We start from the raw sequence: 72,089 nt of genomic DNA on the forward strand, positions 1-72,089 counted from the left end.
GGGCACATGTACCATTTTTTTTTTCTTTATTGATTTTAGAGAGAGAAGGAGAGGGAGAGAGAGAGAGAAACATCGATGAGAGAGAACATCAACTGGCCATCTCCTGCATGTCCCCCACTGGGGATTTGGCCCACAACTTGAGCATGTGCCCTGACCAGGAATCGAACTGGTGACATTTTGCTGCATGGGTTGATGCTCAACCACATTTTTAAGGCTAAGGAGCAGAAAAAAAATTTTTTAAACACAACCAGAAGGAAAGCCTTCTGACATCGAAGCCAATCTAATCCTTTGTCCCTTTTCCTGCCTTCTGTTCTCTTTCCCACAAAAGTTTCCCCCATCCCTTCTATAGCTCTGCTTGGCCTGGGAAACTCTTTTTGCTTTACCTGGGCCTATGAAAGGAGGTATTGCACTGACTTCTGAAGTTCTTTTAGACATTAGACATTAATTCAGGTAAGTTCATAGTTCTCTTGCTCTCCCTCCTACCAAACTCATTTTTAGGCCCTGGCCAGTTTGGCTCAGCGGTTAGAGCGATGGCCTGCGGTCCAGAGAGACCCGGGTTCAGTTGCCGCTAAGGGCACGTACCTTGGTTGCAGTTTGTGCCCAGCCCTGGTTGGTCTTGTGGGTGGCAGCCACTCGATGTGTCCCTTTCATGTCGATGTTTCTCTGTCTCTCTCTTCCTCTCTCTTCCTCCCACTCTATCTGAACAAATAATGGGAAAACATCATCGGGTGAGGATAAAAACAAAACAAACTCATTTTTAGGGAGGATCTGATCATTTCATTCTCATTACGTACAACTGGCTGGTGAGGTTCAGTTTATTTTTTTCTCTCTCGTGATTTTTGCATTTGATCAAAAGATGAAATATTTGGCTTTAAACCAAGAAAGAAACCTACTGTGCAGTTTATATGCACACAAGCTGAAGATGGGGTAGGTCATATGTTTTAGGGGGCAGGGCAACCTTTTCAATATCCTTGAAAAAAACAGTAGTAGCCAAGTTAGAATCATTGGTGTGGAGATGGGTACTAGAGGTTACTAGAAGGTAAAATGGAGGGAAAGTCAAGATTCTGGCCATAGCACCTGACAGAATTAAGACAACTTTGCACCTGCCAGGGAAGAAGTGCTCTCAATTTCACAATGTGACCTTGATTGCCCCATTTAACTTGGTGCTTTGATGTCTCGGTGTGTAGAAACATTATCACAGGCAGAGAGCATATATTAAACATTTATACACAAACAGATAATCTAAGTCACTCTGAAACAGGTTGCCATAATGAAAAGAGCTTACACTGTTAAACCAACATCCAGAATGTAGGTGGATTGTAACCACATTCTTATTTGAGAAACAGAGGGTACAGTGGTTGAGGGTGTATGTGTGGGGCCCTGGATAAATACTCCCTGGGTTCAAATCCTGCCTCTATCATATACTTTCTGGATGACCTTGGTCAAATTCACTTAACTGGCTCTGCTGTTATTCATCTGTTTTCACATTTGTAAAATGAGGATAATAATTTCCACCTCCTAGGATTGTTGTGAAAATTTTCTTAGTTAATACGTGTAAAGTGCTTAGAACAGTACTTGGCACATAGTAAATGCTCAATAAATGTTAGCTGTGAACATCATTACCTTCTAAGATTAGAAGAGAACTAAGTTCTGAACCTGTGGGTTGCGACTCCTTTGGGGGTCGAACGACCCTTTCACAGGGGTCACCTAAGACATAACGGTAGCAAAATTACAGTTATGAAGTAGCAACAAAAATAATTTTATGGTTAGGGGGTCACCACAAGAGGAACTGTATTAAAGGGTCACGGCATTAGGAAGGCTGAGAATCCCTTCGTTGTGTAGGGAGATTTGCTGCTTCACTTCCAACAGATTTCTTTCAGTTATTAGTAAATTCTTTGGTATTTCCCAGCTTCCAGATGGGGAAACTAAGTCTAGAGGTATCGAATAATGCTGTGAACTGAACCCAGCAGGCAGGGCAGCACAGACCCAGAGGTTAAAGTCCTGGCCTGCAGTGCGCTGCTGAGTCTCAGTACGGCCTGGGGCAGGCAGATCCTGGCCTACTGCAGGCCTCAGCTGCTTTATCTGTAGTAAGATAAAACAGGAAATTAAGCCACGTTTCTTAACTTTTCCCTTTCCCTCGCTCCCAGTTTTGGAAGTCGTTTCCTTTAAGGATTTTTGGCTGAAATCCAGTTACACCTGACGGAGGTGAAGATGAGATCCTAACTGCTGATTGGCCGTGGGCAGCATCTTGTAAGAGGTCGCGGCATCCCAAGTGCACTTAAACCCAATCAAGATTCAACCGCAGCTCTCCAGCTCCTACCAGCACCGGGAGGGGGAACTCTCCGCCCGCGGCCCCACCCCCCGGAGCCAGCGTGAAGTCTCCGAGAATTCACAGCTCCTCTCCCTCCCTGCTGGGCTCCCCCCAACTGTATGCAGAGAGGCAGCAGGGAGCAAACTGCCTGGGTGTGTGCACGGTTCCCAGGGGCTTCCCGCATAACTGATTGGCAAGGGGGCTTCCTGCAGCCGGCGGTAACCGACGCCCTGCTCCCTCCGCCTCTACCCAGTAAAAGAGGGCTGTAAAATTCCGGAAGAGAGATTAGAGGCAGGGGATGGGTGGGGCGGTGAATCAGTACATTCTTTCCAACCCCTGCCTCCTCCTCTCGGGCTATCACTTTGGGAGGGTTGGGTCCTCTCATGGCCTTCTCTTGACCACTCCACTGGCAGAGTCCAGGAAAGCGAAGTTGTGTTCGGCTAGATCGTCGTAGGACCTTCCCAAGCTCTGCTGAATTTTGTAGAGCCTGGATCGCTTATTTTGCAGCTCATGACTCCGTTTGGTTTTGGGTTGGGGAATGTTGGTGGTTGCTTCCAACCGGGTCCTTTTCTTGAGAGTGGATCCCGCTTATTGAGCAAACCCCTACTGTGAGGCAAGGTCTGTGCTGGACTAGTCCGTCTTATCTTTCTAAAACGTTGCAATGTAGGCATACTTTATCTCAAGTTAGAGGCAAGGCATCTGAAAGCTGAAAGAGGTTAGGTAACTTGCCCAACATCACACAGTGGCAGAGCCAGGTCTAATCCACGTGCTATTGGTTCCATTAATTCCCCACCACACCTTGTGGTTTACTTTAGGACGATGAAAAAAACAACACTTATTAGGGGTAGGGAAGTAATATGTGTGGACCACTTCCCACCATGCTAGGTACTTTAAATATATTGTCTTTATTAATATTTTTTGAAATCCTCATCCGAGGATATTTTTACATTTATTTCCAGAGTGGGAGGAAGAGAGAGAGAGAGAGAAAGACAGAGAGAGAGAGAGAGAGAGAGAGAGAAACATTGATGTGAGAGACACATCAGTTGGTTGCCACCCGAACAACCCCAACTGGGGCCAGAGATGAACTGCAACCGAGGTATGTGTCCTTGGTTGGAATTGAACCCGGGACTCTTTGGTCCACAGGCCCACGCTCTAAGCTGAGCCAAACCGGCCAGGGCTAAATATATTGTCTTTAATAATGTAATTTTTGCACCCCCCCCCCCCATGGATGTGATCACCATGCCCAAATTACACAGGAGGAAACTTTAGAAGTTTAGAATTTAAGGGGCAGACCTGGGATTCCTGTACAGTCACAGTACAAAGCACAGTGTATGTTTGTATAGTGCTTGACAGTTTATGAAACATTTTGAATATCTTTATTTCAGAGTAATCTTATTTTACAGATGAGTATAGAGGTTCATTCATGAAATTAAGCTATCTGCTCAAGATCACAAAGCTAATAGTAAGTAGTAGAGCCTGCAATTTTGAAATAAACTCTACAGAGCCAGTAGTAACAAAGCTCATTCCATTTATTCATTCCACAGTGCCAAGTACCATTCTAATAATTGCATTAATAGCTAACATTTATTGAACACTTACTCTGTGTCCAGTATGGTGCTACCTGAGTTATATACACTAATTCTTGTAATGCTCAAAACTGCCTTATGAGCTCAGTACTGTTACCTTTTCCAGTTTACAGATGGGGAAATTAAGACTGTTAAAGTAACTTCCCAAAGTTACACAGCAACTAAATGGCAATGCGAGGATGAGGATGCCAGATGAAACAGTCTGGAGTCCCATGATATGAACCAGGCACCTGGGTTGTGACCCCGCTTCTGTCTCAAACCACTTCTGCCAGGATTTTGCTTTCTTTGTCATACTACTATTACTTCTTTCTCCAATCCCTGTGTGTGACAGGCCACACAGCTCCTGCTTTCAAGGAGCTAAGCTTCTGCTCTATAGAATTAGTCAGGAATACTGCCAGCTTTGCCTCACATGGGCACTGGAGGATTAATAAGCTAATGGCACTTGGAATGTTTCAGATAAACTGAGGGCACTTATTATGTGTAAAACTCACTACGAAGGATGGTTCACGCTGTGATTAGGCACCTGCAGCCTGGTTCCTGATCTGTTTGAGGTGTGCAGTCTTCCTTAGAAACCATTTGATGAGGTCATTCATGCCAGGGGTTAGAGCATTTCCCTACTGTCTTAGGGGTTGGGGAGTTGGTGGTGCCAAGGTCTTAGGCCTTTTGCCCTCAGAAGGGGGTATTTTCAACATCTCAGAAGGGATTCCAGGTGGATCTGAGGGACTCCAATTATTGACTGGAGTCAGAGACTAACATCATGCTTATTTGGGCTTTAGAGGCATACACCTGGGCTGAATGAATCCTGCTTTTGTCGCTTCATTTCTCTGTCTCCAATCCCATTTATTTATTTATTTATTTATTTATTTATTTATTTATTTATTTATTAATCCTCACCTGAGGATATTTTTCCTTTTTTTTTTAGAGAGTGGGAGGGAGAGAGAGAGAAACACAGATGTGAGAAAGACACATCGACTGGTTGCCTCCCGCACGCACAACCACGACCAGGGCTGGGGATCGAACCTGCAACCTAGGAACGTACCCTGCACTGGAATTGAAATTGAACCCGCAACCTTTGGTCCGTGGGCTGATGCTCTAATCGCTGAGCCAAACCTGTTGGGGCTCCAATGCCTCCTTTTTAAAAAATCCTCACCTGAGGACACTTTTCCATTGATTTTCAGATAGAGTGGGAGGGAGGGAGAAAGAGAAGGAAAGAGAGTCAGAGAAACACTGACTATTGATGTGAGAGAGACACATCCATTGGTTGCCTCCCACATGACCCCAACCAGGGCTGGGTATGGAACCACAATTGAGGTATGTGCCCTTGACTGGATTTGAACCTGAAACTCTTTGGTCTGCAGGCCGATGCTCTAACTGCTGAGCCAAACTGGCCAGGGCTCCAGTCCCTTTTATCTGTTTATTTATTGATTTATTTTTAAAAAATTGTATTTATTCAGTTTTTGGTACATGCCCCTAGCGGGAACCAAACCCAGGACTCTCTGGTCTGCAGGCCAACGCTCCAACCGCTGAGCCAAATCAGCCAGGGCTGTTTATTTTTAAAATGTTTTCTTTATTGCTTTTAGAGAGAGAGGGAAGGAGAAGGAGAGAGAGAGAGAAATATCAATGAGAGAGAACATTGGGGCCTCCTGCACGCCCCCTCCCCAGGGATCTAGCCCACAATCTGGGCATGTGCCCTGACTGGGAATTGAACCTGTGCCCTCTTGGTGCATGGGTCGACGCTCAACCATTGAGCCACAACAGCCAGCTCCAGTCTTTTTTAAAGTGAGGATAATTGCCCTGGCCGGTTTGGCTCAGCGGTTAGCGCGTCGACCCTCAGATGTGCAGACCAGATTCGCAGGTTCGATTTTGGTCAAGGGCATGAACGTGGGTTGCAGTTACAATCTCACATTGATGTTTTTCTCTCTCTCTCTCCCTCCCTCCCACTCTATCTGAAAATCAATGGAAAAATATCCTCAGCTGAGGATTAAAAAAAAAAAAAAAAGCGAGGATAATACCTTCTTCACAGTGTTATTTTGAAGCATAAACTTGACAATATATTTTAGAACACCACGGTTTAGAACAGAGTAGATGCTTCATAAATGATAGCCATTATTATAGCCATTATTGTTACCCTTATGTTGGTATTATATTATTTACTGACATTTTAGGGCCAGGCTGAGAGCTAGGTGGAGGGAAGATTCAGTCATTTGTTTAACAGTCTACTAGACTGCCCCAAGTAGGTCAGTTTAAGTAGGGGAGAATAATGTAAATAGACATTTATAAAACAATGTGATAAATGCTGTGATAGAGGATTGCATAAGGTGTTTTGAGACTTTAGCAGAAGAATGAATAATAACCAGGATACTCAGCAAAAGTTTTGTAGAGGAGATAGTTGTCTGTTTCAAGTCTGTGCTTGGAGGAAGTGGAAAATGCTGCCTGCTGGAGGCAGGTAGAGTGCAAGTGGCAGCTGAGCCTGTACTCCTCACCCAAGGGCGGTGAATCTAATCATCAGTCCCTCTTGCTTCAAGGCCTCTCAACTCCCACACAGCCCTGCCAGCCAGCCTTGCCCTGGAACACCCCCCTCCTGGGCCACCTGCTGGTGGTGAACATCCTGGGTTCTGTGCTGTGGTTTGATGTGGCTGAGTCATAAGACCTTTCTTTTTACTGCTAAGCTCTAATGGAAGCCTTCTGGTCAGGAGCAATGCCCCTACCTCGTGTGGAAGGCGTCATGATGACTACCGACCCGTGTTTCTCCCCGTAGGGCCAGCTGAATCGATGTGTGGTGGTAAGGGGGGTCATGGGAGAGGCAGTCCAAGGGCAGTAGTTCCTTCTATAAGGTGCTAGTTCTGGGCTGGGGAAACTTCCCAGGATGGATAGGGAAGACAAAGCACCCTCTTCCCCCAAGGTTATGAGTAAGCCTCCCCAGCCTCCAGTGCCTCTTTATGACTGCCACCAGGCAGTAGCTCCGACCAGTCTCCCAACTCACCGGTGACCACCTTTTCCATAGTCTGACAAAGAATTAAAGAATGTCTGGCTGCCTTTCAAATACAGAATGGTTTAATCTCGAGGATAATCCTGTCGTTAAAGGGGGCATTAGGTTGGAAACCTTGAAATTCAGGGTCTCCTTTTCATCAGGCATTTTTCTCATAGTTATATCTTTGATATGTCAAAAGAGCCCATGAGGTAGCTGATGACTATTTCCATTTAATATTTGAGAATACAGAGAGGAAATAACTTGCCTAAAATGCTATAACCCGGAAGTTTCAATTTTGGTCGGTCAGGGAGGGTTCATAGGCCTGGGTGTGTGTGGCGGCAGGGATGTGGGGGGAGGCGCAGACACATCCTCTGCGATCGCAGATGCACACGCCATTTATTTGGGGCCTCGAGGAAGGGCAGCCAAGAACTGAGCTGTTCTGGTTCTCACTTCTGAGCTGGAAATCCCCAAGCAAAGGGCTCGGTCGCTGCCTCGTCTTAACAGGATCTGGCTTCAGGCCTCACCGCCCGGGATGCGGGAAAAAGCTCTTCGACCTTGCAGGTCACAAGGCGGCCTCAAGCCCTCGCCCCAGCCCAGGTGCGGATGGGCGGGCCGGGGCGTGGAGGAACGACTCGCTAGGCCTAGTTCTAACCCCTCCCAGGTCACATGGACGCGCTTCCGCAGTCAGGAGTGCAGAGCGGAACGAAGGCCGAGAAGCGGGCGAGGCGCCGAGGGCAGTGGGTCAGCGCCCGGCGGGGCAGTGGGCGGGCCCAACCGCCCCGCGAGCCGGCCAGCCGTCCAGTCAGCTGGTGCGGTGGGCGGGCCGACGGGCGCGCGCGCCGCGCCCCGCAGCGCCCCCTGAGGGGCGGCGGCGGGAGCTGGTTCCGGCTGCGCGCGCAGCGGTGGTGGCGGAGGCGCGATCGTCGGGCTGTAACCGTCGTCCGTCCGGTAGCGGCTGGAGCGGCAGCGGCAGCCGGGCACGGCGCTTGGCGACGCCACAAGGCAGCGGCGGCAGCGGGGGCAGCGGCGGCAGCAGGAGACATAGCGGCGGCCGCAGCAGCAGCAGCAAGACGGACTCGTGGACACGCGCCGCCGTCGCCGGGCCGGGCCGGGTGTCGCGCGCCGAGGCTGGGGGGGAGTCGTCGTCGCCGCCGCCGCCACCGCTACCGCCGCCGCCGCCGCCGCCGAGGTGACTGAGGAGAGAGGCGCCTCCTCGCTCCCTCCGCCGCCGGACGTCAATGCCCAGTCCCCAGCTCGCCAGCGTGAGTGCGCTGCCCCCGGGCGGCCCCCGCGCCGGCCCCCGGGGCCTCGGGGAAGGGGAGGGCGGGAGGCGCCGCAGCCATTAATGCAGGCCCGAGACACGTCCCCGGAAGGAGGGCCGGGCCGGGGCCCGGGGAGGGGGAGCGCGGCCGGGAAGCGTGGAGAAGGAGGGTGGGTGAGGAAGCGGGGGATCGTGTGTGTAAGAATGTTGAGTGTAGGCGGGGGGAAATGTGCGTGCGTGAAGGGGGTGAAGAGTGAGTTGGGGCGAGGGCTGAGTGCATGCGGCGGTGAGAGAAGGGGGGTATGGGTGAGAGAGAGTGTGGGTGGGGGTAGTGGGGGGCGGTATGGAAGGGAGTGTGGGGTGAGTGGACAGGAGAGTGCGGGGGGAGAGTGGGAGTGTGTGGGAGGACGGTATCTGTGTGGATGGTGTGGTGTGGGGGCAGCGTGTGGGAATGAGTGAGTCTGGGGAGGACACGAGTGCGGCGTGAGAGGTTGGGGAGAGGGAGTGTGGAAGGGTGTGCCTGCGTCTGTCCAGAGTGTGAGCAGGCATCCTGGAGGCTCTCCTCGACCGTGGTGTATGGTGGTGGTGAGTCCTGGTGTCCTGCGTTAGGGAGTTCTTTCCCGGAGCGTCTTGTCCCTGGGTTCCTGGGTTCAAATATGAAGAAAGAGTATAGGAAGGAGTATATTCCCGTGGCACTGTCATCCTCTGGTTCTGGGATTTTTAAAAGAATGTACTTTTTAAAAAAAATTTTTATCCGCACCTCTCCCTTTCATGCCATCTACACAGATTTCTAAATTTGTTAAAGATATTGTTATCCCCTTTTAGTCTGGAGATGTGAGAACTAACTAAAACTTGTCTATTGCCCAGGATCCTAGGCTCTTGCCTTTAGAGTGTTCAGGAAGCATAGACTCTGGTAAAGTCCTGCTGGCTTTGCAGGGGAGGTAAAAGGTATTTTATTTTTTGGTGAATTGAAGTCATATTTTTAGGTTGTGGCTCTTTCCTAATCTCTGGAGAAAAACTCTTAAGAAATAATACTGATGATGATGATGATATGATGCAATGATGATGGAGAAGAACCATAGGCTAGTTTTTTATTTTCTGGAATTTGTCAAGAGACATAAAGTATGTAGTATTCTAGCATCACTGTAGGCATTCAGCAAATGCTGCTTGTCTGGAGTCACCAAACGACATCCACTGCTGGACTGAATATGGTAGTTATTTGCTGCTGTGCTTTATATTATAGAGCAGTTTCAGACAGGAAGTGAGTGAGTTATACTTTGTTCAATGTGCAAAAGGAAATTAAGGCTATAGAAGGATACTTTATTTATTAAGGCTTCGGATTCACTTGCCAGTATACCGTTGTGTTGGTGAAGATGGTGAGACATTGTTTGCAGTATTCTGATCTTAACATTTTAAAAGTTGTTTCATATTGGATTGTGAATGAACTAGGCACTGTTATGGACTTTTCCCAGATTCTTATGTTGTAGAAGTAGATAACGAGTACCTTGATCCAGATTTTACACCTTAATGATGGGACTTTTCTTAGAAGTTGGGAGTTTTTCAATATAGTAAGCAAAGAGTAGGGTGGCCCTTTTGATAGTAGTCACAGTAGAATCAGGCAAAAGCAGTGATGTTTCAGAATTATTTTCTTCTTAGAGCATTATTTTTCTCAATCACTGGCATGTCCTCTGTTTTTGAAAATAGTAAATAATATTGTTACTATTCAGTGGGGAACTGGATTAATTAGTATTAAGTGCCTGCTATGCATCAGGAACTTTTTATACACTCTCATTTAATTCTCACAGTTATTAAAAGATGGTAAGTGTCCTCATTTGTATTTATTTGGCAGATATTGAGTGGTTTCTATTTGCCAGGCACTAGGGTTAAAGTGATGAGCCCTCATTGACTTAAAGTGATGAAGATACTCGAAGAGTTTAAGTAACTTGTCCCAGCCCAGGTCATAAGATAATTGGAATTGGAGTTGGATTAAAAACCCAGGTCTGCCTGACTCCAGAGTTTCTTGATTTTTTTCCACTACATAATTATACTTTTACATAAGGTTGTCTTGCTTTGGAGTATTTTACCACACAGTGACCATCAACTTGTACAGGTGAGAGATGTTGACGTTAAAGCAGAAGACTAAATGGCTGGAGGCAAGGGGATCATTTTAGGAGATGCTGACTCTAGGCTCTTTGGGACCTAAGCAATGGTTTTATGTGGGTGGAGATTCTGCCTTGAAACTCTCCTGGGGCCCCAGGATGTGTGCTTGGAGACAGTTTTTATGAGGCACCTGGGATATGTCTGGGAGAGGAAAGTCTGATTAAAGAAACTACACAGACTTTTATGTTTTTTTATTTTGGAGGAAAAAGGAAGAGTATATTTATTGGAGTTAAGAGTTAGTTAGAAGTCACTTCTTTGTGAAAGTCTTTTTTTAGCTGTGCAGTATTTTCCTCGAGATTGTGAACATCAAATGAGAAAATAATATATGAAAGCATTTAGTTAATTATAAATTAAAATATAGATTCAAAGTATTACCATTAATACTTTTCTACTAAGGCAACAATTTAGTTGTTACATTTAGTAACTGGAAAAGGCTAGCATTTTAGAACACCTATACAAATGAGAAATTGTTTAGAACTGCTGAACCCAGTATATTCTGACTCAGAATAACAAAAGTCAAACCACTCCCTCCATGAGTCAGTCAAGTAATATTTAATTTGACCAAACTAAATTTATAGGCAGAAACCATTTACAATGTCATTGAACTTTAGTAGCATTAGGAAAGAGTAAATATTTGAATGCTTTTGCACATAATTTTCTCAAAAAGTCTGAAAACCCTATATTTATATTTTACTTGAAAAGACATTTGTGTGAACAAGGTAAAAAAGATTTATGTGTCTTCTGGATTAACTTTTTACTCATTCTGTCTTTGAAAGGTAGCATTTCTGTATGCAGTACAGAACACTATGATTTTGGGGCACAAAATTGAAATTTAGTAGAGCTTTATTTTACAGGGTTTGGCTGTGCTTTCTTTTGTTGTCGTTAATCCTCACCTGGGGATATTTTTTTCCATTGATTTTTAGAGAGATAGGGAGGGAGGAAGGGGAGAGAGAAACAGAGAAACATCCATGTGAGAGAGAGACATTGATTAGTTGCAGATTGGTTGCCTCCTGCACACACCCTGATTGATCCGGCCTAGGGATAGGACCTGCAACCCAGGTATGTGCCCTTGAGTGGGAATTGAACCTGAGACCCTTCAGTGTGAGGGCTGATGTTGTATCCCCTGAGCCACAACGGCCAGGGCTGATGGCATTTTCTTTTTGTTGGAAGGTGTGACTGTTAACCAGTGAAGCCTCTAGAAAAAGCATTTACAAATAAGATGTAGAGCAGTACATAAATTTTTAGCTGTTGCTCTTAGAAGAGTGAAATCTAAGTTAGGGTTTCTTTAAGTGCAATACCATTAGCTGTACTACTCATAGAAGTTGGGGAATCTTTAAAAATTTTAGGCAACTTGAAATCAGGATCCATAGTTTAACATGGTAGAATTATTATGTTTATTGAGAAGGGTAGTGATAGAGTTCTTGAGGTCTTGAATACTTGTCTTTGCGCTGAATCACAAATCATCTCATTTACAATTCATAATAATCCTGTAAGTGGCATTCTTTCAGTTTTATAGATAAGGAAATTGATTTATAAATTAATTGTTGAATCCCAGGTTTGGGATCCAATTTAAAAAACAGTAAGTAAATGATAGTGGATAAAAAAAATTTCCCCATGGGGCTTAAAGTACTTAAATCTCTGGCTAACCTTTTTTCCTTTCAGTTAACTCTAGTCAGTTTATAGGGAGTGATGTAGGAATTAAATAGATGTTAAGGAAGTCGGCCTTTTTTTTTTTTTTTTGGATTGCTTTTTTTTAAGGGTACTTGAGGTACTTGGATACTTTTTTTTTTTTTTCCCTCTTTTTGGGGATGTTGCTGCATTGAGATTTTTCTTAAGACACTAGTTGAGTCACATAGAAACTAATGATTCTTTAAGTTTAAAAAGTAAAGAGTCCTTGATGTTACAGTTCAGATAATTTTGTCCCTTGGGTTTGTTAAATGAACAGTGGATACCACCAGTTATAATTACTTTGGGAAGTGGTGATTTGACTCTATAACTGGAATATTAGAAGAGCCTTTTATCCTTTTCAACTTCAGAACTAGTATATGTGTAGAGGTTTCTATTACCTTTTTCTATTTATCTTTTGTCTTATGGACTGAACCACATTCTCTAGCTCCTTTGACTTCCTGGTTACTGTAGGGTCTTGAAGCCTTATTGGATTGCTTGGTGTAGAGTTCAAGTGGCTATTGTATGTAAATCTGTTGCTCCTTAGAGTTGTAGAGGTCTATGGTACAAAACTGTCACTACTGGAGCACCTCCATGAGAGAAGCTTCACAGCACTGCAGGCTTTTTCTACTTTCCACAGTTAACCCTGTGGAGTTACCAGAACCCAGGTGAAAAAAATAATTCTTTTCTTGCATGTCTTAGATGGTCTTCCCTGCACTATCTGTTCAATCAATATAGATTTACAGGCAAAAAAAATAATTATGAGGTGTTGACACATTATACCAAGTTTTTATGAGACTAATACAAATGGTTTTTGTTTGCCTGAATGGATTTCTGTCCTATAGATTCTGTAACATAGCATCCATTTTATTTTAAGTGGCCTAGAAACTAAATTTCATCATTTGAATATAAATTTACATTGTACAACATTGCAGTTTTAAACTGTAGAGAATTTTAAGATTAAGCTTTTCTGTGACCCTGTTTTTGCTAGTTGAGCCTGTTTTGAAAAAATATTTTGACCATTAGAACAGCCTTTACCTTTAGAGAACTGGTGTATTTAATTTCTTTCATAGTATTTTTGGGTTGAAATTTCATTCTTCTCAGAAAATGTTAATTCTTTTGGCATAAAATACACACATGATATATTTGCTTTAGCAGATCAGATAAATTACTTTATATTTTTATTTCTGCAGTGGTCAAAAATGTTGGCTCTATACTAATGTATTATTTGACAGGAATTCAAATTTACAATCAGGTCTGCTTTCTTGTAGTTGTCCTTTAGTTTTAGTTGAGATTTAAGCAAAACTTTATTCCCCCCACTCTTTTATAGGAAATATTTAGTAAGTTGTACCACTACAGTATTTGTAAATTGTATTTATATATGTATGTTGATATTTACTGTTTTTAGTAGCAAAACAAATTGATGTGTTTTCTACTTTCCATTATTGGTAGAAAGAGTATCATGAAGGAACAGTGACTGATTAGTCCAGAAGGATATGAGTCATCAGCAGGATTTGTCAGCAAATTGGGAAGGGTATGATGCAGAAACAATAGATCCTGGTGACATTATTCTTTCCACATGTTTGGTTACGAACAAATTTCCTTTGGTGATTGGTTGAAATTCAGATAATTTAGATCATTCTAGATAAAAGCAGTTCAAATTTTCAGTCATAGACTATACTCTGAATTGTTTTTCTAATGAAATGGGATCTTCATTTGAAGGTCATCAGTAAGTAGAATTGAGTTAATCTCATCTGTTTACAAAGAAAAATAATTTGTCAGGTAGGACTTAGTAAGTTGAAAGACTGTTAATGAAGCTCGTTGGTAATTATGGAGTTGCTCAGTAGATCAGAAATGCCCACCGATACTGCAATACAGTTGACCCTTGAACAACATGGGTTTGAATTGCCCAGGTCCATTTATACGTGGGCTTTTAAAAATAAATACCTCACCCTGGCTGGGTGGCTTAGTTGGTTGGAGCACTGTCCTATATACCAAAAGGTTGTGGATTCGATTCCCTGTCGGCACATACCTAGGTTGCGGGTTTTGATCTCTGGTGTACGAAAGGCAGCCGATCCATGTTTCTCTCTCACTTCAATGTTTCTTTCTCTAAAAATTCAATTAAAAAAGCCCTTGGGTGAGGATTTAAACAAATAATGATAATAATAAATAAATGCCTCTACTGTTTTTGATCCATGATTGGGAGTCCACAGATGCAGAGGGCTGGACCCAATGCATTGATCTACACCGTATTATAAAGGGGACTTGAGCATCAGAGGATTTTGGTATCTGTTAGGATGGGGGCACGGGAACCAATCCTCCTCTGATACCTAGGGGCAACTTAAGTTTTTGGGGAGCTAAAAGTTATCCATGGATTTTCAAGTGTGTGTGTGTGTTGGGGGGTGGTGGTGGTTAGATGCCCCTAACTCCCACACTTAAGGGTCAGCTGTATTTGTTTTCTCTCAGGGAGCAGAGTTGCTTCCTGACTACTGCTCTACTTTTAAATTCCTAAGAGCTTTTATTGCATTTGAATTGATAGCATCATCAAGGCCTCATCAGAGATATCTAACCGGAGACTCAGGTCCTTTCAAGTCATGCTACCATGGCCCTTCATTGTTTCAACCAGTCTTGTTGTAAAAGTTTTACCTTTCCTCAGGAGTCTTAATTAATTCTACATCATTCTACTCACACTCACTTTGTATCTTCAAAGTATGTAGTATTAATATGAAATTTTAATGCCCATCATCAAATATTTTTCACCCACATTGATAGGATCCTGATTCTGGATAATATTTGCATGGTACGCACACAGAACTCCATAAATAGATGTAAAATTGTATGTGCTGCATTTTAGTATCATTCAGAGATGGTATGTTGCTCCTCATCTCAGTATTTGGAGGAAGAGGACAAAAAAAAAAAACTAAATTTTGCATTAAAAAAAAGTTTTCTAATCTTTAAGTGAGAAGAGAAGGAAGGGGAATCCGTGTTGAAAGTGAACTAAGCTAGTGGGCAAAGGATAATAAAACGTCCTTGGGTGAGGATAAAAAAAGAATGATAATAGTAAATAAATGAATAAATAATAAATAAATACTCCTTGAACTTGGTATTATAGAGTATTTCACTTTTTTTTTTTTTTTTTAATCCTCACCCGAGGACATTTTTGCATTTATGTTCAGATAGAGCGGGAGGAAGAGAGAGAGAGAAATATCCATGTGAGAGAGACACATTGGCTGGTTGCCACCCACACGACCCCAACCAGGGTCGGGGTCAAACTGCAACCGAGGCATGTGCCGTAAGCGGATACCGAACCCGGGACTTCCTGGTCTGCAGGCCGACGCTCTAACCGCTGAGCCAAACTGGCCAGGGCAAGTATTTCACTTTTTAAAAAAATATTTTTGCCCTGGCCGGTTTGGCTCAGCGGTTAGAGTGTCGGCCTGCAGTCCAGAGAGACCCAGGTTTGGTTCCCACTAAGGGCATGTGCTTCGGTTGCAGTTTGTCCCTGGCCCTGGTCGGTCGTGCAAGTGGCAGCCACTCGATGTGTTCCTTTCGCGTCGATGTTTCTCTCTCTCTCTCTTCCTCTCTCTCCCTCCCGCTCTACCTGAACAAAAAATGGAAAAGTGTCCTCGGGTGAGGATAAAAAAATATATATATATATATTTTTTTCTTTATTCTAGGAGAGGAAGGGAAAGGGAGAGAGAGATAGAAACATCAATGAGAGAACATCAGTTGGCCGCCTCCTGCATGCCCCCCACTGGGGATTAGGCCCACAATCTAGGCATGTGCCCTGACCAGGAATTGAACCAGTGACCTCTTGGTGCATGGGTCGATGCTCAACCAGTGAGCCACACCGGCTGGGCGAGTATTTCACTATTTTTACATCACAGTCACATGTAATGTGAAACAACTGTATGGTTTTTAAGATTGTGAATGTTGTGTTTTATGAAAATAAACATCAAGCTATTATTGGGCAAATAGTGGGTAGGCAGTATATTTTAAAAGGCTACCAGCAGCTCCAAATAGAATGATTTGGGTTCTTGTCTATTTATCTTGTACTATACTCAAGTACACAGAGAGATGGCTGTGAAGTATAACGTGATTTATAAGAAGTTTAGGAGAGGAAGTGAAGTGTAATTTACCCAGTTTTAGGGGAAACTTGGACCAAAATGCTCTAACAGCAGAAAAATTTCTGGGGTTCAAACAAAAGAATTTGTGCTGACAAGTTGTTACTTGGAATGTTTTTTATTCCATATCCTGGCATAGAGAGCTTCCTTCCCCCTCTTTTGGTGGTAGCTACTTGAACAGGACCAATACATTTGACAAAATAGGGAAATGAAAGAATTAAGCTGACCCATAAACTGCTAAGCTCTGAAACATATTTTAAATAATGCTAACAATAGCCTGGAAGTTTTTGCTTTGCATGCTGCTGCTCCTGTGCTATAGGTTATTTTGAAAGGTGATTCAAATAACCTTTTCCCAAGTATCTATTTTGCAACCTCAGGGAACTAGCAGCTGTTACAGTCACTCAAACTGTCCTGATATAGGTCAGAAAACATTTCAAAAAGTGGTGTTGACAGGGTGAATCCAGGTGTCCTTTTGAATTTTTCCTACTGAATTTGCTTTATTACAGTTGCCTTAAAAAAAAAGTTGACGTTTAGAATCTCAAATACAGTTTATTAAAGAAGTAATTGATTCAGTCGTTCTTTTTTATTTATTTCTATTGTTTTATCCTCACCCGAGGACATTTTTGCATTTATCTTCAGATAGAGCAGGAGGGAGAGAGGGGGGAAGAGAGAGAGAGAAACATTGATGTGAGAGAGGTATCGACTTGTTGTCACCCACATTACCCCGTTCGGGGCCAGGGACAAACTGCAACCGAGGTACGTGCCCTTAGCGGGAACCGAACCCAGGACACTCTGGTCTGCGGGCTGACGCTCTAACCGCTGAGCCAAACCGGCCAGAGTGATTCACTGGTTCTTGGGTTAATGTATGTACAGTGATGTTGGAAACTAAATTAAAATGATTAAAACTTATATTGTTCTCCAGTACAGTTACTTAGCCTTTTGAGATTGAAGACAGAAAGATGGAAGGAAAGATGGAAAACAAACATTAGGATTTAATTTTATGGGAATGCAGCCGAGTTTGAGATAGTTCTTATTGTATAAAGGAGGTTTACCACAGTTACTTAGGAAAGATTGTGCTTAAACTTAATAATAAAGAGGCTTAGGAGTCTTAAAATAACTAAAGTCTATGGAGAGGATAGCCATGATACCTTTGCCTAGAAATGAAAGTATGAATGAATATGACCAATTTAATAGAGCTAACTAACTTAATTTAAAAAAATTCACTGAGCCCTGGCCGGTTTGGCTCAGCGGTTAGAGCTTCAGCCTGTGGTCCAGAGAGACCTGGGTTCGGTTCCTGCCAAGGGCGCATACCTAGGTTGCAGTTTGTCCCCGGCCCTGGCTGGGTCATGCGGGAGGCAGCCACTCGATGTATCCCTTTCACATCGATGTTTCTCTCTCTCTCTCTCTCTCCCTCCCACTCTATCTGAACAAAAAAATGGAAAAATGTCCTCAGGTGAGGATTAAAAAAAAAAATTCACTGAAAACAGTAAGATTAATGCCCAATACTGTATTAGAATTTTGCTATTGAGATTTTTAGTGTTACTGGTATTCAAATAATTTTTTAGAAGTGAAAATTGGCTATAGTGCTTTTACCTCCATTTAAGTTTATTAATGAAAGGAAAAAATAACAATATGGAGATTTAGCTGGAGAATTACTAATCTTTATTTTATTTATTTATTTTATTCCTCACCTGAGGATATTTTTCGGTTTATCATTAGAGTGGGAGGGAGGGAGAGAAAGAAAGACAGAGAGAAATATTGATGTGATAGAGCCAAATCAACTGGTTGCCTCCCGCAGGACGCGACCAGGGCCGGGGACAAGCTGCAACCCAGGTACGTGTCCTTGAACGGAATCGAACCCGTGACTCATTAGTTCGAGGGCTGACACTTTAACCACTGAGCCAAACTGGCCAGGGAGAGAATTACTAATCTTTAAAAGAACATTGTGCCCAGCTGGTGTGACTCAGTGGTTGAGCATCGACCCATGCACCAAGAGGTCGCTGGTTAGATGTCTGGTCAGGGCATATGCCCAGGTTGTGGGCCAGATCCCCAGTGGGGGGCATGCAGGAGGTAGCCAATTGATGTTCTCTCTCATTGATGTTTCTATCTCTTTCCCTCTCCCTTCTTCCTCTCTAAAATCAATAAAGGAAAAAAAAAAAGGAGTGCAAAATTGAAAAGTAAGTATTTTCAGTGTAGCATGAAAATTTTTAATGTAATTTTTGTCAGTTATTTGTAGAGGTAGGAATTACTAGAAAAGGACAACTACTTCTAATCACCAGGGTACATACAAACTTGAAAACCACTCCCTTTTCATTTGAGTGGGAACAGGGCCCACAGGACTTCAGTAAATAACTGTCACTGTTCTCAGAAGCAGATGTGGTTGCTGGTTAATTGCTTTCCTTTTTTTTTTTTTTTTTTTTCTGAGTGTCAGGCCATGTCTCTCCTCCTGGTTCTGAAATGTTAATATTATTTTCCCACCATCGGGGTCATAATTTCTTTTTATAGAACTGATTATTGATTTCTGTACTGGAACTTGATTCTCAAGTTCTCTCCTTAAATGAGGAAGTAGAAAAGTGGGAATAACCAAGGGAGTAAATATGAAACTTTTTTTTTTAGCCTTAAAGAAGCATCTTGCTATTTTTAGTTTATTTACAGATATTTTGGATACTATTTTGTGTAGAATTTAATGGAGACCTCTTTCTTTCTTTTTTTAGTAATTAATTTATTTTTGTTATAGATGTTTCTCCTTTTTCCCCCACTGATTCCCCCCTCCCCACCTCTCCCTCCCTGCCCTGTCCCCAGCTTTGTTGTTCATGTCCATTGTTCATGCATACATGCATATACGTTCTGTGGTTTATCTCCCCCACCACCCCCTCTTCTGGGGATTGTCAGTCTGTACCCCACTTCCACGTGGAGACCTCTTTCTTGAACTCTCCAGGACTATAGTCCGTGGGGCAGGAGAACTAACACTAATTTGAATTGTCTAAGTTCCAAGGATCCAGATGTATTCAATTTTAGTTTGATGAATGCAACAATAGAGGAATGAAGGAAGATAAGTAGCACAGAGAATACAGCTGTTGTTTCTGCAGGGCTCACATGAGTGGGGAGTAGGGTATGAAGGATGAGTAAAATTTCAGCTTGAAAGCCCAGTTAACCAGAAGATGAGTGTTTAATTAGCAAAGATGAGTTCTCTTTAGTTTACAAGTGTTAAGATACTTTTTTCCTCAAATGGTCAAAATGCAGTAGATAAGTAGTACTTCACAGAAGAATTTCCCCACTTTTCTTTCTTGATGGTTGGTGAAGTTTTTTGGTCTGTTGTCTGAATAAGTTCTGAATGTTGTGAGGCTTTTATGGGTTCTTACAGTTACTCAGAGCCTTGACTTTTTTTTTTCCAGGCCCCATATCCAGTCTGTGGACAAATCCTTTTGGGTTCCACCTCAAAGTATATCTTGAAATTGATCCCTTTTTATGATCTGTACTTCTACCTTGGTCCAAGCCATTGTTGTCTCTTTCCTGGATTATAGCAACATCTCCTGTCTGATCTCCCTGCTTCCATTCTTACTACTCATATAATCTGTTTCCACATAGCAGCTCGAGTGAGCCTTTTCAGCATAAATAGTCACTCTTGCTTGAAATCTTCTCATTTTCTCCAAATAAAAGCCAAATACTTGCTTATAGGTTCTCTTTTATTTCTCTGACCTTATTTACTCTATTGCTTTCTTAGCTCTGGTAGCACTGGCCCCCTTTGCTGTTCTTAGAACACTCCAAACATGGCCCCACCTCATAACCTTTGCAACAGCTAATCCTCTGCCTCGAATGCTCCTTCAAATATCTATTTGGCTCACATCCTCCGGTCTTGGATAAAATGTCACTTTTTTTTAGTGAGGCCTTTCCTGATAGCCTTATTTAGAATTGGAGGCACTGCACAGTCCCCTGCTTTGCATTTTCCTCCATAACCGTGGCATATTTTGTCTTCTTCTGCTACAAAAATATAAGATCCATTGTGACAGGAGTTTTTGATTATTTTGTTTACTGTTCTTGCTGTAACTAACAGTATGTGAGAAAATAGTATAGTGTCCAATAAAGATTTGAATTAATAAATTCTTTTTTTTTTAATAATGGATAAACAACAAACTTATTGAGTGCTTTAAAAAAATTATTTTAGAGAGAGAGAGGAAGGTAGAGAAGGAGAGAGAGAAAGAGAAAAATATCAATTTGTTGTTCCACATATTCATTCACCAGTTGATTTTTTTGTATGTGCCCTGATCGGAGATCAAACCCATGACCTTGGTGTATCAGGATGACACTAAACCAACTGAGCTACTGGGCCAGGGCTGAATTAATAAATTCTTAACTAGCCAACTTGTAAGGAAAAAATGTCTTAATTCAGAGAATTAAATTTTTTTTTTTTTTTATTGTGGACAGCTTATTTATACTTTAAGGGACGTGCAGGTGTCTTCCTTGAACTGAAACACATTTGTTTCAGGAAAAAACTTGTTGCAAGGTTTTAGTCTTCTCTACAGTATTTTGCTTTCTTGTTGCTTGTTTGTAGAAACCAAGCTAACTCAGATTTGCATGACTTCCTCTAAAATTTCTGGTTAAGAAAATTAACATAGTAAGTGTACGCTTTTTTGCTTGTCAGACCGTTGCTTTTAGATTTTTTTTATATTTTTATTTTTTGGTATGTGCCACTTGCGGGAACCAAACCCAGGACTCTCTGGTCCACAGGCCAACGCTCCAACCACTGAGCCAAACTGGCCAGGGCTAGATTTTATTTTTTTAGATCTAGAATACTTTATTGTGCATTTATATTATACTGTTTTAATTTAGTGAATACCGGCATAACCCATCAAATTAGAGTGTTCACTGTATCTGCTTCAATTTGAAAATAGAAAGAGGTGATTTCTCAGTGGAAAGCTTGATGTAAGTAGATTGACAGGATTTTCAAAAGGATGCCCAATAAGTTTGAGTTACTTTAAATGAGGCAGATTTTGTAAAGTTCCTTCACATCCTTGAATTCTCTGTATTTATATTTGAACTTAGAATTACAGTTGCCAAAGCAGGACCTGAATTTTAACTCAGTAATTTAGTATCTTTAACAAAGAAGAACACTTCTTTCTAGGATTGTATATAGGTATAGGCCTGCCTGGGACAGAGGGACTAGCTCTCTTGAGGTTCTCGATAATCCCATTGTCATTAGCACTGTTAAGAAAGTAATTAAATTGTACCTCATTGTAGGTTCTTTATCACCCTAGAATAAAAGAATTAAGGTAGCACCCTGGCCGGTTTGGCTCAGTGGAAAGAGCGTTGGCCTGTGCACCTGAGAGTCCCAGGTTTGGTTCCCACTTAAGGGCATGTACCTCTGTTGCAGTTTGTCCCCTGCCCCAGTTGGGATTGTGTGGGTGGCAGCCACTCAATGTGTCTGTCTCTCTCTCCCTCCCTTCCTCCCGCCCACTCTATCTGAAAATATCCTTGGGTGAGGATTAAAAAATAAATCAATTTAAGGTAACATATGTACATGGGAAAAAATTGGAATAGTTCAAAAGGTACATATTATGATAAAAGGAGATCATGCCCTTGGCCTTTAGCTCCCAGGCAGCCACTGTTATCTCTTATCTTTGTAGTTCATGGATATGAAAGTATATATAGTATTCACAAATATTTTATATACATTGTTACTTACCTTGCTCTTTTCACTTATTAGTGTCTCTCAGCCATCTTTTCATAACAGTTCATATAAATCTACTTCATTCATTTTGACCTCTGCATAGTTTTCCATTTTAAGAATGTGCCGTGATTAAATGATGGATATTGTATTGCAGTAAAACTTTGATATAACAGACTAATTTGGGTGAGTGGTTATCTGTTAAATATAATAATATAATATTATTATATAATAGTAGGTTTCCAGTCTGGCCAGTGTGGCTCAGTGGTTAAGCATCGGCCCATGCACCAAGAGGTCACCGGGTCAATTCCCAGGCAGGACACATGTCCAGGTTGTGGGCCCGATCCCCAGTCAGGGGCATGCAGGAGGCGGCCAGTCGATGTTCTCTCTCATTGATATTTTCATCTCTCTCTCCCTCTCCCTTCATCTCTCTCTAAAATCAATAAAGAAAAAATTAAAAAAAAAAAAAAGGTTTCCGAATTGCCCGCTGGTGTGGCTTGGTGGATTGAGCATCATCCCATGGATTGAGAGGTCCTGGTTTGATTCCTGGTCAGGTCACATGCCTTGGTTGTTCAATCCCCAGTAGGGTGCATGCAGGAGGCAGCCAATTGATGATTCTCACATTGATGTTTCTTTCTCTCAAAAAAATCAATAAAAACATATATTTTAAAAATTGGCAAATTAGTTTACCTGTTTTTGTGTAGACACGTTTGTGTAATTAAAATTAAGTATGTATGAAAAGTTTAATGTCCCAGAAAAGTTTTCTATATTACAGTAATTTTCTTTTCTTTTTTTTATCCTCACCTGAAGATCTTTTTCCATTTTTTACTCAGAGCGGGAAGGAGAGAGAGGAAGAGAGAGAAACATCGATGTGAAAGGGACACATCGAGTGGCCGCCACCCACACGACCCAACCAGGGCCGGGGACAAACTGCAGCCAAGGTACATGCCCTTAGCGGGAACCGAAACCGGTCTCTATGGACCGCAGGCTGAGCTCTAACCGCTGAGCCAAACCGGCCAGGGCTATATTACAGTAATTTTAAATTTATATTGCATAGGCCCTAGCTGGTGTGGCTCAGTGGTTGGAGCATTGACCTGTGTCCTGAAGGATCTTGGGTTCGATTCCCGGACAAGGTCACGAACCTAGGTTGCAGGTTCCACCCCCATCGGGCGTGTGTGGAGGCAACCAATCCTCGTGTCTCTCGCACATCATGTTTTCTCTTCTCCCCTTCCTCCCTTTGACTCTATCTAAAAATCAATATCCTCGGGTGAGGATTAACAACAAAAATTTATACTGAATAGGTTAGTAAATGAGTGCATTCACCAGTCACCTCAAGAGTAAACAGATGCACACAGCTGGGATGTATCTGGGGTATGGCTTAGCGTATCGGGCAGCACACTTTAAAACTGCTGCAGAAAGTCATGCCACATGACAGCAGAACCAATTACTGAACCAATTACTGCATGTGATGCAGTGTGAGCACATGCTAATAATTGGTGGAACATTGTTTATGAGCAGTGATTCTTGGATTTAAATATGTAAACTATAGTTGTAGATATGTAATATTTATTTATGTTGCTGAAATTACTACAGTGTTTTTTCCAACATATGGCTGATTTGTTAAAAATAACAGTGAGTTAATAACAAAAAAATAAACTGTTAAACATAAGCAAATCTTGGTTAAAAGTTTTTTGAAATTACACAGGGTGTTAATTTTCACGTATGACGTACGAACCAGAATTTTGTTCATTAAATCCAAAGTTCATTAAATCGAGGTGTGCAAAATCAAAGGTTTTCTGTATTCTGTGCATTTTGGTTTTTAATTCTCATCTAGGTCGATGTTAGCAGTATTGACCCTAGACATTTAAACGCTAACATACTCCTCTTCAAAGTTTTAAGTAAGGAGAACCTTGGGTCTTGGACTTAATTTGTTCTGGAAGCCTGTTTGAAAACAAACATTTTTTCCTATTAGAAATAATGTAAATTGAATTAATCTGTTCCAGACCCCCAATGACTCCCTGTTTTAACCTTTTTTTTTTTTTTAATCCTCACCCAAGGACACTTTCCCATATTTTGTTCAGATGGAGTGGGAGGCGGGGAGAAAGAGAGAGGGAGAAACATCGACGTGAAAAGGACACATCGAGTGGTTGCCACTCGCATGACCCAACCAGGGCCAAGGACAAACTGCAACCGAGGTATGTGCCCTTAGTGGGAACGAACCCTGATCTCTCTGGACCACAGGCCGACACTCTAACCGCTGAGCCAGACCAGCCAGGGCATTAACCTTTCTTGTATACAGTACATGTATAATGTACTGTTTAATCTGTAAATATTTTAAAAACAAAAAGGACACGAAATGTAAATTTAATAAAAAGGAAATGAAATTTACAGTAAAAAATGAAAATTTAATAATAATAAGTAGCAAAAAAGCATGAAAAAATTCACAGCACAATTTCCTGAGATGTTAATAGCAGTAAACAGACTCATTCTTGCACATTCTTTCCGTTGTTGCCTGAGAGACACAAGACTGATCATACAGGTATCAGCATGAAAGGGTTGTTGGATTGAGAAGCAAATTGTTTGAGATGGGAGACGTTTGAGAGCCGAGGTTTGACTGTATTCTGTTGTGTTATTGACTTAGTCTTATTGGCAGTGCACTATCTAAGGTTGGTAGGCCTCTGCATAACTTACGACCCCCTTTTTCTTTGTTCTTTTCTTTCACTCTTCCCTTGTTTCTTTCCTTAATTTAAAAGGATTTTTCTGTTACAGACCATCCTTTCTAATCCTTCAGTGAAGTTAATTGTCTTTTGCTAAAAATGGAAATGTGGCCCTGGCCAGTTGTTCAGTGGTTAGAGCATTGGCCTGCGGAACAGAGAGTTTAAGTTCAATTCTGGTGAAGGGCATGCACCTTGGTTGCCATTCGATTCCTGGCCCTGGTTGGGATTGTGTGGGAGGCAACCAGTCAATGTGTCTCTCTTACATGGGTGTCTGCCCCCCCCCTCACCCCATCTGAAAAATCAATGGAAAAACATCCTCGGGTGTGAATATTTAAAAAAAAAAAAAAGGAAAATGTGTTAAATGCAACATTTCAAGTTAGGTTCCATAAAAGATAAAAGTAAAGGGTGGGGAGAATATTTAGATACATATTTGAATTTGGCCACTATTATATCTCAAGTAAACTAGCCACTTCCATCACCTGTTAAATTAAAGCAAGGATCAATGTTTACTTAACTAGATAGAGCAGAATTAATGCCAGAGAGAGAACTTTGGAAAGTTTTTCTGTAAAGGGGTACAGGTGCAGAGTTTACGCTAAAATATAGGGCTCTGGAACTCCTGAGTACTTTCCAGCTGTGGTACATTATGAGTTTTTACAGACTGTTTGTTTTGCATTCTTATGTGTGTCACAGGAACTAACATTAGTTATCTGAATTGACAGGTGCAAGAACATTTAACTGTTGATGTGTAGTTGAACTCGGGGGATGGGGGAAGGAGGAGAAGCTTGCTTTTATCATGTATCTGTTAACATTGATAGGACATACTGTTTCATTCAGCAGCAATTCTTTTGCTGGGGATCTCAGTATGGTGTTAAGAATTGAAAATCTGGCCCTGGCCGGTTTGGCTCAGCGGTTAGAGCGTTGGCCTGCGGTCCGGAGAGACCCGGGTTTGCTTCCTGCTAAGGGCACGTACCTCGGTTGCAGTTTGTCCCCGGCCCTGGTTGGGTTGTGCGGGTGGCAGCCACTCGATGTGTCCCTTTCACGTCGATGTTTCTCTCTCTCTCCCTTCCACTCTATCTGAGCAAAAAAATGTCCTAAATGTCCTCGGATGAGGATTAAAAAAAAAAAAAAAAAGGTATTGAAAATCTAATGAATTATCCTTATCCCTGTAAGTGGTCCGGAGGTTGGGAGGAATAAGATGGGATAAAGCTTGCTCTGTTTGCTGAACAGACAAACACTGGAGACGAGGTAGAAAACAATGTAGAGCTGTAACTTTTTAAGCCTGGCCATCACTACAATGCAGGTCTTTCAGTGCCTTTACTCAGCTGACACACAAATTAGCTGCGATAACATCATTAAACCAAAGGGATTCAAGCAGGTTAGAATTTCCTTGTGTTTTGCTCTGCACTGCATGCAAACCATTGTTCTTTGATTAGTTACCCTATTCATTTTTTCTCCCTTTATTATAAGGTCACAGAGTTGCAGATGAACATCCAAGCAAATATTTGAAAAGTTACACTTACATGAAAAAGATTATGACTTAAATAGGGGTACCTCCATTAATCAAAATGGAAGGAAAAATAAATAGGGAGTTAGACTTGGGCTTATGTCCTTGATCTGCCTGTCGTTTTAATTTCTCTGGATCCTAAACCTCTTTTTTTTCTCCAAAAGGTCAGAGTAGTTGACCACTTAAGTTTCTTCTAGCTTTGACATTCCTTGACTGTACAAGGAGTACTCTCTGAAATGTGTAATCTTAAAGTGGCTGTGTTTTGGAGTTACAGTTAGAATTATGAGTTAGGAAGAGTGGTGGTGTGTATTTTTGTTTTTCTTAGTTTGAGTGTAGAAGTTTTGCGTTTTTACTATAGTGGGTAACTCTTTCTGCTGAGGTGTTGAAGTTCTCAGAATGCCATTTTGAATTTCTTATCTGTCTTTCATATCTTAGGAATGTTTTAGTTTTGTGCTTGTGTCCATGGTGTCCAAGTAAGTAGCTTAAAAATAAAATGCCATAAGAATATCATTAAAAGAAGACTTGAGGATAGATGAATAGGCTTGAAAGTTTTAAGTCTGGGTTCTTTTTAATCTATATTTCATTTTCTTCCTGAAAATGGCTCTGTAGTCATTATCTTTTATGTCTTTTTCTGTCTAATCACAATTACCTTTTTTAGAGACTTCTAAAAAAGCATTTATTGGGGGCTTAAGAAAGAGGCAAGTAAAAGAACTTGACTTTGTCTCTATTTCCAGAGGAAATTATGATTATGTTGACACTCTAACTGAGCCAGCTATAAAGGTTACTATATTTCAAAGCAGCAGGCCTAAAATAATGTTAAAATTCTGCCACTTCTCTTTCTTGCCTTGTTTTTGGTAGGAATTAATATTTGGGCAGGAGAATGCTGTGTGAATCATTGAACATTAAATGCTTTTGTACTTTAGAGGTAGTGATGTGAGAAATAGTAAAAAGGTAATCTGGACTAGAAAATGAGAGGATGGGATTTGCACATTGGTTGAGTCAGCCACATTATGGTACATTGGAAAAAACACAGAATTAACAGAAGACTTGGGTTAGAATTTAGGTTCAACTAATGCATTTACCTTAGATAAGTCACTTCACTTTCCTGAACTTCTTTCCTCATTCCTCATAGGTAGTAACAACTACTCAGAGTTGTGAGGAAAAGAAGATAATTTTTTGAAAGAAGTGTTTTATGGACTAGTATCCTAATTGGGGGCCAGTGCCTATATTTTGGATAGAAAAAATTAAATCCTCAAAGTGGAATTTTGGTAAATATCTTCCATCCATTTACAGATTTATTTTAAACTAAGAGTATATGTGAAAGATTTAACCATCAAAGCAGAAAAAGAAGATTGTTGTGAATTTTATGAAGAGTCAATGGAGGGAAGGTTTCTTTAAGGATCTTTTAATCATTTAAAAATGACTTGAGGCCCTGGCTGGTGTGGCTCAGATGGTTGAGTGTTGTCCCATGTACAAGAGGTGGCTGGTTTGATTCCCTGTCAGGCCACATACCTGATTTACAGCTTGATCCTCAGTAGGAGGGGTTGTGCAGAAGGCAGCCAATCCATGTTTCGCTCTCTCCCTCTCCCTTCCTCTCTCTCAAATTAATAAAAATATATTTAAAATAAAAAAGTGAATTGAATTAAAAAATAATCTTGTTAGCACAGAAACTTTGCTTCTTGGATCCTGTTTTGAAAAAAGAAAGACATACTTGACTTTAGAGTCTCTGGCTTTTAAAACTCTTGGTATACATTTTTATTCTGTTGTTTTTTAATTCTCACCTGAGGACATTTTTCTGTTTATCATCATATAGAGTAGGGGAGAGAATGAGAGGGAGAGAGGAGAGAGAGAAACATCGATGTGAGAGGGACACTAGACTGGCTGCCTCCTGCACGACTCGACCAGGGCTGGGGACTAACCACAACTGAGTTACATGCCCTTGACCGGAATCTAACCCGCGACTCATTGGTTCACCAGCCAGTGCTCTAACTGCTGAGCCAAACCGGCCAGGGCTGTCGTGTTCTTTATAGGTAGCAATAATTTAGAATTGGTGACATTTCAGATGTCTTTGGGCTCATAAAGAATATATTATTGACTTTGAGCATTATGTTTATGACGTTATCGACCTCCAGTTCATTTCACTTATGCTTTTCTCTTCCAGGTTTTTCGTTGGAATATACGTTGCACATTTATGGCGATTCTGAGTGTGAGGGCAGACTTCTGCCAGGCTCAGCACAGCGTTTTTGCTGACAAGTGAGCTTGGGGGTTCTATGTGCCATAATTAACATTGCCTTGAAGACTCTGGACACCGAGACTGGCCTCAGAAATAGTTGGCTTTTTAAAATTTTATTGCAAGCATATTTCTTTTAATGACTCCAGTAAAATTAAGCATCAAGTAAACAAAAGTGGAAAGTGATCTACACTTTTAACTTGTTTCACTAGTGCCTAAATGTAGTAAAGGCTGCTTAAGTTTTGTATGTAGTTGGATTTTTTTGGAGTCCGAAGGTATCCATCTGCAGACATTGAGGCCCAAGTTGAATTTGGATTCAAGTGGATTCTGAATACTTCTGCTTATCTTGAAGAGAGAAGCTTCTTAAAGAATAAACAAGTTGAATAGAGAAAACACTGATTGATAATAGGCATTTTAGTGGTCTTTTTAATGTTTTCTGCTGTGAAACATTTCAAGATTTATTGATTTTTTTTGTTTTCATTGTCCCCATCACACTCACATACGCACGCTCACACTTTTTATTTGCCATAATGAACCGTCCAGCCCCTGTGGAGATCTCCTATGAGAACATGCGTTTTCTGATAACTCACAACCCTACCAATGCTACTCTCAACAAGTTCACAGAGGTAAGATTTCTAGCATGGTATACTTTTTGAAGTGTAGGTAAAATCTCATTAAAATTAACACCATTATAAAGAAATCTCTTATCACAAAGCTATTTTCATGTTTGAAATGTGGATGGTTATCCTACCAATCTTTTGAAATGGGTTGGATTAATTATAGCAGATTTTTAAAAGAACATTATGGAATTTTGGGAGACTTTAGAGATTATCCAGTACTGTGTTTTTTTCTTATATCTTTTCTACATTATTAGCAGTTCTTTGATCATACTTTCAATAATAAAAATAATAAACATTTATTGAACACTTTGTACCCAGCATTACAATAAATGTCTTTTTTTTTTTTTAATCCTCACCTGAGGATATTTTTCCATTTTTGTTCAGATAGAGTGGGAGGGAGGGAGAGAGAGAGAGAGACATCGACTGGCTGCCTCCTGCACGACCTCGACCAGGTTGGGGATGAACCACAACCGAGGTATGTGCCCTTGACTGGAATTGAACCTGCAGCTCTTTGGTCTGCAGGCTGACACTCTGACCCAGTGGTTCTCAACCTTCCTAATGCCATGACCCTTTAATACAGTTCCCCATGTTGTATGTGGGCGTATCTGCATGTGGACGGACCCGACTGGAGACCGATAGAGGAGTGGTATCTTAGTTCCTAAGACCATCGGAAATATGTGTTTTCTGATGGTCTTAGGCGACCCCTGTGAAAGGGTTGTTCGACCCCCAAAGGGGTTGCGACTCACAGGTTGAGAACCACTGCTGACCACTGAGCCAGACTGGTCAGGGCACAATAAACAGTTTTATGTAGTATATCATTTACTCCTCAAAATAACCCTTTAAGGTATAGGTACCATTATTACCTCCCTCTTACAGATGAGGAAACTGAAATTCAGAGCCATTTAGTAATTTGCCTGAAGGCACACAGTACGCGGTAGAACTGTCTCTGACATTAAAACCCATGTCTTCTTCAAATATTCTACCTCAAATATTTTAACCACTTTTTTTTTTTTTTATCCTCACCCAAGGACATTTTTTCATTTTTTGTTCGGATAGAGCAGGAGGGAGAGAGAGGAAGAGATATATAGAGAGAAACATTGATGTGAAAGGTACACATCAAGTGGTTGCCACCCTCATGACCCAACCAGGTCCGGGGTCAAACTACAACCGAGGTACATGCCCTCAGCGGGAACCGAACCTGGGTCTCTCTCGACCGTAGGTGGATGCTCTAACCGCTGAGCCAAACTGGCCAGGGCTCTAACCACTTTTGATGAAAAGCTACCCCAGAACTACTTGCAATAGTAACCATCATATACAAGGGTTCAGACACTAAGGGGAAGGAAAGGTATTACAGCTAGCATTTTTGTCAGATCCTTCATTTTTTTCTATTGTTAGTAGTGGAGAAACTCTACTTCATTCAACAAATATTTGAATGTAAGCTTTTATTTATTTATTTATTTATTTATTTATTTATTTATTTTTTAATCCTCAACCGAGGACATTTTTCCATTTTTTGTTCAGATAGAGCAGGAGGGAGAGAGAGGAAGAGAGAGAGAGAGAAACATCGATGTGAAGGGACACATCGAGTGGCTGCTACCCGCACGACCAACCAGGGCCGGGGACAAACTGCAATCGAGGTACGTGCCCTTAGCGGGAACCGAACCCGGGTCTCTCTGCACCGCAGGCCGACGCTCCAACCGCTGAGCCAAACCGGCCAGGGCTGAATGTAAGCTTTTTAATCATTGCCTGGTTGTTCAGTCTGAATGTGATTTCTATTGATGTAATTTATAGAGTAGACTTGGAGAGCTGGATGAACTCCTAGGGATTCAAATCTATCCCTCTCATTTCACAGAAGGCAAGTGGAGTTCAAAAGAGGTTTTGACTTGCTTAAGGCCACCATAACCTTTCAATGAACGGCTACTATGAAGTTCATTTCAATGGGATTTTATTTTGTATTTTGAAATTTATAATTCCCGACTTAATATAATACTTAACAACTTTTCTGAACATGTTTTATAAGAAGGCCTTTTTGTGAAAAATACGTCTTTAGCAATTAAAATAACTTTACTCTTTAGATAACCAAATGATGGACATTTCTTGTAGGATATCACTGTTCTGCTTATTTATACTTAGTAAGTCCTGAGCTTCTTAACTTTGTGTGCACAGTATACAAGTTGATTCCAGGCTTGTGTCCCCTTAGGTTGTTCAGTCACCTTTAAGCCTGGCTGAATTATGCGATACTATTTTCAGCCTGTGGATTCCTTCGCCATAGATTCCAAAAGTGGCAGAAGTCACTGTCTTCTTGCAATTATAAAAAGATGTTGGTGGTCCCTTGAAGATGGGTAGCCACTGGATTAGGCATTATTGTAGGAAAGTTTTTAAAGGAGCAAGGCTTCTGACTATAATTATTTGTGTGTTAGTTGGCTTTGTAATATAATACCACTTTTTAATCTTAATTTCAAAGTAACTTTTGTTTCTTTAAATTAAAAAAAGCAATTAGTATTTACTACATAAAAATCAGAAGATATGGAAAAGGAAAAGACAGTTTAAAAATTAATACTTAACTATTAATACTTGGCTTCTAGATGTTCTTTCTCTGTCTATATATACATATATACACATACATACATATAGATAGGTGACATTGTATATTAAAAAATAAATCTTCCCCCAACCTCCTTAGTATTATATATATATATATTTTTTTTATCCTCACCCGAGGATATTTTTCCATTTTTTGTACAGATAGAATGGGAGGGAGAGAGAGGAAGGGAGAGAGAGTGAGAAACATCGACGTGAAGGGACACATCGAGTGGCTGCCACCTGTACGACCAACCAGGGCCGGGGACAAACTGCAACCGAAGTACCTGCCCTTAGCGGGAACCGAACCCGGGTCTCTCCGGACCGCAGGCCAACGCTCTAACCGCTGAGCCAAACTGGCCAGGGCAGTATTATATTTTTTATAGCTGTCATAATATTCTGTTTGGATGGCTCATACTTTCTTTAACCATTTCCCTGTTTGGACCATTAATGTTGTTTCCAGGTTTTTACCATTCCAAAGAGTGCTGAATATGCTGGCACCTAAATCTTTGTGTATCTTTAATTATTTTGTTAGTAAAAATTCCTAGAAGTTGAATTTCTAGGTCAAAGTATATGTTTTCTTTTAGAGTTTTTGTGTTACGCTACTAAATTGCCCCTTTTAAAGGTGAGTCTTATTGATACTGCTACTGAGAATGCAAAGTGTGTCCATTCTATATGTTGTCACAATGAGAATGATTTTGATTTTTGTTGAAGAATGATGTCTCATTGTTTAAATGTAAAATAGTACAAATTTAAAACTTTTAAATTTAAAGCTTTGCAGATTCTAAAAGCAATTCCCTTATATTTGTTTTTCTTTAAAGGAACTTAAGAAGTATGGAGTGACAACTTTGGTTCGAGTTTGTGATGCGACATATGATAAAGCTCCAGTTGAAAAAGAAGGAATCCACGTTCTAGTGAGTGTGTAGTGTTTTAATTTTTCATTACAAACAAGTTGTACCTGCCCTGGCCGGTTTGGCTCAGCGGTTAGAGCGTTGGCCTGCGGTCCCGAGAGACCCGGGTTCGGTTCCCGCTAAGGGCATGTACCTCAGTTGCAGTTTGTCCCCGGCCCTGGTTGGTCGTGCGGGTGGCAGCCACTCGATGTGTCCCTTTCACATCGATGTTTCTCTCTCTCTCCCTCTCTCCCCCTCCCACTCTGCCTGAACAAAAAATAGAAAAATGTCCTCAGGTGAGGATTAAAAATAAATAAATAAATAAATAAAAACAAACAAGTTGTACCTTTCAGACATAGATATTTATAAAACTTGGCACTTAGTAGTTTTGCTTTTGGAGCTTATACTAGGAGAATACAGTGTTCATAGCAACATTTAAATTCTTTTGGATTGGCAGTATTGTTCATTTGAGCCCTTAAAGTCTACACTTGCAGCGTATTTTCAATAAATAAAAGGGAAATTTTAGTGAACACTTATTTTAACAAAATGGAAATTTGCATTTTATCTTTTCTACGAAATTAATGCAATAGTTGGCTTTTGTTTCTAGGCTACCCATTTTAATATAACTGAAAGTAATTTCCATCAGACATTCTTAAGTCACAGGGAAATATTCTTTCTCACTTTGCAAGAACAAATTAGTTACTTAATATTTTGTGGTTAACTTGTAGCAGACAACAAGGTGGGAGAAAAGAATAAAAAGGGAGAAAAGAATGCATCTTGCTCCACAGTTATCAGCATAGTTTCTAATATATTTTTAGGTTTCTAAGAAGCTTTTGTGTGATTAGAACTATTCTTTCAGAGTTAAATTTGGAAAAAAAAGTGATTGGAATTATTTTAAATTAAAATCCTCCCTAGCCCCTATATATGCTATTTTATTATAGAAAACAGGAGCCTCAGATTAGGTAAAATTGTATACCTTCTTCCCTAAACAGTTGTCTAAATTTCTAAATTGCAGGAGCATGTAATGAAATGACCTTGTAGTCTTGGGTGTTTTAGAGCTATTTGATTTTATTGTGGGAAGGCAGTGAAGTAGGATGAGAACTGGAGATTTTTTAAAGTAGCTGATGAGGAAGAAAATAATAAAGAAGATATTGGTACAAGGTTATATTCCTACTTTTTATTGAGAGGTAGTTCTGTAGTCTTTATTGCATAGCTGGGAAGGCTGTTTATGCAAAGAAAATACATTTTGATGGTAAGGAGTTTCCTCACCTTCATTTTGGTGAAAATAGAAAAACTAAATAGCTAAGCATTTAATGTTTTTAAAACATACTATGGTCCTGGTCGGTTTTGCTCAGTGGCCCTCGGACTGAATGGTTGCAAGTTTGATTCCCAGCCCTGGTTGGGGTTGTGCAGGAGACAACCAATCAATGTGTCTTTCTCACATAGATGTTTCTCTCTTTCCCTCCTTCCCTCACTTCCTTCTACTCTGTGTTTTCTTTTTTTTTTTTTTTTTTCTTTATTGATTTTTGAGAGAGGAAGGGAAAGGGAGAGAGAGACATTGATGAGAGAGAACTTCGATTGGGTGCCTCTGCATGACACCAGTGGGGATTAGGCCCACAACCTGGGCATGTGCCCTGACAGGGAATCAAACCGGTGCCCTCTTGGTGAATGGGTCGACGCTTAACCACTGAACCACACTGGTTGGGCCCTTCTACTCTAAAAGATTATTGGAAAAATATTCTCCGGTGAGGATTAACCAAAAAAAAAACAACAACAACAACAAAAACGTACTATGTATTCAAATGTATTTTGAATAGTATGGCATGGTAGTAATTTGCTTGCATTCTCATTTCTAAATGAATAAGTTCTCCTTGCTGGAAATCACTGGGGATAAGTATAAACATATGTAAAATGTAGCCCTGTGTTTAAAAACACAAAACAAAACAAAAAAAAATTAAATTCTGATGTAGCTCTGTGTTTGAATAAACAAAACAAAATTTTAACTTCTGAAGCTAGGATGAATTACAAGTTTTTTCCCTGTGAGTACAGTGGTCCCCCCTTATCTGTGTGGTTTTGCTTTCTACGGTTTCAGTTACCTTGCAGGGTCAACCATGATCTTAAATTATTAAGTGGAAAATTCCAGAAATAAACAATTGATAAATTTTAAATTGTGCGCTGTTCTGACTAATGTGATGAAATCTCGCTTTGTCCCACCCAGGATGTGAATCCTCTCTTTTTTTTTTTTTTTTTAATCCTCACCCGAGGATATTTTTCCATTTTTTGTACAGATAGAGTGGGAGGGAGAGAGAGGAAGTGAGAGAGAGAGAGAAACATCGACGTGAAGGAACACATCGAGTGGCTGCCACCCGCACGACCAACCAGGGCCGGGGACAAACTGCAACCGAAGTACGCGCCCTTAGCGGGAACCGAACCCGGGTCTCTCTGGACCGCAGGCCGACGCTCTAACCGCTGAGCCAAACTGGCCAGGGCCCTGAATCCTCTCTTTGTCCAGCATATCTGTGCTGTATATGCTCCCCACCATTAGTCACTTAGTAGCCACCTCAGTTATCAGGCTGATTGTCATGGTATGGCAGTGCTTGTGTTCTGGTAACCCTTATTTTACTTAAAATGACTTCAAAGTTCAAGAGTAGTGACACTGGCAATTCAGGTATGCCAAAGAGAAGCTGGAAAGTGCTTTTTTTTTTTTTTTTTTTTTTTTTTTTAATCCTCATCCAAGGACACTTTTGCATTTATCTTCGGAGAGAGTGGGGGAGAGAGAGAGAAACATCGAGTGGCTGCCACTTACAGGACTGCAACTGAGGTACATGCTCTTAGCGGGAACCGAACCCAGGACTCTGGTCTGCGGGCCGACACTCTAACCGCTGAGCAAAACTGGCCAGGGCTGGGAAGTGCTTCTTTTAAGTGAAAAGCAAAAGTTCTCAACTCAAGAAGGAAAGAAAAATATGCTGAGGTTGCTATGATAATGGTAGGAATGAGTCTTCTATCTGTGAAATTGTGAAGGAAAAATAAATTAGTTTTGCTGTTGCACCTTAGACTGCAAAAGTTACGACCACAGTGCACGATAAGTGCTTAGTTAAGATGGAAGGCATTAAATTGTGGTTGGAAGACATGAACAGGAAATGTATTCCAATTGACGGCAAAATGTTGCACCAGAAAGCATTAAGCCTATAGCAACACTTCAGCAAGGGATCCCCTGAAACAAGTAACACCAAACAAGTAAGAGATGGTTACACAGATTCAGGAATAGGTTTAGACTGAAAAATGTAAAAAGTACTGGCGAGAGAGAGACACCACATAACTTTTATTATAGTATATTATAGTTCTATTATTAGTTATTGTTAATTTTTTACTGTGTCTAATTTATAAATTAAACTTTAACATAGGTTTGTACATGTAGGAAAAAACATAGCATATATAGGGTTCTGTACTATCTGTGGTTTCAGGTATCCACTGGGGGTCTTGGAATATATTGCCTGTGGATAAGGGAGGGCTACCGTTTATTCTCCAGTGGGTAGATGAGAAATCAGTTTATTTTGACAATAGGCAGGGTGAGAAAATGAACTGTGGATTGACTAGTCTGTTTGACTCAGTAATGTTGATAAACATCTTTATGAAATAGAAATAAACTAAAGAACACAAACTAGTTTGTAGAAGATGCTGGTAGGTCTGGGATTTATTCCAGGTCTTTAAATCTGGGCTTTTGTTTTAAATAGCTATGATTAAATAAGATTAAAGGGCTAACTTAAACTTGAAAAAACAAGGAAATTTAAAATTAAGCTTGGGATTTCTTTCATTTTTCTCAGACAGATTTTAAGATGGATTGTTAATTTACTTTTGCCAGGTGAAGAGTGTTTGGGACACTGTATGAGAGAATATCCCCAAAATAAGACCTTTCAGTCCTCTGACTAATGCTCTTACAAATCAGAGGCACATTGAAAAAGACTAATGGTGGTTTCAGCTATGTCCATTTGAAGTTCAGATGCTTCTAAATTATTACTTTAATGATTTTTTAAATAGAAACTGCTTATATGAGTAAGTGAAGCATGTTTTGTGTTATAGTTTCTTAACTAGGTGCATTTTATGGAGTATTAGAGGAAGTAAACTCTCATATAAAGTACTTACTGGTTTTACTGCTATTTACAGTTAAACTGTAGTGACATAATGATAACACTGACAGCTCTTTAATTATGGGGTGTAGTTGACAAATCAAACATAATGTACTGTCATGGCTAATGGGCTACATGAAATGTTTTAGTGGTGCCAATAATGAGTGCAGAATCAATTTAATGCTGTGTCACTTTCTCTTTTTCCTTCTCTAGTATCTTAAAGTGTCCTTATCCAATTTCATTAGAATAGTCCTATGTTAAAAAAAAAATCCCAGTGTTTTTACATTTCTGTCTTTGAAGCTAGATGGAAAAGAGGGTATGTAAAATGTGAGTACCCCTTTCTTCCTTTCTTCTAAGCTGATTTGTGTTTGCTTCTTAGAACCTCTTGCAAGGTAGCAAGGAAGATAAACACCTACCTGTTTTTTAATTAAGACCAACCCACGCACATGGATATTTGACGAATATAAAAAGAGAAAGGGATACTAGAGAAAAGGGTCCCCATTTGATTATGGAACCTATTATGTGGCACTGTGCTTGTTCAATGAGATGTATAATTTAGACAGAGCTTTAAAAATATTTGTTGCTTGGCATTTTAAAAGAAATACAAGCAGAAAGATGATAGTATGTTTCTGTTATATGCTAACTATTGGAGATTTCTTATCAGACAGCCTTTCTCTAAAGAAGAGTCATCATATCTTAGAACTATTAGGGAGATGACCCTCACAAATGTTTGTAGAGACCAATAAAATACCAGTTGTTGATATACTTCTGTGCCAGAGTGGACTTCAAAATCATATCAACAAGTGTTATATTTTTTCTTACTTTGTCTTGGCTTTATTTTTATTTTTTTTATCCTCACCTGAGGACATTTTTGCATTTATCTTCAGATAGAGTGGGAGGAAGAAAGGGAGAGAACCATCGATGTGAGAGAGACATCGACTGGTTGCCAAAACACACAACCCCAACCGGGGCCAGGGACAAACCATAACTGAGGTACATGCCCTTAGTGGGAACCGAACTTGGGTCTCTCTGGTCTGCAGGCCAATGTTCTAACCGTTGAGCCAAACTGGCCAGGGTGTCTTGGCTTTAAATATAGTTTTCTCTATGTCTGTTACTGATCTGTTCAGATAAAATATTTGAGGAACACTAATTTATTATCACTTTGATAAGAGATTTTCATTAGATAAAATTAGATGCTTACTATACTTTATTGAGGAGGCTAAATTATTTGACACACCTGAATTTCAATCTTGGATCATTTTTCAGCAGTGATCAGAATACTTTTTATTAAGAATGGGTATATATATTGTCCTGCCAGTGTGGCTCAGTGGATTGAGCGTCGTCCCATGGACTGAGAAGTCCTGGTTTGATTGCTGGTCAGGGCACATGCCCAGGTTTCGGACTCAGTCCCCAGTAGGGAGCATGCAGGAGGCAGCTAATCGATGTTTCTCTCTCACATCGATGTTTTTGTCTCTCCCTTCCTTTCTAAAAAAATCAATAAAAACATATTTAAAAAAAAAGATTGGTATATATGCTATAGTTAGTTAAATTAGGCCTGCTCTGTGTACTATGCAGCTATTCTGCATTGGGATGTTAATCCTGGAGAAAATATCAATTTAATGTAAAATATTTTTTCTCTTTCCAGGATTGGCCATTTGATGATGGCGCGCCACCCCCTAATCAGATAGTGGATGATTGGCTAAATCTATTAAAAACCAAATTTCGTGAAGAGCCAGGTTGCTGTGTTGCAGTGCATTGTGTTGCGGGATTGGGAAGGTAAGTTCTTACCCTTTCTTCTGTGAATTCATTATCAAATATTTCACTTTGGTAGAAATTTGCATTTATGCCTGGCCAGTGTGGCTCAGTGGTTGAGTGTCGACCCATGCACCAAGAGGTCTCCAGTTCTATTCCCGGTCAGGGCACATGGCCAGGTTGTAGGCCAAATCTCCAGTAGGGGGCATGCAGGAGGCAGCCAATCAATGGTCTCTCTCATCGATGTTTCTGTCTCTTTCTCCCTCTTCCTTCCTCTCTCTCTAAAATCAATAAAGAAAAAAAGAAAAGAAAGTAACTTGCATTTATTACACTAAATATTAAATTGTGAAAGGAAAGGAAATGAGAGCAAAAGCCGGTATGCAATTTCTCAGAGCTGCTTTTTGTGTTTCATTGGTTGTCTGATTCTGACGCCATACTAGATTAATGGGTGATGGTTCAGTTGTTTTGAAACTGACTTAATGTTATTATCTTATCTTGGAGCTAAAAATAGTCTTAATTCAGTATGTTTTCTTTACCTTCTCATTTCAAGTTAACCAAAGGTTCAGGTCTCTGAAATGGGAAACAAAATTTAAAAAATCTATACATCGTTAATTTTGGATTGAGATGTATGGGAGGTTAATAGGTGGAGGGAGAGCAGATGGCTGAACTTTAAACTCCTGAAAGGAGATGTGTGGAGAACAAAAATTAATTCTGATTTAAAAAAAAAAAAACTTTTCTCGAGCATTGCATGAACTGGTGTTGCAACACTCTCATCAACAATAGGTTAAATGTCAATTTATGATGTGTACTTTGACTCAAAACTTTAGACCAGGCATTGGTGACTCAGGCTCTTACCTTTACTTTAGCCCTTTTGTTTTCTGTTTTCCTTTTTTATAGTTCAGTAAAGTTTCTAAGTTTCAGTCCTTATCTTGAGGGGCAAAGGTAGTGTTATTAATTTGACTTGGATTAATTTAGGTAGTCCAAAGTCAGCGCCCTGTAATGGATTTAAAAAAACTTAATTTCTTTTGTTATGTTTAAAAATATATACTTATATAGAGACTGTTTCTAATTACCAATTCTGACACTCTCCTAGCTCACGAAAAGGATTTTATTTGAAGTCTAACATTTTTTTTAGTATTTGATTAGGAAATGATATTAAAATCTATTTGTAACAAAAATCAAAGACAATTTTGGTAACATGTGATCTGGGTTTTAAAAAATTCTTTAATTTCAGAGATGTGTGGATATTTACAAATGCGTGTCTCTCTGCAGGGCACCTGTGCTGGTTGCACTTGCTTTGATTGAATGTGGAATGAAGTATGAAGATGCAGTTCAGTTTATAAGACAGTGAGTATGAAGTTTTATTTTCAGAAACACAAAAAAGCAAGATTATACAAAAGGAAGGAATTATGGAAAGTATCCATTTGTAGTCTGGAATAATTTGCTGTCTTTGGCTTAAAATATCGTTTGTTTGAAGATATTAAAAAGAGCAAGTGATAAAGAGACTCATAAGACTACTGACTCTTAGATTTAAAGATTTTATAATTTAAGCAGCAAATGTGGACATTATAGAATATGGCCAGTATATGACTTGAATATCTAGGAATCTTTAAAATGAATAACTAGGTAGACGAGTCTTCGTGATCTTGTGTCTCTCTTAATGGATATCCAAAATAACTTTAAAATGCAACTGTCTATAACCAAGAGGCAAACCTGAATCTATGGAGGAGCAGTTAATCTCCTGGGACTCATAAGTGACCTTTTCAGGCAGAAATCAGGGTGGTAGTGTCCAGACAGAATCTTGGCATAAGTCTGGAGAAATGGGCCATGCTATTTTGCTGTCCAGAATTCTTGGACATTTATTTTCTTAGACTTTCCCTCTTTTCTTTAAAAAAGAAGAGAAAAGAAAACAAAAAAACCCCCGAAAGATTACTAATGACGGGGCATGAAATGAATGGTAGCAGCTCTAGGAAGGTAACATATTTCAAGGAATGCCATTTGTGCCCGCTGCTTCGTGTAAATACTCGGTCATGCATCCTAAATACTTGCTACCAATTCTGATTTAAAGAATATGTTAATCTAATTGGAAAGAGTATAGTCAGATGTTTCTGGATAAACCATTCTGATTTTTATTAAATGATTAATAGACTAATAAGAGTCAGCAAAGAAAATTTGTCTATTTATTTTGGAAGGCACAGAAAGTTTGTATTTAAACTTAAGAAGTGATGTTGTTTGAGAAATCTGTGGTGTTAGAATGGCCTTAGGCCATAAATAATGCATTTCAGTGAATTAGGCAGCTCTTTTTTTACATGATAAAGTTTGCCATTCTTGTATTTTCAGAAAAAGAAGGGGAGCATTCAATTCCAAACAGCTGCTTTACCTGGAGAAATACCGACCTAAGATGCGATTACGCTTCAGAGATACCAATGGGCATTGCTGTGTTCAGTAGAAAGAAATATAAACGAAGGCAGACTTGATTGTGGCATTTAGAGGGAACTCTTGGTACCTGGAAATGTGAATCTGGAATCTTAACTGTGTCATCAAAGTAGTGATGGATTCAGTACTCCTCAACCACTCTCCTAATGATTGGAAAAAAGCAAACAAAGAAATCCCTCTATAACATGAATAAAATGTTTAAGAAAAGAAAAAGAGAAAGAAAAAAGGGATTAATTCCATGGAGAATGGTTTTGCTCTTAGTGTTGGAGTTTGAATTTCTGCCAGGATTGAATTATTTCAGAATCTCCTGTCTTTTTTAACTTTTTCAAAATAGGTCTCTAAGGAAAACCAGCAGAACATTAGCCTGTGCAGAACCTTCTGTTTGGGGAGCACACTCTTCCATTATGCTTGGCACATAGATCTCCCTGTTGTGGAATTTTTTTTCTTTTTTCTTTATTTGGAGTTAGGGTTGGGAGCTACAATTTTACTCTCTTCTCTCCTTTTCCCTATCCCTCTTTTTTCCCTTGATACAAGTTGTAGATGGAATAGGAGAAGCCCCTGTTGCTATAGATGTGTGTGCAGTCTGGCAGCCTTAAGCCCACCTGGGCACTTTTAGAAAAAACAACAACAAAAAAAACAAAAAACACACAAAAAAAACAAAAAAAACCCACCCAAAAGCAGTGGCATATATGTTATATGATCCAGGTGGATTTTAGTCTTTACTGATGATGGGGTGTTCATGTTAGTTTCTTTCCTTGAGAATGCTATACAACATTAGGCAAATTAGCCAAGAGCCTTTTGTTTGGGTTTTTGTTTTGGTAAGTTAAAGTGGGGAAATGGCATTTTAAGAGGAGTCTCTTTTTTCAAAGAACTTAGCTGAGAGTCAAATTCTTCTCTTTTCCAACCAATGAAGCTAAGTGGGTATCACAGAAACTTTTGTTTTCTGAAGGGGGAGTACTCCGGTCCATCACTAGAGGTGTGTCCAGACAGAGAGTTAGCATACTTTCTACACCTTGTAGAATTGTGGGCTGTATGTAGCATTACTCTACTTTTCTGTCTAATGATGTCAGAGAATGAATGCTGGTAGTTTAAAATTTTTATTTTAGGACTTTTTGTGCTCTGAATTTTCAGGAACAGTCAGAGGAGTAGCAGCAAAGACACAATATTTTGGACTTGAGAAATGCCTGTTATGGGTATTTTCCAAACTGCCCCATATATATATGTACAGTTCAGTTTAACCACTGATTGCCTTGTTATTTTCTTACTAGGTTCTTTATGAGATAAAACCAACAATGCCTAGTGAGTGTGTGTCCACAGGCCTAACAGGGTAGGAAAGAGGTGTAGAACAGCCCAACCAGTAGCAAAAGGACTGTGTTGCTAGTGAAATTGGTGTAGTGTCATTTTTGCTGATTCTTTTTTGGGTTCAATATGCTGATCTAGAAAAACTGTTTTTCTGCTCTTTTGTGGAAGGCAGTTGTGACTAGGCTGTACTGACAAAGCAAGTTGAAGGACACCATCAGGGGCTCTTGCACTCTTCATTTAAATATTACACACTTTCTAGTGCTCTGCTTCTAAGGATTTGAATAAAGGCTTAGGGTCACCTTGTCCTGCTGGAATTTGCTATGCAGAGCCATGAACTTCCCATTTTGTTAGGATCAGCTAGACCAGTAGGAATGGACTGATGATACCTCAGAGGTTGGCTGGCTATGTGAACTGCCTATCTCCTATGCCGGAGTTGTTTTGCTCTTTAAATAAAAATCTGTAGATTCTCTCCTCCCCTATCCCAGAAAACAAAACAAAATAATGCTTTTTGGAATTGTTTCTAGGATTTTAAAGTGGAAAATGATGGTACTATCCAAAATTTTTTATTTCAGAATACAACAATAGATTCCTATTAACATAGAACCAAGATCAAAACAAATATTCTCTAAGCTCAGATAGATGGTCTAATGACTCCAAGGGTTTTGATCAATATCATAAACCTTTTTCCTTTGACATGCTCTGATTTTTGTTGTATGGGGGAGGGAGAGACAGAGAAACAGGTTGTGTGTGTGTGTGTGTGTGTGTGTGTGTGTGTATGTGTATGCGTGTATGCGCGCGTGCGCGCACAGTGTCCACCAGTATCAGTGCCTGCCTGAGTTAGGAAAATTACATTCCTAGTTCTGTATGAGGAGAAGGGTGTATAAAGCAACATGAAACATTAGCCCCCATTTTGTTTTAAATTGCTGACTAATGTTAATTATTCTCAGAACTGGATTTTCTTCCTCAAAATTAAGTTTTTTTTTATCTTTTGGATTTAATGAAGTATTGCTAGCTGAAGCCAGTTTGACATGGTGGGAGAGATGTCAGACTGATGAAAGGTGTGCAGCCTGATTTAAAACCAAACCCTGAACCCTTTTAAAGAACAATAAACATATTTTACATGCTCTTTGTTTGTGCATTTGTTCTCTACCCCCAGGTTCAGTTTCTTTTTGTTTTCTTTGTATTTTCAAGGCCTGATTTAGGTCCTGCTAATTACTGCAAAGAGGTGAAATAATTAGAGGTTGGGAAGTTCAAAGATTTTATGCTACCCAGGTGTTCAGTAGGGGCAGACTTACTGGGACACATCTGCTGCATGTTCTGGTTCAGTTTTTGGGCACAACACTAGGAATTCAGCATCTTGGCTTATTCCAAAGGACTGGTTTATACCACAGGTTTTGATAAAGCATTGTGACTTTTTACTTGAACTCTTAAAGAACTGAGGGAGGAGGAACTCTATATATCATAGGATTGGAGGTGGGAACTTTTTTTATACCATTGGTAAGCATTTCACCCATCCATTCAGATTACAAATTTATGTGCTCAAGTACCAAGAATGAAAAGTTAAGACACTGATCCCACTTTGGAGGACCTGTCTAGAAGAGGAGTTAGCTATGTCGACATAAACAGAGTAAGTGATTACAGTACTATGTGACTTATAATTCACTGATCCTTTCTCCTGTCTTTAATTTTCAACCTCATGTCTATTATCAAGCTTAGAGTCAGTGTCAGTCCCTAGTTAGTGACAGTCCCTCTTGGCTACACAGTTAAATTGCCTTACCCCATCTCTTGCTTCATTATATGGACTTGCCTGGCTCAGCTCCATTTTTGGTTTAGTTCAGTATGCCACCTCTGCACTTAGGCACTTGTGCAACTTAAATTGCTGACTGTCTCTGCAGTCATGACCTCTGTTTTTAAAGTAGACCTTTGTACCATCTGGCAATCCTACTACATTTGTCTATCGTACTCTCACTCTCCTTGAAAGCGCTTACATTTTACCATTTTTCCCATCCTCAGCCTCAGCTTATGACCTTTTTATTTTTATTTTTAAAGATAGAAACAGGGCCCGGCTGGTGTGGCTCAGTGGTTGAGTGTCGACCCATACACCAAGAGGTTGCCGGTTTGATTCCTGGTCAGGGTACATGCCCAGATTGTGGGCCTGATCCCCAGTGAGGGCATGCAGGAGGTGGCCAGTCGATGTTCTCTCTCATTGATGTTTCTGTCTCTTTCCCTCTCCCTTCCTCTTTCTCAAAATCAATAAAGAAAAAAAAAACAGGAAAATTTTCACAGGCTCCTACCATCACATCTACTTACCTATATATATCTGTGCTTGTATGATTTGTCTTTCTTTTGGTTGTAAAGAGACTGTGTTACCCTACTTAGGGCAAGCTCTTCTACTTGTACTAGATTCCATTCCTTACCTACTCAGTAGGCCCAGATTTAGCCATTCTTCTGTCCTGTTCATTTCCCTCTATTAGGTCATTCCCATCAGCCTATACACATGCTATTATTCTATATTAAAAGAATCTTTAACCCACATCCATCCCTTCAGATACCATCCCTTTATACCATCTCTGCTCTTTATAACAAAACTCAGTTATCTACCTATTCACTCTAGTTTTCTCTTGAACCCACTCCAATGAGAATTTTAACATCACTGAAACTGCCTATGTAAACATCAGAACCTCCATGGTACTTAATCCAATGGGCAGTTTTTCATTTTTTGTTCAGGTAGGTTGGGAGGCAGAGAGAGGAACACAGAGAGAGAGAGAGAGAGACATCGACGTGAAAGGGACACATCGAGTGGCTGCCACCCGCATGACTGACCAGGGCCGGGGACAAACTGCAACCGAGATACGCCCCCTTAGCGGGAACCGAACCCGGGGGGGCAGGCCGATGCTCTAACCACTGAGAAAACCGGCCAGGGCTTTTTTTTTTTATATATATATATTAAGCGTATGGCAGTCAGTCACTCATTTGTCCATTTACTGTGTAGGCAGAATAATGCCCCTCCCCCCAAGATGTTTACATTTTTAATCCCTGGCAAAAGGGACTTTGTGGCTGTCACTATGTTGAGGATCTTAAAATAAGATCATCCTGGGTTATCTGGGTGGGCCTGATATAATTGCATGGGTCTTTAAAAGCAGAGAATCTTGCCTGGCTGAAGTCAGGAGATGTGATTAGAGGAGAATGGTTGGAGAGGTGCAGTGTTGCTGACTTTGAAAGAGGAAGGGGCCTCTAGAACCTGGAAAAATCAAGGAAACATTCTTCCCTAGAGCCTCCAAAAGGGAAATCAGCCTGCCAACACCTTGATTTTAGTCTCATGTGGAGCTTCTACAGAACTGTAGGATAGTAAGTGTGTTTGTAAGCCACTAACAACAAATTTGTGTTAATTTATTACAACAGCAATAGAAAACTAATACAGATTTTTGCCTTCCAGGGCACCATACTCGAGTTTTTGACAAGTTTAGCAGCCACACCTCAGTGTGAGTTTCTGGTTCCTCGTTAGCTCCTCCACTTCTGCTCTATCTACTCAGACTTGATTTTCTGGACTCCAGACCCATTATCCAATATCTATTTGACATCTCTCATGGATGTCTCATAGTTCAAAGTTAACTTCAAGGCCTAGCACCCTATTTAAAATAGCCACCACCTCGCCATTGGCATGTTATGTCGCCCTGCTATGCTTTAATTTTCTCCATAGCACCACCATTTCAGACTTAAAAAATGTTTTTTAATTGAATTTATTAGTGTGACATTGGTTAATAAAGTTATATAGGTTTCATGTGTACAATTTTATAACACATCTGTATATTGTATTGTGTGTTCATCACCCCAAGTCAAATCTTCCATCACCATTTATCCACCCTTTATCCTTCTCTATCTCCCCCACCCCCCTTTCTTTGTGATAATCACCAGACTGTTATCTGTGTCTATAAGTTTTTTTCCTTTGCTTAATCCCTTCACATTTCACCCAGTCTTTCAGCCTCACTCCCCTCTGACAGCTGTCAGTCTGTTCTCTGTAACTATGAGAGTTTCTATTAGTTTATTTTGTTCATTAGATTCCATTTATAAGTGAAATCATATGGTACTTGTCTTTTTCTGTCAGACTTTTTATTGTCTCCATCAAAATAAGTTCCACAAGAGCAGTTTTGTTTTTTTCTTTCTGTTTTTTGTTCTTGTTGTTTTGTTCACTATATCTTCACCTAGAATGGTGCTTGATGTGTAGTAGGTGCTCAGTATATATTGAATGAATGAGCTGTAATAGAGGCATAAGTGATTGTACTATGGGGAAGGGAGTAATTAAACCCATGCTGGAGCATGTTAGGAAGTTCCACAGTGAACATATTTGATCTATGCTTTGAAGTGTGAGATAGAAAAGGCTGATGCTTGAGCTAGCACTTCACACCCACCAGGATGGCAAGGGTGTGGGGAAACTGGAATCCTTATACATTGCTGATGGCAATGTGGAGTGGTGGAGCTGCTTTTGATAACAGTTTGTCAGTTTCTCAAAAAGTTAAATATCCAGTATTCAATTTCTGATGTATACCTGAGAGAATTGAAAATGTTAGTGGTTGCCTGGGGTGGGGGTGGGAATAGGGAGTGACTGCTAATGGATATAGGGTTTCTTTTTGGGGTGATAAAAATGTCCTGGAATTAGTGGTGATGGTTATATGACTATGAATACTAAATGTCACTGGATTGTACACTTACAAATAAAGTTGATGTAGGGGAAATAAACTTCAGGCAGGAGAAAAAAGAAAAGAGTGAAAATTGAAAGTGCAAGCAAGGTACATTTGGGAGAAGTGGCATGATTGATCTCTGGAGGGTATGGATTTGTGCCAGGCAGGTTTGGTCGTCATTTGACTCTAGGCAGTATACTAGACATTCCTTCCTTGTGCCTCCCTTTCTACCCCCAAGGCCACAAATAATTGGGTCAGAGATAGACAGTTGGCTCAAAGCTAACCAGTGGTCAGGTTCTCAGCTTCAACTCAGGGAGTCTCTTAGATGTGAAGAGCCAATAGGGCCAGTGCCTGAGTAAACAGGACGGAGGGAAGAGGATGTAGCAGTGGCCTAGGGAAGTAAAGTGGAGACACTGGCCTGGGAGTAGGGGAGAAATGCTTTGACTCAAGCCAAATTCTGAGTTCCACTTTCTCCTGGGGTCCAGGTGTATGCTTCTCCTAGAGTCCTTTTAGTGGTGCCTGCTCCTTCCCTCGCCCCTTGTTTAAAGTAGTTTGAGCCCTGGCCGGTTTGGCTCAGCGGTTAGAGCGTCAGCCTGTGGTCCTGAGAGACCCAGGTTTGGTTCCCGCTAAGGGCGCATACCTCGGTTGCAGTTTGTCCCCGGCCCTGGTCGGTCGTGTGGGTGGCAGCCACTCGATGTGTTCCTTTTTTTTTTTTTTTTTTTTATCCTCACCCGAGGACATTTTTCCAATTTTTGTACAGATAGAGTGGGAGGGAGAGAGAGAGAGAAACATCGACGTGAAAGGGACACATCGAGTGGCTGCCACCCGCACGACCAACCAGGGCCGGGGACAAACTGCAACCAAGGTACGTGCCCTTAGCGGGAACCGAACCCGGGTCTCTCCAGACCGCAGGCCGACGCTCTAACCGCTGAGCCAGACCGGCCAGGGCTCGATGTGTTCCTTTAACATCAATGTTTCTCTCTCTCTCTGTTCCTCTCTCTCCCTCCAACTCTACCTGAACAAAAAAATGGGAAAATATCCTCGGGTGAGGATAAAAATATAAAAAAATAAATAAAGTAGTTTGAGTCATTTTCTTAACCAATAGAACTTCGATTTGGAGGGATTATACAAATAGCATGTGAAGTACTGTGACTAAAGTACCTATAAGAAGGGTGATGAGCCCTGGCTGGTTTGGCTCAGCGGTTAGTTGGCCTGCGGTCCTGAGAGACCCGGGTTCGGTTCCCGCTAAGGGTGCATACCTCGGTTGCAGTGTGTCCCTGGCCTTGGGTGAGTCATGCGGGTGGCAACCACTCAATGTGTCCCTTTCATGTCAGTCGATCTCTCTCTCTCTCTCTCTCTCTCTCTCTCTTTCTTTCTCTCTCTCTCTCTCTCCCCCTCCCCCCCTCTTCCTTTCTCTCCCTCCCACTCTATCTGAACAAAACATGGAAAAGTGTTCTCAGGTGAGGATAAAAAAAAAAAGAAGGGTGATGACTTCTTTGGTGAGTATTTGAGCACCTGCCACACATACTGTACACTATTTTAGGCACTGAGGATATAGTAGCAAATAAGACCAACTCTGCCCTTGTAGGGCTTAAATTCTAGTGGGGAATATAAATAAAAGTGGAAAAGAATAAACAAGTACAGCAATAGGCAATACACTTTTAGATAATGATTAGTGCTAGGGACGATAGGAAGAAAGTCAAGCCTGTAAGGGGCTAGTGATTGGGGTTATGTATGGAGTTAAGGTCAGGGAAGGTCTCCGAGGAAGGGGAAGGAGCCTACTATGTACAAATGCTATGTGAGGGTGGTGGAAGCACTTCCTAATCAGTATGCATAGCAGTATGTGTAAACTTGAAAGAATGAGCTTGGTATATTCAGGGGACAGCAGTGTGGGTAATATGACGAGTGTGGTAAGGAGTGAACGTGAAATTTAGGCAGACCAAATGCATTTAGTGTGTCTGGGAAGATTGGGGGTCACACTACAGAGGGTGTTATGTATCATAGCAAGAAGTTTGAAAGTTTATTTACTGTATCTCAATCAGGAGGAAACAGTTGTGTGGTTTATTCACAATGTCCATATTCAGGTACCACCAAGGCCATTCTGAATCTCTGCTTTCAGCAATGGGAAAACAGGAGCTATATGGTCAGATCTGTGTTCACAAAGGTTATTCAAGAAGCTCCTTAAATTAGGTGCCATACCTGTTATGCAAGCTCAGTGCCTGATTTGTGCTAGGCATGTCATAAATATCAGTGGAATGAATGAGAATGAATTGAAGAGAGTAGAAGCTGAGAGGCCATTTATGAATGGCAGGTTGATGAAGGCTTGCAGTGGGCCAGCACAGAGGTGTTGGGGCCTCTAAGGGAGCAACAGAGGAATAGGGTAGAAGACTATGTTTCCTTTTAGCCACCAGAGCCCAGATTACATGAAAAGATGACCAGTATATCTGCATTCACATTTCAAGGGATTAATTTACCTCAACTGGGATATCTGGTCAGTGTGTGGAGATTTGTAAAACTACCCACACCTCTGTTCCTCCTGCAGATCACACAACGCAAATGAAAGCCTTGCCAACCACCCTGGAACAGTTTACTGGCAAGTGTGACAATGTGACATCTCTGGTCTCCTTTGCTGTTTGGGGGTCAGGGCAGTAAAGAGATGGAGGAATAGGGTGCTAACGCTAGCCAACACCTGCTGAGTAAGACTGTGCTCAGAATTGTATTACTGCATTATTAACTCACTTAATCTTCATAGGCTTCTACTCATTACTAACCCCATTTTATGTAGGAGGAAACTGAGAAGTAAAATACAGGCAGGGGGCTGGGCTAGTGTTTGAATCTGGGCCCATCTGATTTTAAAATCTGCACTTTCCTGCTCAGCTGTATGGCAATAGTAGAATGGAAAGATGTTATGGTTAGGATGTTACTGTGGGTTTTTGCATACAATAGGAGTCCCTGTTAATTGAGCTGCACCCCTTTGTTAAGTATGTGTGTAGGGAGCATATGTGTGCATGTGTATAACAGTTCTGTCTGGTCAGTGGATTTAATTGGTGCAAACTGTGTGTAATGGGCCCTACCAGTAACAGGACATTTGAGCAGAGTGGTTTATATTTTATAATTAGCTCCCTATTACTGTGGGCTGGTTCTCCTACACATAGAGTATTACTCCAGAATTGGTATTTGATTTAAGAAATTTTCAAATTGATTTTATCTTTAGTGCATTAATGTGTGGCCTAAATTCCTGCAGAGGCTTTCGGTAACCTGCCTGCACATGCTTTAGCAGTCGTAGCTGGATCTGAGCTGGCCTGGCTGCAGCTTTTATCCAGCACAGATAAGTCATGTCTCTGAAAACACTTTTCTACCTAAGCCCTGTGACTTATTTTTTTAGGGCAACTCAAGTGTAGGCCCCTTGAAATTGGAGTATATTTTTCATATCATACTAAAGTACACAAATGGGAATTTGTTAACACGAGTAGATTTAATCTCTATTGTCCTGTTGGAACCAAACACATAAATATTCAAGGAATGGCGTGGAAATCAGCCTCATTTTCTAGGGTGCCCAACTGTAATGCCGTTTAAAATCAGGAAATATGAAATGTGACCCCCAAATGAAAACGTTATCAATTGTAGCTAAGTACTAAGTACATGAAAAACTTGAGAATGTTGTGCAGTAAGGATTAGTGTAGGTAAATACTTTTAGTGAAAATGTTTTTTCAGCTCTAGGAGTGCAGAATAGATCACTGCTGCATGAAAATACCAATTAATCATCATCTTGCTTTTAGGCAAATGATTATATTTGACTTTTATTTAGAGTTGCCATTAACACCTGGAACCCAAAGATGGATAACAGTTAAAATTTTAATGAATTACATAAATTAAAAATTTGAATTTTAGGTGTTTAGATTAATGTATAATACCTTTATTCATTACTATCGATCCTCTTGAAATGTAAAAATCGGAGGATGATACAAAATAGAGAAGAGAAGATAGCCTTTGAACTTATCAGTGTTTTTAGTAGTAAAAAAGAATGACTTGGAAATGCTCAACTCTGCAAGTTGTTTTTTTTTTCCTGCCTTTTGTAATCAATAATTTGCCCACGTGAGAGACCTGTGTGTACTAGAGAAGACTTTATTTTCTAATGCCTTGAGACAACACTGCTCTTTTTTTTTTAATGAAGATTTTTCTTCCTGTGTATACTTTTTGCTTTAAAAATACTTTTTTTTTTTTTCCAGAATGAAATGAAAAATAGGGTTATTGTAGAAGTTTTGGGAAGTACAGAGGATGTGAAGTAAAAAACCCTCATTGGCCTGCCATCCAGGGACAACCGTTTTCAACACTATTCTGTATTGCTGTCACCTCCCCGCCTCACCCCCAGGTGTAATTGTAGTTATAGAATTATGTATCTTGCTTTTTCACTTACAGAGCCACAACAATATTTACAACTTATTGAAAATTTACCACGTGCCAGGCACTGTGCTTAGTATTTTAAGTATATTATCTTTTGATTGGTAGGTGACATTATCTATCTCCATTTTACAGAGTAGGACAGGAAAGCTCAGAAAGGGGCAAGTAGCTTGTCCAGTATCACACACCCAGTAATGGCAGAGCCAGAGTTCTAACCTGAAATGTCTAACAGAAACCCTGACCACATCACTGCTCTACGCTCCCTTTGCGTTCAGTAAGTGGAAGCTATCATTAACTGAAACCAACTTGTCCCCCGAGGGCACTGCTTTCTCTGTGGCCTCAAAAATGGAGGCTACTCATTGTCTCATGACCCATGTACTATAAAGGTCAGTGGGAGATAAGGGGTCAGCTCTCCATGGCCATGGCCAGATCATTGCTCCTCCATCCCTGGGTGATACCAGCTTGAGACAGTTATCATCAGGCTGTTTACAACCACTGCCCTTCATTGCTGCTGTCCTCTGCCACCCTCCCCATCACTCAATTCATGCCGGTCCTTGGACTTTGAAAGCCCACCCCTAGTCTTTCTTTCTTCCTGGGCAAATTCAGTGTCTCTTCCAGCCCCTCGGCATTGCAGGCCTTAACTGTCTTAACCCCAATGTGTGAGGCTCCTCTGCCTGTGATGTAGTCAGGAAGTTGAACAATGTCTGGGGGGAAAACCATTGTGTGTGTGTTTGTACACATTTACATACCCACATGTTAGTTTAGTATAAATTTTACTGATATAAAGGATGACTAACCTACACTTTAAAAATAATAAAATATAAAATAATGCTCTTTTTTAAATCCTCACTCGAGGACATTTTTGTACTTATCTTCAGGTAGAGTGGGAGGGAGAAAGGGAGAGAGAGAGAGAGAGAAAAACATTGATGGGAGAGAGACACATCGAGTGGTCTCCACACACACGATCCCAACTGGGGCCAGGGACAAACTGCAACCGAGGTACGTGCCCTTAGCAGGAACTGAACCTGGGACTCTCTGGTCTGTAGGCTGATGCTCTAACCGCTGAACCAAATCGGCCAGGGCAAAATAATACTCTTTATTGTAAATTCCATATAGCCAATTGGTTGTCACAGAATGCTTTTGTTGATTTTTGCCTAATTATTTTTGTTGTTGTTAATCCTCATCCAAGAATATTTTTCCATTGAATTTTTTTTTTTTGAGAGAGAGTGGAAAGGAAGGAGAGAAGGGAGGAGAGACAGAGAGAAAAATATCGATGTCCGAATCTTCTACCCAGGTACATGTCCTTGACTGGGAACTGAACCCAAAACGCTTTGGTCTGAGGGCTGAACCAAACTGGCCAGGGTGACTTTTGCTAAACTCTTATATCCTAGCCAACTTACAGTTGCAGTTGAAAAACCAAACATAAATATTAGTTGATATTTTCCTTTATGGTAAAGACTCGAAAGTAAAACAATGAAGAACTTAGGATAGAACTTCACTCATTTATCATGAGTGACTTCTTTGCAGAATTGGATAACAGTTTTTGATCACTGAAATACTATTTCCTCAAATTTTTGGTGCTGTTTACAATGTAATGGCTACAGGCATGATGCACTTTTAAGTTTAACTTGCATTACTAACATTTATCCATTACTTTGTCAAGTGTGGACAATCGACAAAACAAGTAAATCAAGCTCTGGTTTGTAGCATTTGCCAATTTCCATGGTATACATACTCCTGCCATGGCTAATGCCAAGCTGTCATTTGACATCACTGAACATAAGTTAGGAAGAGGTGTGCAGTAGCACACCATTACAGTATTTCCACCATACAAAGACAATAAATACATAATAGCATAGATGGGGGCTGGGAGGAGGTAGAAGTAGGTAAGGGGGGATAAGTGGTGATGGAAGGAGACTTGACTTGAAGTGGTGAACGCACAATACAATATACAGATGATGTATTATAGAATCGTACACCTGAAACCTATATGACTATTTATTTGGTTAATCCTCACCTGGGGTATTTTTCCATTCATTTTTTTTTTTTATTAATATTTTTCCCTTTATTGATTTTAGAGAGAGAGGAAGGGAGGAGAGAGAGAAACATCGATGAGAGAGAACATCAATTGGCCACCTCCTGCATGCCCCCCACTGGGGATCAGGCCCACAACCTGGGTATGTGTCCTGACCGGGAATCGAACCAGTGACCTCTTGGTGCATGGGTCAACGCTCAACTGCTGAGCTACACCAGCCAGATGATTTTTTTCTTTTTTAGATAGAGTGGAAAGGAAAGAGAAACATTGATGCAAGAGAGACACATCAATTGGTTGCCTCTGGCATGACCCTGACCTAGGTGGAGATCTAATCTGCAATCCAGGTACGTGCCCTTGACCTGGAATCAAACCCATGACCCCCGGGTGGAAGGGCCAAGGCTCCAACTTCTGAGCCAGTCTGGCCAGGGCCGTATACGACTTTATTAACCAATGTCACTCCAATCAATTTGATTAAAAATAATAAAAGAAAAAAATAAAACATTAGAGAGAAAAAATAGCATAGATAATAGTAAAATGTAGTAAAAAATTAGGAAATGAGTTTTAAGAACTTACTGACTTTGTCTTAAAATATAATTTATTTAATTGTAAATTTCAAATAATGACTGTATTTAACAACCAGCTTGCAAAATTCCTGAAATTTAAGAATCACTTGGTACATGCTACCCTAGCACACTGCTGTGTACGTGTAGTCGACTCTGCACCTGCTCTCTGACCACAACCTATCAATCCCTCTCTCTTTCTTACTGCAGCACATATGCTTACCTTTTGATTCATTTTCTATTCACTCCTCAACCTGACTTTTGTCCTCTATGACAGACCCTGTGCTAATAAGTAAACCTCCTTTTTCCTTCACTGGACCCCAGAATTCCAGTTTTTTCCAGGGCTCTATCTTGAGTGGTTTTGCTTTTCTCTTCCTACATATTTTGCTTTGATGCTCTCATCCAAATCCCTGACATTATATACAGTGATGGCTCCCAAATCTATCATTCTAATCCACATCTCTCTCTGGAGCTCCAGATCAATTTGTCCAACAGTCTATTAGACATCTCACTTACTTGTCTCATGGCAGTTCAAACTCAGCATTTCAAGGATATATTGTTTTCCCAGCCTTCAACATCCACCCCTAAATCTGACTTTGCCCTTCTTTTCCCTTCCTCAATAAATGGAGATTCCTTATTTACTAAGTCTTCCAAGTGAGACACCTGCCAGTTATCCTTGATTCCTCTCTTCTTCATTGCCCTCACCTTACACTCTGGTACCAAATCCAGTTTCCCCATCCATCTATCCATCCATCCTTCCATCCATCCATCCATCCTTCCATCGAACCTTTCAGCCAACATTATTAGAAGAGCTGCACTGTATATTGGGTATACAGCTTGGAGTCAGCTTGTGAAGTGTCCAGTCCTGGCTCTGCCATTTATGTATTTTTTAAAAACAATTTTTATGCCCTGGCTGGTTTGGCTCAGCAGTTAGAGCATCAGCCCATGGACCAATGAGTCACGGGTTGGATTCTGGTCAGAGGCACGTACCTTGGTTGCTGTTCATCCCTGGCCCTGGTCAGGGTCGTGTAGGAGGCAGCCAGTTGATGTGTCTTTCTCACATCAATGTCTCTCTCTCTCTCTCTCTCCCTCCCTCCCTCCCTCCCTCCATCCCACTCTATCTGATGATAGAAAAATATCCTCAGGTGAGGATTAAAAAAAACCAACTTTTCTTTATTATTTAATTATTTTAATTTTAAATAATTTTTAAATCCTCACCTGAGGATATGTTTTCATTTTTTTTAGAGAGAGAGGACAGGGAGAGAGAGAGAGGGAAACATCTATGTGAGAGCCTCCCATCTGTGCCCAGTGAACAGATGACACTCCAACCAACTGAGCCATATGGGCATGGCCATTTATGTAGTTTTGTAACCTTGGGAAAATTTCTTGACCACTGTGTTTTAGTTTTCGTAAATACATATAAAGTGGGAATTAGAATAGAATCTTCCTCATGAAATTGAGAGGATGAAATTGTTTGCTTTGAGTAAAGCAATTAAAACACAGCTTGAGCCCTGGCCGGTTTGGCTCAGCGGTTAGAGCGTCGGCCTGCGGTCCGGAGAGACCCGGGTTCGGTTCCCGCTAAGGGCATGTACTTCGGTTGCAGTTTGTCCCCGGCCCTGGTTGGTCGTGCGGGTGGCAGCCACTCGATGTGTCCCTTCACATCGATGTTTCTGTCTCTCTCTCCCTCCCACTCTATCTGTACAAAAAATGGAAAAATATCCTCGGGTGAGGATAAAAAAAACCACAAAAAACAAAACAAAACACAGCTTGAGCCCTGACTGGTGTTACTTAGTTGGTTGGGCATCATCCTATGCACCAAAAGGTTGGCAGTTCCATTCCCAGGCAGGGCAGATGTTTAGGTTTCGGGCTTGATCCCTGGTGGGGGGTGTGCAGGAGGCAGCCCATTGATGTTGCACTCTTACATCGATGTTTCTCTCCGTCTCCCTCCCTTCCTTTCTCTCTAAAAAAAATCAATAATACAAATAAAACAAACAAACAAAAAAACACAGCTTGGCACAAAGTAAACACTCAAGAAATGTTAGCTGTTGGTATTTATGTACATAAATACTGTTTATTATGCCAGGACAGCATCCTAAGTAAGTGGGAGTGTAGGGCTACCCTAATACCACAGACTAGGTGGCTTAAAAAGTTTGTTGTTTCACAGTTCTGGTGGCCAGGAGTCCAAAATCAAGGTGTCATCAGGGCCTTGCTCTCTCTGAAACTTTCAGGAGACTCTTTCCTTGCCTATTCTTATCTTTGGGTGGTTTGCTGGCAATCTATGGCATTTCTTGGCTTGTAGCTGCATCATCCAATTTCTGCCTTCATCACCACATGGCATCCTCTGTGTGTCTCTATCTTCACATGTCTGTCTTCTTGTAATGGCACCAGTCATATTGGAGTAGGGGCCCACTCTACTCCTGTATGACCTTATCTTAACTAATGACCCTATTTCCAAATAAGGTCACATTATGAGTTACTGGGAGTTAAGACTTCAACATACCTGTATATATATATATTTTTTATCCTCACCCGAGGACACTTTTCCATTTTTTGTAAGGATAGAGTGGGAGGGAGAGAGAGGAAGAGAGAGAGAAACATTGACGTGAAGGGACACATCGAGTGGCTGCCCGCACAACCAACCAGGGCCGGGGACAAACTGCAACTGAGGTACGTGCCCTTAGCGGGAACCGAACCCGGGTCTCTCCGGACAGCAGGCTGACGCTTTAACCGCTGAGCCAAACTGGCCAGGGTCCTGTATTTTTTTTTTGAGAGTGGGGAACACAGTTTAACCCATAACAGGCAGAAACTATGATATAGGGATTATGTCTGATCCCTGACCTTTTCACCTCTTCTCTCTCTATAGCTGCTATCTTAGTTCATCCTGTCTTGTTACCCATTGTGACTAGGCCCTATTCTGGCCCCGCCATCGTCACCCTTGATGTGGCTGTCAGAGCGATCTTTCCAAAACATAAAGTTGATCATGTCTCCTGCTTCTGAAGCTCCCTGGCCTTTTGGGTAAAGGTTTAGCACAAAAGACTCTTCATGCTCAACTTCTTCCTGCCTCTCTACACTGAACCTTACACCACAGCTCCCAGATGTACTGTAGCTCCCCTAGAGTACCATTCTCTGTCACAGCTCTGGATAAGGCCATTCTTTCTCCCTCCACACACTTCCCTCACATTTCTTCTCCTGCCTGGAAGGACTCCCCTGGTACCCTTCCCATCCTTATTCTCAACTCTTTGGCAACCTGTGTGCACCCTGAACATGGGACTTACTGAGTTCATTGTTTTTCTTATGGCTTGCTGACAAGACAGTACCCTGTGAGGACAGGTCTCTGGATCCCCTATATTTAGATATTAGTGTCATTTTAAAAATCTTTTCACTATTATAAATCGTATATAATGAATATCTTTATGTTTAAATACCTTTTAAAATTTAAAATGATTTCCTTAGGCACAATTCAACAACAAAAAGACAACCCAATATAAAAAATGGACAAAAGATTGAATAGACTTTTCTCCAAAGAAGACAGTCAATAAGCACATGAAAAGATGCTCATTGGCATTAGTCATTAGGAGACTGCAAATCAAAATCACAGTCAGATACCAGTTCATACCCACTAGGATGGCCATAAAGAACAAACAAACGAAAATCCCCAAACAAATGTTGGGAGGATGTGGAGATAGAAAAATTGGAACATTATTGCTGGGAAGGTAAAATGGTAAATGGTGCAGCCACTGTGGAGAAACAGGAGATTTCTCTATAACTTATACATAGAATTTTATATAAACTAGTACTAACCTTAGGTATATACTCAGAAAAATAAAAAAATAGGTGTTCAAACAAAAATTTGTACACAAATGTCCATAGCAGCACTGTTCACAACAACCAAAAGGTGGCAATGGCCCAAATGTCCATCAACGGAAGAACGGATAAACAAAATGTGGTATATCTATACAGTGAAATATCACTCAACCATAAAAAGGTATGAAGTACTGATACTGCAGTGTGGTGAACTTTGAAAAATCATGTTAAGTGAAAAAGATCAGACAAAACAATCACATAATATATAATTCCATTTATATAAAATATCTGGGATACATAAATCCTTAGAGACAAAAAGCAAATTGATGGCTGCCAGGGATGGGGGGAAGGGAGAATGGGAATTAACTGCTTGATGGGTACAGGTTTTATTTTGGGATGATGAAAATATTTTAGAACTAGGTAGAGTGGTAAATGCACAATATTGTGAATGTAATAAATGCCACTGAATTGTATACTTTAAAATGCTTTATTTTATATTATGTGAATTTTACCTCAACAAAAAAATGAAGTACTGATACATGCTACAACACGGATGAACCTTGAAAACTTTATTCTGAGTGAAAGAAGACAGACACAGATGGTCACATATTGTAGGATTCCATTTATATGAAATATTCAGAATGGATAAATCCATAGAGACAGAAAGATTAGAGGTTGCCAGAGGCTGGGGCAGAAGGGGGCCTGGGGAGTGACTAATGGTAATGATGTTTCCGTTTGATGAAATGTTCTGGAACTAGATAGTGGTGCTGGTTGCACAATATTATAAATGTACTAAATGCTACTGAATTACACAATTTAATATTTATTTATTTTTAAAAAATTACATCGATGTGAGAGAGACACATTGATTGGTTGCCTTCTGCCCGACCCCGACTGGGGCCGAGGATTGAACCTGCAACCCACGTACATGACTTTGACCAGGAATAAACTGGAAACCCTTCGGTCCGTGGGCTGACACTCTAACCACTGAGCCAAACTGGCCAAGGCTGAATTGTATACTTTAAAATGCTAAATTTTATGTAATGTGTAGTTTACCACACACAAAAAATAATTATTTCCTTAGGAAGGATTTTCTGAAGTGAAGTCAGAGTCAAAGGATGTAGTATATTGCTGAATTTCTTTTGGGAAGGAGTCACTGCCCTCCCACCAACAGTGTTTGAGAGAGCCTATATTGTGTCTCCACTAGACTTGGACATTGTGGTTTAGAAAAAAACACCACTTCACTAATTTGACATAACATTGTTCCTCTTCAGGAAGTTCCTTGTGCTTCAAGCATAAGGTTAAATTGAATAAGAGTTATTTAGGAACATAGCCAGAGCAGATGGATTTTAGAGCTGGGAGAGACCCAGAGAACATCTAGGCCATTGGATTTCATCTTTATCAGACCAATATTTATTAACAACCTTACTATCCTGAAATAAAATTCACAGAAAATCTACCTGAAGTCGATGTGATGTAGTGCTTTAGACAATTTGAATTTTGGAGTAAACTTTCTTGGGTTTAAATTTCTGCTTTGCTGCTTATTAGCTGTGTGACCCGGGATACTGTTCTGTGCCTCAGTTTCTTCATTTATAAAATGGGGCCAATGACAGTGTCTTTCTCATAGGATTGTTTTGAGGATTAAATTAAGTTAGGATTACAACTTCAACTGTAAACAAAGGAAGAAATAAAAGGAAAGTAATTCATAATACAATGCACTTTAAATTTGTAAATACCTATACACGATTATCGTAGAGGACTGAAACAGATGTGTACATCTGCACGCAGGGTCACACTGGATGCCACAGCTGTAAATGTAGACCAATACAGGTGTGTTGCACTTCAAACACTACGAGCATTGCTCTGAGTGATATGTTCTTCCAAAATCAATTTTTGGGCAAATTTCTAAGCAGATCAAATCCCTTGAATTTCACTTGAGTTGTATTCCAGGGAAGAATTTTTAGAAAACATGCTTCTATGTACAATGGAGTCAAATTCTGGGTCAGATAATTTTACAGTTTTTTCATCTTTATAAGTGGGCTGTGGGGCATTCAAAAGTGGGACATGCACCCTGGCTTGTTTGGCTCAGCGGTTAGAGCATCAGCCCATGGACCAGAGAGTCCTGGGTTCGGTTCCCGCTAGGGGCGCGTACCTCGGTTGCAGTTTGTCCCCAGCCCCGGGTGGGGTCGTGTGGGTGGCAGCCACTCTATGTGTCTCTCTCACATTGATGTCTCTCTCTCTCTTCCTCCCTCTCCCCCTCCCGCTCTGTCTGAGGGTAAATGCAAAAATGTCCTCGGGTGAGGATTATATATAAAAACAAACAAACAGTGGGACATGGGACCATTCTTTATTGTGTGGGACATCCTACATATTTCCGGATGTCTGGAATCCCTGGTTCCCTTCTCAAAATGTCAGTGTTCTGCCGTGGGTGTTTCCACCCCCACTGGGAACCACTGAAGTTATTCCAAACATCTCCTTTTCCAGACCAGGTTACTGAGGCTCAGAGAAGGGAAATGAAAATCCACAGTATTACTTTGACGGTTTGCTCACCCCATCCCCACCTTCAGCCATGTGATCGATCCTGGTGGGAAATGCCTTGTTCTAGCCCTGCCACATTTATCCACATTATTCCTTTCTTTTCCTACACGCCACCCTTCCTCCCTCTTCCTCTCTCTCTTTCTTCCCCAACACCCAACTCATTAGTCAGTCCTGTTGGCTGTACCTTCAACCAAGAGCCTTCTGTTGGTTCCCTGCCCCCACTCCTACTCCACTACAACCTATTCTTATAGCAGCCCAAGGAGATTAAAACAAAAAATCACATCAAGCCAGTCCTCTGTTTCAATTGCTCCAGAGGCTTCCTAAGACACCGGAATAAAATGCAAACTCCTCTCTCTGCCCCCTAAGGCCCGATGTAGTCTGGCCCCATCTTTCATTCTCCTCACTGAGCTCCAGCCACAATGGCCTCACACAGCTGCCTCAGGGTCTTTCCCCTGCTGCCCCTTCTACCTGGACCTAACTTCTCTTCAGCCTGCTCTTTAGAGAGCTAACCCCTTATCCTTCTGTCTGTTCACATGTCACCTCCTTCGAGCCCCCCCCCCCCCCGCCCGGGCCACCTTATCTAAAATAATCCCATGACCCATCACTCTCTTACCTTACTCTTGTTTGTTCTTTAAAGCACTTACCACGATGTGAAGTGGGCATGTTGTTCCTTCTCTGTTGCCTCAGGAGACTGTAAGGGACACTGGGGTGGGGGCATCATTAGTCTCATTCTCCACAGGATCCCAGGGCCTAGCACAATGCCTGCAAGTGCTGCTCAATGGTTTATTTATTCCAGTGAATGAAGGCCTAACACAAAACTTTAAATGGACCAATCAGAATCCTCACGAATTTTGCAACTTAACTCAGAAGTCTCCCCTATAGGCTTTTTTTTTAATGCCTGAGCCTTAGAGCTAAGAAAGTATTGGCAGCTGAATGTTCTCGGCCAGAGAACCGCAAGAGAATCAATCAGTGGGAAAGTTGGAGAAAGAGAGAGTAGAATGCTGTAGGCATATGGAGACCCTGAGACAGAGAGAAAGATGGAGAGAGCATCTTTGCAGCTGTGACAGATGGGCACCAGGTGTTCCTGGGGTCCAGCTGCTAACCTGTTCTCTTTGTGTGTGTGTGTTCATGCCCATGTATATGTTCTGTTCATTAGAGATCAATTTTATTGAGGTATATTACATGCAACAAAAATAACTGATTTTAAATATGCACATTGGTGAGTTTTAACAACGTATACAGTTGTGTAACTACCGCAATCAAGATATAGACCTTTTCCTTCAACCTCAAAGCATAATCTATTTCTTGAGATACCCCATGATTCTTTTGTAAAAAAAAAAAAAAAAAAAGCTTTGTTGAGGCATATGTGCAATAAACTACACATATTTAAAATGTGTAATTTGATAAGTTTTGATATCTGTGTATACCTGTGAAATCATCACTACAATCAAGATAGCGAATATCCCATCACCCCTGAAAGTTTCTTCCTGCTTCTTTCTATTACCTCCCTCCCAACTCTATTTGCCCCCATCTCTGGGCAACCACTAATCTGCTTTCTGTCACTACAGGTTAACTTATATTTTCAAGAGATTTATATAGATGGAATCATATGGTATGCCCTCCCCCTTTTTTTTATCCTCACCTGAGGACATTTTTTTATTTTTTGCTCAGATAGAGTGGGAGGGAGAGAGAGGAAGAGAGAGAGAAACATCGACATGAAAGGGACTCATCAAGTGGCTGCCTCCTGCACGACCCAACCAGGGCCGGGGACAAACTGCAACCTAGGTACGTGCCCTTAGCAGGAACCGAACCCGGATCTCTCTGGACTGCAGGCCGACGCTCTAACTGCTGAGCCAAACCGGCCAGGGTGGTATGCCCCTTTTTTTCATGGCTTTTTTCACTCAGCATAATTATTTTTAGATTCATCCATCTTGTTGGAAAAGTATCAATAGTTCATTCTTTTTTATTGCTCAGTAGTATTCCACTGGATGAATCAGCCACAATTTATTTATCTATTCACCTATTGATGGGCATTTGGTTTGTTTCCAGTTTGGGATTATTACAATAAAGCTGCTTCCGAGATCAGACGAGATCGGGCGTGGTCAGGGTGATATGGCCGTAGACAAAGCTGCTAAGAACATTCGTGACAAGTCTTTGTGTGGACATAATATTTCTTTTTCTCTTGGGTAAATAAATACCTAGGCATGGAGTGGTTGGGTCATATGTTACCCTTACTTTATTCTTAATAATATATTCCTCTTTTTTGTTTAAGCCAATCAATTTAGGCTTGCTCAAGCTCCCTCAGCAGGACTGGGACTCAATACCCTCCCCTTGACTCCCTCCAAGCTATCGCTCTCTGTTCCTGTGCAAATCGTGCCGAGGGCACGCCTTACCTTCTGAGCACTCGTGTTTGAGAAGCAGTGTTGCTTACATAAGCATGCTTCGAATTATGGAATTTTTTGCAAATGTGCACTTGCTGCCTCTGGACTGGAATGCTAAGTACTGGAGGAGTTGTCTGGCTCAACAGTCTGATCAAAATATGTCAGTGGATGAACAAGGTCAGCTATTGACTCTGGAAGGAGAGCCTTAGATGAAAAGACAGTCTGAAGAACAGGGAGCCATAGGGATGAGCTGAGAGTGAGGCCTGTGCTTTCAGGACAGCTTAAAGACAGCGATACCTGGGCAGCATGCTTTTTAAAAAAGAATATGTTTTATTGGTTTTTTTAGAGAGAGAGGAAGGGACAGAGAAATAGAAGAAACATTGATGTGTGAGAGAGAAACATCAATTGGCTGTCTCATGCACACCTGCCGCCCCCCACCCCTCAACCAGGGATTGAGCCCAAAACCCAGGCATGTGCCCTGACCAGGAATTGAACTGGGACCTCTCAGTTCATGGGACAACGCTCAATCCACTGAGCCACACCAGTCGGGCTTAGTACACTCTGACTTTTTTCACTTTACATATCTTAGAGCTTGGTCCATAGTACAGTGGGAAGAGCCTGCTATGTATGTGCCCTGACTGGGGATCGAACCTGCAAACTTTATTTATTTTATTTTATTTTTTGGCATTTTTCTTCAGCTAGAGCGGGAGGGAGGGAGGAAGGAAGAGAGAGGGAGAAACATCAACGTGAGAGAGACACATCGAGTGGTTGCCACCCACACGACCCCAATCGGGGCCGGGGACAAACCGCAACCAAGGTACGTGCCCTTAGCAGGAACCGAACATGGGACTCTCTGGTCTGCGGGCTGATGCTCTAACCGCTGCACCACACCGGCCAGGGCTGAACCTGCAAACTTTTGGTGTATGGGAGGATACTCCAACCAACTGAGCCACCTGGCCAGGGCTAGATTACTTTCATTTTTAATAAGTGTTTCCTAATTATAGACCGATATATACTCAATACAGATCAGAAATTCATTTTTTAAAAAGATCTAAATATCTATAATTATGTCACCAGAAAAAAAAATACCTCTTGACATTTCTCTGATCTATGCTGCCTATATTTTATATATATACATACATGTATAACATATATATAGTATGTATATATTCTATACATCATGTATAACATATATAATATATAATATACATATAAAACATAGGCAGGCAAAATCCTTATGCAGCCCTGGCCAGTTTGGCTCAGCGGTTAGAGCGTCGGCCTGCGGTCCAGAGAGCCCCGGGTTCAGTTCCCGCTAAGGGCATGTACCTCGGTTGCAGTTTGTCCCTGGCCCTGGTTGGGTCATGCGGGAGGCAGCCACTTGATGAGTCCCTTTCATGTCGATGTTTCTCTCTCTCTTCCTCTCTCTCCCTCCCACTCTATCTGAGCAAAAAATGGAAAAATGTCCTTGGGTGAGGATTAGAAAAAAAAATCCTTATGCATATACATATATAATTATATAATTTACCTATAATGTATATAGAATTTGTGTATATGTATACGTGTGTGTGTGTGTGTGTGTGTGTGTGTATATTCCTATCTGTCTTCTTCCCATTTTCCCTCTGTAAAGTGGGCTGAATAGTCTCTTCTCAGGGCTCCAAGGTGGCTCCTGAGGGGATTTTCAGGGAATTAGGGCCCAGGCCTGTCTGTGTTCTACCACTCCCAGGCCTCAAGACCCATCTACTGCTGCTGGGTTTGTAGAGTCGCCAAGTGGCCTCCTGGTTCCAGCAGAACTCCTCAGAAGGCCTCTATTCAGGAGAGACACTGTGTTCCCAAAGGACCCACGTGTCTGATCCCTGTGGCCTTTCTAATGCTCACTGTAAAACAAACACCTTGACCTCCTGTTTGTCGATCGTCTCCTTTGAGTTTGTTTAATGTGGGCCAGTTTGCTGGAAATAGAACACTTCTGGGGCTCACAGACTTTGGTTTCTACTTTTGCAAAGTGGACCTAGACTGAACACCTGTCAGCTTCCCTGATAGGTTTGCAGTCCTGTCTCTTAGCTCCAGGAGCACCCTCAGCTGAGGGACTGCAGTGGGTAGCGTTTCTGTTCACATTGCTCACTGTCTGTCCTGGGACAGGGCCATAGATCTCTGCCCTGTTGAACAGCAGTGTCCATAGGACTTGACTTGGTCAATGAAATGTGGGTGTAAGTGACTATGACTTTTTTTCTTTATTGATTTTAGAGAGAGAGGGGAAGGGAGAGGGAGAGAGAGAGAGAGAGAGAGATAGAAACATCGATGAGAGAGAACATCGATTGGCCACCTCCTACATGCCCCTCACTGGGGATTTAGCCCACAGCTTGGGCATATGCCCTGACTGGGAATGGAAGCGGCAAGCTCTTGGTGCATGGGTCGACACTCAACCACTGAGCCACACCGGCTGAGCATAAGTGACTAGGTCACTTCTAAGCAGATATGTTAAGAGCTGGCTTCTGGTCTGCTATCTTTTTCTTTTTCTCTACTGTGAGCACAGTCATGACCCCGAGAGGGGCTGTTCTATCAGGCTGGAATGAAGATAATATGGAGTAGAGACAAGCTGACCTATGATGACATGTAACATGAGAGAGAAATAAATATTTTTTCAGAGAAAAAAACTGTCTCTGAGATTTTGGAGTCATTTGTAATTACAGCATAACCTAGCCCATCCTGCCTCTCTGCACTGGCCTTGGACATGTTACTTGACCTGTTTGAGCCTGAGTATTCTCATCTGTAGAAGCAGATTCTATATCAGTATATATATGTGTGTATATATATATACACATATATATATGCATGCACATCAGTACATACACACAGTACAGTATATCTACTATAATCTGATTTTATGCAAGTTTATAACCTGTTTAAATGCAAGTTTGTATTAGTGAATATGGATGTATGTGTAATTATATGTATAAATGCTTAGAAAAATGTTTGGAATGAGATACACCAAGCCATTAACAGTGATTGTCACTGCAGCATGAGTACATGCTCATCTGTTTTTCAATTTTTTAAACAATGACCATGTGTGATTGCATAATAAAAATACTTAAAAAAAGATTAAACTATGTAGTCCATATCAAGAAAGAGCTCCAAATGTGGTAGAGAGAGAGGGAGAGAGAGAAGGAAGCTTTATGCAGCCTTGTTTTTTTATTGTGATGAAACATACATGACATAAAATATACCATTTTAATCATTTTTAAGTTACAGTTCAGTGACATTAAGTAAATTCACATTGTGTGCAACCACCACCACCATCCACCTCCACCGAAATGCTGTACCCATTAAATAATAACCCCCATCCTCCCTCCCCACAACTCCTGCAACCGCCAGTTTCCTTTCTGTCTCTATGGATGTGACTACTCTGGCACCTCATATAAGTGCAGTCATACATTATTTGTCCTTTCATATCTGGCTTTTTTCACTAGAATAATGTCTTCAAGGTTCATCATGTTGAAGCATGTATCCGAGTTTTTTCCCTTTTTAAGGCTCATCATATTCCATTGTATGTATCTACCACATTTTGTTTATCTGTTGATGGGCATTTGGGTTATTTCCGCCTTTTGGCTATTGTGAATGGTGATACTGTGGACATCCGTGTTGTATCCATCTTTTTTGTTGTTGTTGTTCATCCTCACCGGAGGATGTTTTTCCATTGGTTTTTAGAAAGTGGAAGGGAGGGAGGGAGGGAGAGAGAGAAACATTGATGTGAGAGAGACACATCAATTGGTTGCCTCCTGCATGACCCCAACTAGGGCTGGGGATGGAACCTGCAACCCAGGTATGTACCCTTGACCAGGAATTGAACCTGTGACCCTTTGGTCTGAGGGCCGACACTTTAACCACTGAACCAAACTGGCAAGGGCTTACCTATCTTTTTTTCTTCTTTATTGATTTTAGAGAGAGAGGAAGGGAGAGAGAGATGGAAACATCGATGAGAGAGAACATCGGTTGGCCGCCTCCTGCATGCCTGCCACTGAGGATCGGGCCCACAACTCAGGCATGTACCCTGCCTGAGAATCAAACCAGTGACCTCTTGGTGAATGGCTCAACCACTGAGCCACCCCAGCCGGGCCTATCTTTTTAATGGAAGGACACCACGGATCATTCTATGCCTGGACTCTCTCCAATTGCTGATTAGGTTGAGATTCAGCTAACATTTAATAAGCAGCTACTGAGCTCTAGGAGCTAGGCTAAGTGTTTTTATTTATTTATTTAATCCTCACCCATGGTAGAGAGAGAGAGGAAGAGAGAGAGAGAAACATCCATGTGAAAGGGACACATCGAGTGGCTGCCACCTGCACGACCAACCAGGGCCAGGGACAAACTGCAACCATGTACATGCCCCTAGCGGGAACCGAACCCAGGTCTCTCTGGACCGCAGGCTGACGCTCTAACCGCTGAGCCAAACCGGCCAGGGCTAGGCTAAGTGTTTTTAATCCATTGTTTTATGTAATCCTCAAAACCACCCTGTAAGTGAAGTAAGCACAATTATCACTCTATTCAAATCTAGTGTCTCAAATAGTCCCTGGCACAGAGGTGGTTCTCAATAAATACCTGTTGAATGTATGGATCTGCATAGTCCTCTATTTTATAATGAGAATGGATATTAAAAACTTTAATGCAAATATAGCCCAAGTATCTAACCTCATCAGCTGCTGCTATGAAGTTGGGTTTGTCTGATTACCTTTTCATACTCAACTTCTAATGACTTAGCACTCCTTTCATGTGATGATAAACCCTCCGTCTCTCCTCAGAGCGCCCCTCCCCGGTTATTTCTGGCTGGCCACAAAGGAGGGCTCCCAGGAGTGGCGCGCTAGGCTTGGCGTGTGCAGGCTCCCAAGAGCTGGTTGTTAAATATTTAAAATTCTGTGAGCTGGTTGTTCTACTGTGGTAACTTGAAATTGGCCACAGTGGGAGTATTAACACCATGGAAATCAGCACATGCTACAAATCAGGGTGGTTTTTTTAAATTAAAGAAAAAAAATTGGAGCCAGTTTACTGGTACAAGGCTCCCCAAACTAATTAGTAAACCACTGTCCCCAGGTGGCAATAAGATCTCCTCCAACTGAGGCCCCCTGGGAAGGCTCTTGGAGAACCCTGCCCACTGTCACTGCCCGCCCTGAGAAGGCCAGTGTCCCTGCCAAACTGCTAAATCATATACTCTGAGGGAGCCCGGAGAGACATGAAGGGCGACCCATCCAGTATACAGAGATGCAGTGGGACTTTGAAGATACAGGGTCTCTTCAAAGCCTCCTTCAGCTTCTCTCACCAGCAGATTTTCAAAGCTCTTAGACTTTTCTTTCTTTTCTTTTAAATCAAAGCCCCATAGTGGTGATGCAAAGGTGTGGCTTGGCAAACTTCACCCTTCCCGTGGAAGACTCCGTTTGTGGCATTTCCCGTATCTGTTCCCCCCCTTCCTTATTGTGGCTGCGATGCTGGAGCAGCAGAACGGCAGAGCAGATGGAAGAAGCCGCCAGAAGGGCACTGGAGACAAAATAAAATCCCTTACTTACTTAAGCCACTGGTAGCTGGCTTGCCTGCTGCTTGAAGCAATTTCTAACCAAAACACTTCTCTGTAGCATCCATCAGCTACCCCAAGCTGGGGACGTGAAACCACATCTTTTCTATGCAAGTACAACATCAAAACAAGACTCTAAGGCGTCCTCCCCACAACCAGATTGCCATTCCCTGGCCCCAAATAGACTCTGGAGCTGCCCTTGTGGTTCCATGTATGTCCCTTCTGGCACATGCTGCACTGCCCCTCCCACTGACCCACCCAAGCAGGAGGCACCCAGAAGACATTTCTCCTGAACTTGCTCCCTCCATCGGTCAAGGCCTTTATGTTGAAGAGACAGCACAGCGAGGGCTTTCAGGCTGTGGTTTCAGCCCTGACACTTACAAGCATCCTGGGGAAAGTTATTGGTTTAATTCTGTTTTCTCATCTGTATAATGGGGTCAATACTACCAGTGTCACAGAGTTGATTGCTGTGAGGATTAAATGAGAAAAATGCCCAGAGTAAGTGCTCAGTGGGTATTAGCTCTTACTGGCGGTGCTGCGGTGAACCTCATGGTCTACATGTTGCACCTGACCATTTCTTTAGGATAAATTCTTAGAAGAGGAATCTCTGGGTTATAGTTTCTTCTCATTCAGAATTTTGACAGATACTGAAAACTACTTTCCAATAGGATCTCAACCAATGTGAGAATATCTCATTTCTGCAGAACTTTATTGGTATTAGGTATTGTTGTTTTCTTTGTCTTTGCTGCTTTTTTAGGCAAAGTAGCATCTCACCTTTTTCTCATTGATTTTTCATAAGATGTATAATTACTAACAAGTTTTATCACATTCTCATGTTTCTTGGTCATTTGAATTCTTTTTGCAAATTTCCTGTTCTTACCCTTTGCCTGTTTTTCTAATGGGATGTAGGGGGTGAGGGAGGTGAAGGAGTTGAAGTTGATTTGGGTGATTTGGTGGCAGTGGGAATGATGATAAGTAGGTAGATGGGAGAGAAGTTTAAGAGGCAGAACAGATGGTGGTTTGGATGATAGTTTGGATGTGGATGAAGAAGGAGAGAAACCAGTTATGAATGACATCAGATTTCAGGTTTGAGATGGTGGTGGCATTTTCTGAGATGGGGAAGATTGGAGGCGAGGATGATGTTTTTCCTTTTGGTCATTTGAGTTTGAGGTTCTCTGTGGAACATCGAAGGCTAATAAACTGTTGGGTTTGTAGGGCTGAAGACAGATGTGGGTGGGAGAGTCCTTACTCTGCCCACTGAGGCCGTGAAGGGAGGAGGGCCTGCTGGAGAAACGGGAGAAGTGCCAGTGCTGAAGAGATGGACAAAGGAAAAAGACTGAGATGATGATGGAAACAATAAATGGAAAACCAGGGGTACAAAGGGCCATGTAAGCTAAGGGAAGAGGGTATTTCAAGAAGGAGGAGGTGGTAAACAGTATCAAAGAAACAGAATAAGGCAAAGACTAAGAAATGTCTATTTGAGTTTTGAGATGAGGCAACAGCAGTTTAATGGTGTGATGGTGGCGGAGTCAGACTCCAGTGAGTTGAAGAATGAATGAAGGGTGAGGAAGCAGATGCTGAGGGTCAGGCCTCCATACGGTTGAAACCAGTGAGGAAGCAAGAATAACGTTTCTGGTCAGAGTGGTCATGCATTTTTCTTCACTGCCTCACCAAAACTGGATTTGGTCAACTTTTAATCTTCACCTATCTCATAGACAAAAATATCTTCTCATTTTTATTTTCATTTATTTGATTTTCAGTGCAGTTGACTGATTATTTGTTTTTCTTAGGAAGGTCTCCCCTCCCCAGGGTTGCTAGATTTAGCAAATCAAAATACAGGATGCCCAGTTAAATTTCGTTTCTAGATCAAGAAGAACTAGTTTTTAAGCATAAGTATGTCCCAAATATTGCATAGGGCATGCTTATTCTGTATTTTAACAGGCAACCTTCCCTCCTACCCCAAGTTTTTATTTATATATATAAATTAACCTGTACATGTTTCTAGCACATTATCATTTTATTTAGGTTTTTAAGCCAATCCACGTTTGTTTTGTGAGATGTGGTTCTAACTTAACTTTTTCTTAAATAATTAGGAAGTTGTCCCAGCACTATTTATTGAATAAGCTAACAATTTCTCATTGGTTTGGAAAATGATCTTTATCATATATCATATATATATTTTTTAAATCCTCACACGAGGACATTTTTTCATTTTTGTTCAGATAGAGTGGGAGGGAGAGAGAGAAACATCGATGTGAGAGAGACACATTAACTGGTTGCCTCCTGCACGATCCCAACCAGGGCCAGAGACGAACCACAGCTGAGGTACATGTCCTTGACCGGAATCAAACCTGTGACTTATCTAAGCTCTGAGCCAAATCGACCAGGGCTATCATATATCTTTTGAGCACTTTGATTTCGTCTTTTATTGTTTTATTGATCATTTGTCTACTCTGTTGTATTAATCATTTAACAATTTTTCTATATCTTATGATGCAGTTGACATCTGGTAGCATTACTAATCTTGGAGAGATTGCCCCTCCCAGGGCTAGTTAATTCCTAGAGACAGTAAACAACTTGCCTACAATCATGTTTTTCATATGTAAAGCAACCAAACCAAAGCCCATAGCCACCATCATTTAAAAAAATTTTTTTTTTTCTTTATTGATTTTAGAGAGAAAGGAAGGGAGAGGGAGAGAGAGATAGAAACATCGATGAGAGAACATGGATTGGCCGCCTCCTGCATGCTCCCCACTGGGGATTTGGCCCACAACTTGGGCATGTGTCATGACTGGGAATTGTATTGGCGATCTCCTGGTGCATGGGTCAACACTCAACCACTGAGCCACACCGACCGGGTACACAATCATCTTTTTTTTTTTCCTTTTAAACTTATCTTTATTGTTGAATGTATTACAGGTGTCACTCCATTTCCCCTCCTTTGACACCCTCCTCCCCACTCCCACACCCCTTCTGCCTTCACTATGCTATTATCTGTGTCTATTGGTTATGCATATATGCATATCAGTTCTTTGGTTTCTCTCTTCTCGCCCCACCTTTCCACTTCCCTTTGAGGTACATCAGTCTAACAACCAATTTGTACTTCTTAATCCCTTCATCTTTTTCACCCATCCTTCAACCCCCCTCTCATCTGGCAACCAACAAAAAGTTCTCGGTATCTATGAGTCTGTTTCTGTTCTGCTTGCTCATTTTGTTTGTAGATTCGATTGTTGATAGATATGTATTTATTGCCATTTTATTGTTCATATATTTTTATCTTTTTCTTCTTCAAGAAGACCCATCAACATTTCATATACTACTGGTTTGGTGGTGATGACTCCTTTAGCGTTTCCTTGTCTGGGAAACTCTTTATATGTCCATTGATTCATCACTTAAATATTTCTTGCCACCTCCTTCTGGCCTGCAAAGTTTCTTTTGAGAAATTGGCTGATAGCCTTAAGGCTGATAGCCTTATGGGGGCTCTGTTGTAGGTAACTAACTGCTTTTTTCTTGCTGCGTTTAAGATTCTCTCTTTGTCTTTAACCTTTGGCATTTTGATGATGATGTGTCTTTGTGTGGACCTCTTTGGGTACATCTTGTTTAGGACTCTGTGCTTCCTGGACTTGTATGTCTGTTTCCTTCACCAAGTTAGGAAAGTTTTCTGTCATTATTTTTTCAAATAGGTTTTCAATTTATTGTTCTCTTTTCTCCTTCTGGCACTCCCATGATGCGAATGTTGGCATGCTTGAAGTTGTTCCAAAGGCTCCTTATACTATCTTCATTTTTTTGGATTATTTTTTCTTTTTGCTGTTCTGATTGGGTGTTTTTTGCTTCCTTATATTCCAAATTGATGATTTGCTTCTTGGCTTCACCTACTTTACTATTGATTCCCTGTAAATTATTCTTTTTTGGGGGGGGGGGGCGGTGGTATGTGCCCCTAGCGGGAACCGAACCTGGGATTCTCTGGTCCACAGACCCACACTCCAACCGTTGAGCCAAACCAGCCAGGGCTGTAAATTATTTTTTATTTCCATTAGTGCATTCTTCATTTTTGACTGGTCCTTTATTATGCTCTTGAGGTCATAATGAAGTTCCTTGAAATTCTCACTAAGTTCATTGAGCGCCCTTATAAGCAGTGTTTTGAACTCTGCATCTGTTACATTGCTTATCTCCATTCATTTAGTTCTTTTCCTGGAGTTTTGTTCTGTTCTTTCATTTGGGACATGTTTCTTTGTC

General features: G+C 41.1%; 1 protein-coding gene across 2 annotated transcripts; it reads left to right on the top strand.

Annotated features, from left to right (window-relative positions):
• The first annotated feature begins 7,766 nt into the window (after positions 1–7,766).
• On the top strand, positions 7,767–43,024 carry PTP4A2 (protein tyrosine phosphatase 4A2). 2 transcript variants are annotated; one of them, XM_036255630.1, is made up of 6 exons: positions 7,767–8,130; positions 28,123–28,817; positions 32,213–32,305; positions 38,054–38,184; positions 39,433–39,507; positions 40,501–43,024. In XM_036255630.1, the coding sequence occupies exons 2-6, from the start codon at positions 28,722–28,724 to the stop codon at positions 40,607–40,609; spliced, it is 504 nt and encodes a 167-aa protein (XP_036111523.1). In that variant the 5' UTR covers positions 7,767–8,130; positions 28,123–28,721; the 3' UTR covers positions 40,610–43,024. The 2 variants fall into 2 exon arrangements, with proteins under 2 accessions (XP_036111523.1, XP_036111524.1); XM_036255631.1 differs by lacking the exon at positions 32,213–32,305 and having other exon boundaries at positions 8,023–8,130.
• The last annotated feature ends 29,065 nt before the right edge of the window (positions 43,025–72,089 follow it).

The sequence above is a fragment of the Molossus molossus genome, unplaced genomic scaffold, assembly GCF_014108415.1.
Source record: "Molossus molossus isolate mMolMol1 unplaced genomic scaffold, mMolMol1.p scaffold_m16_p_12, whole genome shotgun sequence".
Lineage (NCBI taxonomy): Eukaryota > Metazoa > Chordata > Mammalia > Chiroptera > Molossidae > Molossus > Molossus molossus.

Coding starts and splice junctions, on each gene's coding strand:
- PTP4A2 (XM_036255630.1), top strand. CDS start 28,722: ATGAACCGTCCAGCCCCTGTGGAGATCTCCTATGAGAACATGCGTTTT. Junction 32,306..38,053: donor AAGAAGGAATCCACGTTCTA/GTGAGTGTGTAG, acceptor TTCTCTTTCCAG/GATTGGCCATTTGATGATGG. Junction 39,508..40,500: donor GCAGTTCAGTTTATAAGACA/GTGAGTATGAAG, acceptor TTGTATTTTCAG/AAAAAGAAGGGGAGCATTCA.